Source organism: Olea europaea, chromosome 7 (assembly GCF_002742605.1).
Source record: "Olea europaea var. sylvestris chromosome 7, O_europaea_v1, whole genome shotgun sequence".
Classification (NCBI taxonomy): domain Eukaryota; kingdom Viridiplantae; phylum Streptophyta; class Magnoliopsida; order Lamiales; family Oleaceae; genus Olea; species Olea europaea.
This window is the reverse complement of record NC_036243.1, coordinates 20,251,933-20,314,579: the sequence shown is the minus strand read 5'-3', so window position 1 is coordinate 20,314,579 and position 62,647 is coordinate 20,251,933. Positions and strand designations below refer to the sequence as shown.

At 32.4% G+C, this 62,647-nt stretch overlaps 3 protein-coding genes across 3 annotated transcripts; all 3 read left to right on the top strand.

The window, feature by feature from the left end:
* The first annotated feature begins 3,056 nt into the window (after positions 1 to 3,056).
* On the top strand, positions 3,057 to 8,270 carry LOC111397356 (auxilin-like protein 1). The gene is made up of 6 exons (XM_023024249.1): positions 3,057 to 6,741; positions 6,825 to 6,914; positions 6,998 to 7,063; positions 7,147 to 7,236; positions 7,519 to 7,695; positions 8,009 to 8,270. Exons 1-6 carry the CDS (start codon positions 3,262 to 3,264, stop codon positions 8,042 to 8,044), a joined length of 3,939 nt encoding a protein of 1,312 aa, XP_022880017.1. The 5' UTR covers positions 3,057 to 3,261; the 3' UTR covers positions 8,045 to 8,270.
* An 8,460-nt stretch (positions 8,271 to 16,730) lies between these two features.
* On the top strand, positions 16,731 to 19,342 carry LOC111397355 (mannan endo-1,4-beta-mannosidase 7-like). The gene is made up of 5 exons (XM_023024248.1): positions 16,731 to 17,200; positions 17,287 to 17,481; positions 17,887 to 18,009; positions 18,342 to 18,544; positions 18,623 to 19,342. The coding sequence occupies exons 1-5, from the start codon at positions 16,886 to 16,888 to the stop codon at positions 19,008 to 19,010; spliced, it is 1,224 nt and encodes a 407-aa protein (XP_022880016.1). The 5' UTR covers positions 16,731 to 16,885; the 3' UTR covers positions 19,011 to 19,342.
* An 11,851-nt stretch (positions 19,343 to 31,193) lies between these two features.
* On the top strand, positions 31,194 to 36,818 carry LOC111398042. The gene is made up of 3 exons (XM_023025001.1): positions 31,194 to 31,926; positions 32,023 to 32,107; positions 36,776 to 36,818. The coding sequence occupies exons 1-3, from the start codon at positions 31,194 to 31,196 to the stop codon at positions 36,816 to 36,818; spliced, it is 861 nt and encodes a 286-aa protein (XP_022880769.1).
* Positions 36,819 to 62,647: the final 25,829 nt, after the last annotated feature.

The window sequence follows — 62,647 nt, the reverse complement described above, 5'->3', positions numbered from 1 at the left end:
TGGTATAAGTTTTATTTTTACTAACATTTTTTAAAATTAGAAATGAAATTTAAGAATAGGCGACTCTATACAACAAATTTCATAATTATAAACTAAAAGTGAAGAAAACTATATAAAAATTTCAACACGGTATAGATTTTTAATGATTGACTTACCTAAGATGACTACTAAAAAAGGTTAAACCCCAACCTTAAGGGTCCCCATCACCCCTGTCCTGGAGTATCGTGAGGGAGGTAAATCGCAGGTTATGCCTTCAAGGGTATAGGGTGGAAGGCTGCTTGTACACTTGCACTTACCCAAGAGCCAAATCCATATTTCAGGATTCGAACCCTTGACGCAGCAGCCTCCAGCAAATCTGGATTTCTCCACCCTCCCCTTTTACTACTTGGAGATGTGCCCTGGAGGCTACCTAAGATGACTACTAAATTTTACTTCTGGTAGTATTCTTTGATTTTGTACTAAGTATAAACGTTAGATTATTCATTTTCTGTTTTACAGTATAAGTATTGAATTCAAAGTAAATATAGACATTTGATGATTAACATTACTTTAACATGATAATAGCTTTTTATTCCTAATAAAATTCTTGAATTTTTTGTAAGTAGAGATGTCAAATGATCAACCCTAATGAGTAATTTCTAGCCATTGTTACTTTTGAAAATTAATTTTATTAAAAATAACTTTTTAGGGAATATGCCCCTATTTGGTTCCATTAAAAATCTTGATTAGAAGTTAAATAAAAATCAATACTTAATTTTAATCAAATGTTTAATTGAATTCACAATTTTTTAACTATACATTTTATTAATTTTTATCAAATTCTATTTAAAATTTGGAACCGAAACTTTGTAAAGAAAAAAATTTGAATTCTGGGACGTCTTAATTGAGAAGGTTGACCAAATGGCGATGAATTTTGATTGGTTTGATGTACATAAACCCAATCACAGTCTCTGGTGAACACCCAATCACAGTCTCTGGTGAACTGCCTCCCAGTTCATCCCTGTTTGATTCCAATTTTTGAAGAATGTATTTTTGTAAATCTTATTTTTTACCATACATCCTCCTATAAAACAATTATATACGTATTTCAAAAGGGGGGGTTTTTTTTTTTTTTTTTTTTTTTCTTTTTTCCTTTTAGTTTTTAAAATTTGGATTGACTTTTTTTATTGGTTATTTATATGGTATTCGAAAATGTGGTTATGACTTTCATTCTTGTTGCTGTTATTCTTATATTTTGTAATATTTTCCGAGTTATGGTGTCGAATTTCTGCTGTTTTGCAATGTTTGTTTTGCTAAGGAGTTCGGCAGTCCGAAAAAACATAGAAAAATCCAACTGTTTTTGCTTGCTTGAATCGCCCTGTTTTTGGAAAATAATATAGGTCTGTTAAGACTTTGGGCTTCCATCTTAAAAGTTAATAGGAGTAAACCAAGACCTTATAAGGTGGTCAATGTTTTCATTTTTATTCAAGGTGGGATTATATCTCTTAACATGCCCTCCAAAATGGTGGCTTGTTTGAGCGGAACAATCTTAAAATCCGCATACTCATTTTTTGAGTCTTAATCTGATCGAATCGCTCGTTAGAGTTTAATTGGATTTGATACCATGTTAAGACTTGAGTTCCATCTTAAAAGGTCAACCTTATTAAGAGGAGTTACCGAAATCTTATAGAGTGATCAACGTTTTCATCTTTATTCGATGTGAGATTATATCCCTTAATAAGGTCATAGTATGATTCTTGCATTCTCTCTCGAGTGCATATGCAATCAATCTTAATTTTTCTCAAATTTCCGTTTATTAGGAAAAAATAGCATTATTATTCTGTAAATTTTAAAGATCTTGGAGCAAAATTACCAATTGATTATACTTAATTACTTAAGTAGTGAGTTTTGGCGTTTATTGGTAATCATATTTCCATTTCAATTTACTGTTCTTGGAAGACCATGCTGAAGTTTATGCTTGATTTTGCTTACTTATCCCTTCTGGGCTCTCATTAGGTCTATGAGTTTAGCATCACCCATTTCGCGCTTAAGGTTACATTTAAATTTTCGAGAAGTTCCTTTTTTTTCCTGGCAAGAGTGGATTTCTTTAATTCGTAGTTTTAAAAATATATTGCTAGGAAATTCTCGTCTTGATTGTTCTTATATAATCATTTCTGGACTTTTACTTAGCAAATTAAAGTTGTTCTTTAATTGACAGTAGTACACTGTCTTGTAGATATTCCATTGATGTCATGTTTATGTTTGACACAACTGGACAAGATTTTGTAGTTACTTCATTTGCCGCCTGGTTCAAAGTGTTACACAAGACATTGACTTTGAAAATGTTTTGTGCTTAAAGTTGTTGCTTTTCTAAAGAAATGCCACATGATCGAGCTTTGTTAGTGTCCATGTGGTGCTTGCTTAATTTCATGTTGATTGGATAGTTTGCCTTATCTCATGGAATGAATAGCTTCTCCTGTTTCATAAAATGATAAACATTCTTCTTTTGTTGTCTGTTCTTAAATATTGCGAGGCCTACTATGACCACATATAACTGTTATGAACTTTTTGGATGGTTTGTCATATTTTGGTTGCATTATCATAATCATGTTTTTTGTTATGGTGACAGCAGTGGATTGATTCGTTGTTATTAGACTAGCATCCAACTTAGATCTTTGGAATTTAAAGTCTTCTACTACGTGATGAGTTCTTCTCAACCGTGCACTTAGAATCTTGGTGTAAATTATCTTGTCTGTTTATCATATTCATGACACTCGGGGATTCTCATTTCCTAAACCTGCTCTTTCAGACTCCATCCTATTCTTCCCACACGGACACATGACGGGTGTGCATGTGTGTGGAGCGGTGTGTATTAGATTAAGATGTTATATTCGTTTTTTAAGTTATTCTGATTTCTTGCACGTGCAACAATTATGTATTGTAACATTCCACCTGGTCTTACATATATGGCATAGCATAAATGATGTAAATTTTTAGATTCAATTGGTTCTGTTAGTAACCATGTGTTCCCTGATTTAAAAAATCAAGCTTTTGGTAAAAAGAAATTTGGAATGTTGTTTCTGAATCTTCTATTGTAGTTTGCACAGGACTACAGCAAATGCTGGATCTCCACTGCGAGAATCAGATCGGCTAAATTCTTCTGGAAAGAATGAAAGTCTCCCAGTTGAGGAACCCGATCAATCTATTGATGGCACAAAGCAGCAGTTTAACGTGTCATTCAATAAATCCAGGAAAAGAAATAATGATGGGTCGAATGGAAAAATGCACATAGCACAACTCCATGCCGTTCCTGGATTTGCTTCTTTTGTTGATGGAACTGCTCATCTACATAAGACAGAAGGAAATAGGCCTGTACCTTCGCTGAAACGTGAAGTTAGTCGTGCCTGGAGCTTTAGTGCTGAAGTTGAACAAAATCATGGCAGGAAATCTGAGGCACATATCTCTAATAATCAAATTTCTAACAGTGCTGTCAAAGGAGAAAGTGGATTAGGTTTGGATGAATCACATGTCACTGATAAACCGCTTAATGCAGAGAATATTGATCTTCAATCACATGATTCAAAAATCCCGCCATCTTCAAGTTTTCAACCAAATCTAAATGAGCAGAAGGGCCCCAGGCGAACAAGCTCATCAAGTTTTGGCTCCAAAGCTGATGCTTCACAAAAGATTGCTGGCGACCCTTCAAGTTTTCAAGTCCTGCCACCTTCAAATTTTCAACCGAATCTAAATGAGCAGAAGGATCCCAGTCGAACAAGGTCATCAAGTTTTGGCTCTAAAGCTGATGCTTTAGAAAAGATTGCTGGCAACCCTTTAAGTCTTCAAGTCCCACTGCCTTCAACTTTTCAAACAAATCTAATTGATCAGAAGGGGCCCAGGCGAACAAGGTCATCAAGTTTTGGCTCAAAAGCTGATGCTTCCGAAAAGATTGCTGGTGACCCTTCAAGTCTTCAAGTCCCGCCACCTACAAGTTTTCAACCAAATCTAATTGAGCAGAAGGGCCTCAGGCGAGCAAGATCATCAAGTTTTGGCTCAAAGGCTGATGCTTCAGAGAAGATTGATGGCAACACCTTGCCACCTTTTTTTGATGAGGAACTAGATGTTAGTTCAGTTGCTGCAGCATCTGCATTGGCGTTAAAGAAAGCAGTTGAGCAGGCTCAAGAAAGTATAAGAATTGCTAAAGAGATAATGGAGAGGAGAAGGGAATGTTTTCAAGATGATTCTAAACAAAGTCGTAGGGGTCTCTTAAAAGTTAAGAAAAATAAGAAGGAAAAGGGAATTGTTCCTGAGGCAAACATATCAAAAAAGAACAATGCTCCAGAAACATATGAAGGCCTAGATCCTGTATTGCCAGCATTAAATGAGGTAGATAGGAAATTTGCTTCATTCCATGGACTCAAAGAGCCAATTTTTAATGCTGGGAAGATTGAGGAGGAAAAGCTTCAGGAAAATGTTAAAGCATCTGATGAACATGCTGAGGCAAGAAGTTCTCATGGATTGGAAACCACTGCAGAGAGTAGAACAGTAACTTTGGGTGCTGTACAGGTGAACAATAGCATCAACTCTGTGCATTCTATGGATAAACTTGTATCTGACATTGAGGAGATAGAACCAGTTGAGAAAACCTTGGACCGGGCTGAGGAAGTTTTTGATTGTAAGAAAGGAGCAGCAAACGTTGCTGAACTAGGGGATCTGGGGAGCATTCTTGATGCTTCCCAGAGGGTGCAAGAACTGAAGGAGATTGTGGATGAAGCATGTGAACATCTGAGTATCAGCAAGGATGATGCCGGGACAGAGGAGAAACGAAATATTTTTGCCGAAAATGGAAAGTGTACTGAGAAATTTGAATGGCGTCAGGAAAATGTTAATTGGGAACAGCTTGAGTTGCAGAAGTTGGCGTTTGACCATCTGCTAAATGATACACAGAATCATCCTGAGAAGGAGAAGGAACAAGAAGCTCAGAGACAAGAACAGATGGAGAAGAAAGTGGAAAGCGTTTCGAAGTGGAAACAAAATTACCACCAACCTGCAAAGTGTTATGATGAAGAAATTGCTTTAATGAAAGAAGAGCCTAATTTATGGTTTGAAACAGAAGAGGACCCAAAAGAGGCCTTGGAGAAAGCAATCAATGAGAGGGAGCAAAAAGTCTTCCAAGAGGCAGGAGAAGGAGAAGTTAAAAAGAGGTTAGATGGAGATAATGAACCAGAAATTGATGAGAAGAAACCTGACTGTGCTTATGATGGAGATGAGCAAGGGAAACCAGAACATGAATGCGAAGTAATTGAAGAGAGACATGCAGAGACTTCTGAACATGAAGCAGCTGAGACGAGGCTGATGAACGAAAATACATGTGCTGAAGATCAGAAAATTGCAGCCTCTCTGGAGGCTGAAGAAATGATCAGTACACTAAGTGGAACAGGCAAAATTGAGGATCATCATGGCATATGTGACTTGCAGGAGGCTGTTCTTGAGAAGGACTTTGATATCTCTATTGATGCATATGGTGGTGGTTCAAGCATCGTGGTCACTGGGACTCAGGAAGCGTGCACTGTTGAATTAAATGATAACAGTGTAGACAAAATTCAACAAGCAGTTGAAAGTGACAGAGAGAGAGACGGCACACTGAGAGTAACTGAAACATCTTCTGCAATTGTAAAAAATGAGGAAGAAGAACCAGTTGAAGAAACCTTCCCACAGGAGGATAATGAAATGCTCAAGACGGCTTCCTTGCTTCGAAGTGCTTCTGAAATGAATTTTGTTGCTAGCAAACTGCGTAATGCCTTTGAAGCTCTTTCTTCTGATGGCAATACTGAAAATTCCAGTGACATAGATGCAAGCCATGAGGAAAAGCTGCAAAAGGACGGGGATGCTTTCCAAACATCTGACCAGATCCGCAATGCAGCTCATGAGGAAAATGCTAATGAAAACGATTGGCAAGATCTCCCCGAGTTCCATGCTTGTGGTGAAAAAACTACTGACCTTGATATCACATATGTAAAAGTTGCAGTAGAACAAATTTCGGAAAGTGATGAAGGATTTGAATCAATTTCCAGTCTGGTGAACATAGATGACTTTTCAGTTCATGAAACACAAGCATTTGAAGAACATGTGGAGAACGAGGCCTTAAGTGAGGAAGAAGATGTAGATTGTCTCAAAATGACTTGTAATAAGGTGAAATGCGTTGAGGAACAAAACGAAGGGGTATCCTCTGTACCCAGTGAGGCCAAACAGAATGGGGAATCTGTGGAAACTGAAAGTGTGACAGAAACAGGCCAAAACATTGAAAACAATTCAGAGGACAGATTCTCTACCATGGAAGACGGAGTTGCCAAAGAAAATGTGCATAAAGTTGAGAAGAATGATTGCCAGCAAAGAATCGAAGCTATTAAGAGGGAAAGAGAGCGAGAAAAAGAAAGAATAGCTGTCGAAAGAGCAATTCGTGAAGCTCGCGAGAGGGCATTTGCTGAAGCTAGAGAAAGGGCAGAAAGGGCAGCCGTGGAGAGAGCAGCAGTCGAAGCTCGACAAAGTGCCATGGCAGAGGCATGTGAGAAGCTTGAGAAAGCCTCTGCATCGGCTAGACAATCAGCCGATAAAGCCACCACTGAATCCAAGCTCAGAACAGAACGCGCTGCAGTAGAGAGAGCTACAGCAGAGGCTCGTGAACGTGCTCTAGAGAAAGCATTCTCCCAGAAATTTTCTGGTGCCTCCAGAAATAATGCTTTAAAACACAGTTATTCTTCCTCGGTGAGTATCAGTTTATTTGTTAATTGCTCAGACTGCAGCAATTAATCACATGTTAGAAGAGTGATAGATTTAATTTCCCACAGGACCTGGAGGGGTTTGATGGAAATTACGATGAATCAGCCCAGAGGCGTAAAGCTAGATTAGAGAGGCATCAGAGGATAATGGAGCGAGCGGTACACACACCTTACTGTTATTTATGTTGCTGTTTGATTTTTAGATTGCTTAAAGGGCTTATTATCTTTTTTCTGTTCAATAGGCAAAAGCACTTGCAGAGAAAAATATGCGTGATCATCTTGCTCAGAAAGAGCAAGCTGAGAGAAATGTAATATTTCTTCCAACAAATTTGAAGTTGACATTCCAGGTGCACTGAATGTCTTTTAACTTGTAATTAATTTTTAATTGCAGAGACTAGCAGAATCTCTTGACGCTGACATTAAGAGATGGGCGACTGGAAAGGAGAGGAACCTACGTGCACTGCTTTCGACTTTGCAATATGTATGCATTGGTGCCCCCATCTATTTCACCACTTCAGTCTTCTGCTTTATTTTGTCATCAAGGAGCTATTTTGTCTGAAAGTGAGAGTTATATAAATGAAAAATATGAATATGAATTAGATCAGCCACCCATATTTGGCATTAACTTGGTGCTCGTTAGATAAAACTTTTATCAACTTCTCAACTCATCAAACTTCTATTTTAACCACACATTTAATGAGACTCACAACTTTTATCAACTTTTGAACCACACATTTCACCATCTCTTAATTGTCATCTGCAGATCCTTGGGCCAGACAGTGGTTGGCAACCAATTTCCTTAACTGAGATCATCACAACTCCCGCCGTGAAGAAAGCTTACAGAAAGGCAACCCTTTATGTACATCCTGACAAATTGCAGCAAAAAGGAGCTAGCATTCAACAAAAATACATATGTGAAAAGGTTTTCGATCTTCTTAAGGTATGCTTTATTTTCTCTTCAAATGTAAAATAGATTACTGTTTTGCGGTCCTAGAGACATCGATATATAGATTGAGAATTTAATAATACCTTACCGTCATCGTAAGAACACCTTTTGTTTCATCAGTAATGACTACAGATAGCCTTTGAAGTCGACTTAGTTTCTACCTGAAATGCAAAATGTTGCATTAAAAGTAAAGTCGTGTTCTTTTCGTCGAAATGGCATAAATACAAATACATATTCGTCTTGGTGACTCGTGCTACATTTTATGTTTATTTTGTGCTCACCTGCACTCTTGTTCTGTCAACCTCAGGCAGCGTGGAACAGATTCAACTCAGAGGAGAGGTGAATAAATGACATGCAGTGAAAATATCAACTGTGAGATGCTGTGATTGCATTTAGCATAGTTGTCGAAACTGAAATTTTAGCCGTGGGAAATGGCTAATTTTCTGGATAGAATGGTGTAGGGCCTGTGACATGCAGGTTGATTAAAAAATTTAATTCTGGCTCAAATGGTTCACTTTCTTTCCCATGGAAGATGATAAATATGATTGGATTCTTCACGTCAACGTTCATTCAATGGCTTCATTTCATTATTTGCTGGTAGATAGTGCAGACAGCTGAATCGTTGTATGGATAGACATGTTAGGGAATACACTGATTTAAATGTGCATATTATATTCACAAAACGTAACTTACACATTCATGAAATCAAAACAAGGTTTTGACTTATCGAAATGTAATTTGAGAAACTAACCAATGATTATTGAATCTGATTATTCCCATTCTTGAATTAAAACATGTGATTCTTCTTATCGAACTTTGTATAAACCATATAAATAAAATTAATCATTTTCTGAAATCAAGTATGAAGAAATGAAATGAGAAATAAGAAAAAAATTAGATGCGAGTAATGCGATTGGTCGAGGCGAGTATAACTCTTTCCTTAAGATGAATTTGCTTCGCATCGGTACTAACGATTTTTCAACAATCATCTCCCAAGATATAACGATCACGTCAAGCCATAGGAGCATTCCAAATGACTTCAATCAACGAACTCGAATGGAATTTTCTTTCTATCATAACAATGATTTTGATGCAAAAGATAATTACTTTTACAAAATGTTTTATGTAATTTAACATGAAATGAATAGTATTGAATTATGGAATGAATTGGAATGACAAATACACATCCAAGGGATCCTATATATAGAAGATGAAGGGTTGTGGGTGAAGGGACACACTCCAAATCTAACATTTTCATGGAAAGTTGCAACACTTCATTCTTTCAACTTTGGTTCGCAATTTCTCATTCATCTGGAATTGGTTTCGAGATTTCAAATATACCACGACGATCTACTCGACAAGTAGAATGAGTTGGTTTATTTACTTTTGTAATTTGACCATCATATCAAGTCCGAACATTCGACCGAAGTTGACACGAAGTCACACCTTTTTATTTTCCCAATTTTAAACTTAACTAATTTTCGATTAATTTTTGAACCAATTTCAACAATCCCCCACATGAATGGAAATTTGACTATACAAATGCAATGCTATGATGTGATGCAAGTAGAGAGAGAGCGGAAAGTCACTGCATCGGGAATAGTAGCTTCTGGCCTTGAACCTCCCATAGTGAAATATCATCAAACTTACTCAGCTAATTGGTGAACGTGATGTCTTGAACCATTCAGCCTTTAGTGTAAGCCAAGACAACGATACTCACACAGATGTCTTTCCTAAACCGTTCATGGTTATCATGACTTGGTTTATTTTGGCCCTGAACCCTTCTTAGTTCTGCGAGTGTTTAGAGTATTTAAGCCTTAAATAATTCTCATCGGAGCGGCCCCACTTTACACTCATATAGGTGACCTTCTATTAAGAGTATTCTACCCTACTCCACTTGACTTAATCAAGATATAGGAATCATTAAAAGATTATTTTAATCTCTTACAACTCTGCAGAAAGCACTTTAATATCATAGGAATGAGTTAGGAAATTATTTTCCTTAGTGCTTTATGTAATCCTCATAACTTAGTTGTCCTTTTGAACTAAGATCTTGGGATCTCCAGTCAACAATGTAGGGTTACCATTACAAGGACTCTAATGTAGTAGGCTTTATCTCATTCCCTTCGATATGCAGTATGCAGTATTCTTGATCTCTCTTATTAAATCTCTTTAAAGGTACCACGAGTTTACACCATTGAGATCAACTGTTTAATGGTATTATGTCTATAACTTATACGTCTAGACCTACCATTACATGTGACTTAGTATCTTATCAATTATTGCTAGCAAACGATCAATTTCATTTAATAGATACAAATTGTTACCATCAAGAAATCCTCTCATGAAGCTACATGCTTCTTATTAGCTTTATCTAAAACTTTATCAATTCCAAACAAGATTGAATGATTTATATCTAATTATTACACTAGTCAACCATGTTTACTAGTGGATTTCAGAGTCATGGGTATTCAATATCATCATTGAAACATAACAGTGCATTCGAACTTTATGAATATTCTTCATATATTTCAATTGTTCTTGCATGTCTAAACAAACGTCATAATCGGCTTTACAACCCATTTCATCCATTTTAGACTTAGATATATATCATCCTTATAATTAGAATAAGGGTTTTCTATCTTTCCACCTTCATTGGTATCGTTATATGATTATAAGAAAGAAGCAAATGTAACTGTTAAATTGAGTTACCCCCACAATTCCTCAATTAGGAATACATATGCAATCTAGTAATGTTGCATCCACAAGTTTTGAACTTTCCATTTCAAGTTCACAAGCATTAACCCCCCACATTTTTGGGTTATACTTGAACTTAAAGTTCATCAACTCTTTTATAGTTCAATTCATAATATCTGTATCGAGTGCTTTGTGAAAATCTATGTACTTTCAAAGTAGTGGTCGTCGACTCACAATTTATTTCAATTAAAGTTGAATATAACGTACTTCAATCCAATTCTTTTAAATTTGAGCAAGGTCAACACATAGACCCAAACACAATTTAGGATTCGTAAACTAGAATTGCAACTCATCAAACTTGTGACACTTCATGAGAGAGTGCCATGTCATTTCATATTTAAACAAGAAGGCACCTATTCAAAAAAGAATTTCAGTTTGTCATCAATGAAAGTTCATATACTTTCACAATTAGTGGCATCTTACCAAACATCAGGAATATTTTTTCTCCTTTCTATCCATTCGTTGTTTGGCTCGAATTAGCCCCAGCGATATCCATTTCTTTATACATCCGTTGCATAAATGCATTCCATCTATAGGAATGTCAATGTCATTTTAAATCATCACGCCAAAGGATATTCGATGCTACTGCCAGCCATAGGCACCATCTATGCCTTATAGAAAATATTTCAGTAACCAATAATTGGGTAAGCAATTCATTCATATTTAATGGCTTTTTCTATAGTATGTACAATAGCATTAGAAAGTCAATTTCTTTCTTGACTCCCCAAAGAAGTGGCTGTTTACCATTACAAGCCATAGTCATCGAAACCATCGTAAGTGGGCACTTTCCATTGCCTTCTCCATTTGGAAGTAAAATATTTGGACTTTGCTATATGAACATAATGGGCTATATCGGGGGCTACATAATGGACACGTGGCACCTCAGCATTGGTCAAGGCGCTTGCCGCACCTTGGGCCCACAGGCGCCTCGCCAACTGCGAGGACACTTGGCAAGGTGCCAAGTGTCCATTATGTAGTCCATTTTGTAGCCCATTATGTTCATCTAGCATTTTCCAAAATATTTTTAGCAAATGTGGCGAGGCGCCAAGTGTCCATTATGTTCATCTAGCATTTTCCATAATATTTTTCCCACAACATTTGCTAAAGTCAGGCTACACTTACCCTTATTGTCTTTAGTTCCTTTAATTTTAATAGATGTATATAAAATACAAAGAGAAGTGATGGTACCCTTCAACAAAATTTTATTTCATACACTATCACTTCAGTGATGAATTTATAAAACCAAATAGATTCAGGTGAGAATCCCTACCCAAGTTGAATTTTCACTCTACATTCTATGAAAAACCATGCATCTTCGGTATGTTTCTATACACTTCAATTATACTGTTCTAATTTCGCACATATAACAAATAACCAATGGGCTATGGGGCATTTCATTATGACATAGCACGTAATAGTGAACATTGATTCGATTTAAATAGAATATATCCAACCCGTAGGATTAGAACTATAAAATTCATATCTCATTTCTGCCTTAATAAATTATTCACACAACATAGATTAGAACATCAATTTCTATGCAATATGATTTTTTCTATTTAATGTATGTCAAATTCAGATTAAAGTAAAGGCAGATATTGAATCTTATTAAGTTAGAGGCACACAACTTTGAGACAATTCAACATGCATGATCCTGGTGCCCATGAAAGTTATTATTTAATTAAACGACATCATGCACTTGTTCAAAATTAAAACCAACTTTCATGATTTTGACTAATTTTATGGAATAATTGCAGTCACATAATAATTCACAGATTCTTATGCACAATGAACACAAAAAAATTCATCTTAAGATTGTTAGGGAATACACTGATTGAAATGTTCATATTAAATTCACAAAACGTAACTTACATATTCATGAAATCGAAACAAGGTTTCGACTTAAATGTGCATATTATATTCACAAAACGTAACTTACACGTTCATGAAATCGAAACAAAGTTTCGACTTATCGAAATGTAGTTTGAGAAACTAACCAATGATTATTGAATCTGACTATTCCCATTCTTGAATTAAAACACGTGATTCTTCTTATCGAACCTTGCATAAACCATATAAATAAAATTAATCAATTTCTGAAATCAAGTATGAAGAAATGAAATTAGAAATAAGAAAAAAATTAGATGCAAGTGATGCGATTGGCCGAGGCGAGTATAACTCTTTCCTTAAGATGAATTTGCCCCTCATCGGTGCTAACGATTTTTCGACAATCATCTCCCAAGATACAACGATCACGTCAAACCATAGGAGCACTCCAAATGGCTTCAACCAACGAACTCGAACGGAATTCACTCTCTACCATAACAATGATTTTGATGCAAAAGATAATCACTTCTACAAAGTGTTTTATGTAACTTAACATGAAATGAATATTATGGAATGAATTGGAATGACAAATACACGTCCAAGAGGTCTTATATATGAAGATGAAGGGTTGTAGGTGAAGGGACACACCCCAAATCCAGCATTTTTCATGGCTTCATTTCAAAAAGTTACAACACTTCATTTTAAATCTGCATCATTTCAAAAAGTTGCAATACTTCATTCTTCCAACTTTGGACCGCAATTTCTCATTCATCCTAAATTGATTTCGAGATTTCAAATATACCACGACGATCTACTCAACAAGTAGAATAAGTTGGTCTATTTACTTTTGTAATTTGACCACTGGATCAAGTCCGAACATTCGATCGAAGTTGACATGAAGTCACACATTTTCATTTTCCCAATTTTAAACTTAACCAATATTCGGTTAATTTTTGAACCAATTCCAACAAGACACACTTCACCGATGCGCAATGTTTTTATGCTTAGACAAGCAGTCCTTTGGCGGACAAATTTCTAGAATTTTGTTTTCTTGCTCAAGGTCGAATTTCTAGAAGGAAAATTTTCATTTTTTCTGAATCAATTGAACTCTAGTCTCTAGCAGTTAAGGCCTAAACTTTTTCTCGCTTTTTTTCAGCAAAAAGTTTTTCCACAAAATATTAGACGATTTTGGACCTTTGGTGATCATATAGCCATGCCCACACCCATGTTGCCACCCCACTAACCCACGACCCACCAACTACTGTCTATTAAAATATCTGTAACCACAGTCAACAAAATAAATTTAAGATAACTTTCTATTTATTCGTTCATAATTAAAAATCGTTCATAAATACTTTCCGAACATGATTTCAACACTGCTATAAAATTAGTTCTAACTCATAACTTATTGAGATTTAATATTCTATTTTTAAAGGTCAAGCTTATTAAAAAGTGTAATTAATGCCTTTCTATATTGGTCTATATTTTTATATTTATTTGATGTGGAATTTATTTCTTAACATGTCCTCGCTTGAGTAAATCAGTATTGAAATTTGTTTGCTCATTTTTTCAATCTTAATCAGCTTGAATTGTTCGTTGAAATTTAATGAACTATGATATCATATTAAGACTTAGGAATTCATCTTAAAATGTCAATCTTATTAAAAGAAGTCGGCCAAGTTCTTATATATTTGTATATATTATTATTTTTATCTGAAGTGAGATTTTCTCTCTTAACATTATTCAACTCTATATCATAATCTCTTTGCTCATTTCAAATATTTCTCGGTGAAAATATGTTAACAAGTAGTGAGTAAAGAAAACTCAAAAGATTGTGTCCATATTTAGCCCATGTTTGGTGGCCATTTTTTTTTTTTTTTTGAAAAAAACATAGTTTTAAATAGTGATTTTTTGATGAATGTGTGGTTAAAAAGTATGAAATTTTTTGAATTTAAGTGTAGAATATTTTATAACATGAATGTTTGGTTGAAAATGAGTTTTTAAAAAATGAAAAACAAATTGGGCTTAATTTTAATTAAAAATTATTTAAAAAATGAAATAAAAATGTGACAGTGCCCTGTAATTTGTGCTAATGAGTAAGAATAAATCTACTTATACAAAGTTTGTTTACAAACTAAGTGTTGACAATATTTAGGTCATTGATTTTAAAAACTATTTTTGAAATAATTGATCTAAATGTTGTTAACATGTAATTTGTAAATCAAATTTGTCAATCTAATCTTAATTTTGCTGGCCCTATTCGTTTAGAGCATCGAATTGGCTCAAGCCAATAAGGGGCCGGGCCCCCTCCAATAGGGGGTATCAATGAGGCCCCTTGTTTGGACGGGGACCTATCCGCCCAGGGTGCTCAACCCCCCTCCAAGCAGGGGGCTTGGAGAGGCGCCAATAAGTCCAAACAACTTTATTGATCTAATTTATACAAATAACATGATTCTATGAGTAAATGCATCAGACGCCACCATATTTAGGCTCCCAAAAACTGTTATACCTTCAGGACATGGCAGAAACCACACAGCAAAATGTTAAGTACAAAGGAAAAAAAGTGAAGGAAATATCCTGTTATATCGAATTATTTATCATATTTTTTATGAGAATATTTTTATTTAAATTGATCCTTCTAGAAGAGACATAACATTTAATTAAGTATTTGACTGTTTGCATTAATTGTTTAAGTTGTTAATAATAAGAATATTTAGCATACATGTGATGGCGAGTGATTTGATGTATGAAATAATAATAAAAACTATCACATTAATATATTAAATATATGTTAGTAAACAAATGTAAATATCATTACTTAAACTTGCTTTTCAAACATATTAATACAAATTGTTTTTGTGAATTGTGAGTCACTGTCAATTTGTTACTTTCGCGTGAATGCTCGAAAAATGATGACAACAGATTCATCTGCTCTGCACTTGCAATCAGAACTTGTACAGAAGCTACCCGTGAAAATCGAGGATAACTCACCACAGAAAGAGGAAAAAAATAAAATAAAAAGGAACTGCCTCAATATTTGTCAATATTGAGAAATTACTAGGCCCCCGGACATAGTCCAGTAGTGTAAATGATAGGGTGAGGTTATCTCACGTCTTTCTTGCAGCTGCAGTGTAGATGTTCGATTTCTGAAACATGGAATTGGACTCCTTGTAGGCGCATTGTACATGCAGCTCTTGTTCTCTGACCTGTTGGGATACATTCTACGATTTACTTCCCCTAAAAAGCTCTAGGAGGGAAGCGATGGAAACCCTCAAGGTTTGGAGTTCAACCTTTTAATATTGAGAAATTACTAATACCTTCAGTGCAGTCTTTAAACTTGGATAATTCTTAAATAAATTATTTTTCTCAACCCTATAATTCAATATTTTCATTAACTAGTGTCCATACGTTTCTATGATGTGACATCCTATGTTAAGTGATCAACAATTGAATGATCTTGATATCAGAATTGACATCCAGATCTTTTATGTCCGGTAAAACTTGTTTAGTTCCTGCTCGAGACACTTTTTATAAAAATTTATTTTTTCTTAAATTTATTTTCAATTACAAATTCTTTTAACAGAATAATTTTGCACGTAAATTTAAATTATTTTTTATTATGCATTCTCTCTCTCTCTTTTTTTATTTTTTATTTTTTATTTTTTTTGGACAAAATCCGTTCTTAAAAATAGGGCTCAAACTAAGCATTACATATATATGCGCGCGCGCGCACACTAAGCTATGTTGCAATTTTATTTCACCAGTGTCAAAGCTTGTCACCTGAATATTGAACAGGCAATTTATCAAATTCAAGTTTCGATCATCTCATTTAAGAATTAATTGAAGAGAAATTAACTTTTTATGACATTCAATCATCATCATTAGAATGATCCAATTCGTGAAATTAAGAACGACCTCATTGCACCCCAATACACTTTAACACTAAAGGGGATTAGAGCATCAAGAGAACGGTTTCAAGTTTATGAATCGTTTCTTTTTCTCTTCCTTTTTTTTTTTTTTTTGGAGTGAATTATGCTAATGCAACTTTTTTGTCCACTAATTCAAAGATCCCATTGACATTTCCTAAACCTAATAAAGTGGGTTGGTTAAACGTCAGAAATCAATCTGGATCATGACAAGTTTCACATTGTACAATCATCGACATGATTTATTTTGTACTCCATATTGGAAAATGGATATTAATTAGGGTTTATAAGAGGTAATTTGCATTAATTAGTTTGGTTGTTCTTTCGCCCCTACATTAAATGGTAACTGATTGAGGGGAAATTACATTCATTATACAAATTTGAAATTTCAATGGTTATTTTTGGGGTACAGATTTTTTATTTTAATTTCTGAATTTCAAACCTAGAATTTAATTTTTTATTTTTTATTTTCTATAACCATAATAAATCATAGAAATGTTCACCATTTTTCGAAATAGTTCTGGCATAAACATGCATGAAACAATACATGGCCATACCCTAGAGTTTATATATAGACCCCCACCCCACGACACAATTGTATTTGTTCACTGTAAGCTGTTTCACCCGTCCCGCATTTAAAGATAACATATTAATATTTCAGGAAAAAAGAAAAAATGAAGAAATGGGGTGTTTTATTCTTGGTTATTTTCTTGATCCATGAACATAACCGTGTTGGAGCGGAAGATGAATTTATCAGAAGAGAAGGAGTGAATTTCATGTTAAATGGCAGTCCATTTTATGCCAATGGATTTAATGCCTACTGGTTGATGTATATAGCCTCTGATCCTTCTCAGAGAAATAAAATTTCTTCTGCATTTCAAGAAGCAGTAAATCATGGCCTTACAATCGCAAGAACTTGGGCTTTTAAAGATGCTGGAGATTCACCTTTACAATACTCTCCTGGCTCATATAATGAACAAATGTTTCAGGTTTCTTTTAATTTTTCTGATTTCTTTTCATGGATTTTTTAAATTATTTTCTTATTTTGATTTTTTGATACTGCTATGTTACACAGGGATTGGATTTTGTGATTTTTGAAGCTAGGAAATATGGGATAAAGCTGACATTGAGCTTAGTGAACAACTATGAGGACTATGGAGGGAAAAAACAGTATGTGAACTGGGCAAGAAATCAGGGACAGAATATATCATCTGACGATGATTTCTTTACAAACTCAGTGGTGAAGGAATATTATAAAAACCATATAAAAGTAAGATTGCTCACTTTTTTGTGTGAACATACACATTTATTTGTTATATTTGCAGTTTTTTTTTTTTTTTCCTTTTGTGTGTGTGTGTGTGTTTTCTCTGTTTCATATGCATCTGAGGGGTAAACCAAACTAACATGGCGTGATAGTGGTGAAAGATCTAGTAATAGAGTCAAAGCGACTTGTGTAAAATTGCTTATGTAGTCGACTCTAAATTTATTAACAAAAAAGTTGCTTAGAGCATGCTTGGGTACAAGCACTTTTTTCGATACAGCGTCACTTTACATGCTGTCAAAAAAGATGCTTTTAAGCACGCTCGAACAAGCTCTTAATTTACTCAAATTAATTGACAATATTCAAGGATTCTGGCTTGACAGATTAATATTTTTTAATCTTCATTAATACTAGGCTGTGCTCACAAGACATAACAGCATCACGGGAATTGTATACAAGGATGACGCCACAGTAATGGCTTGGGAGCTTATGAATGAGCCAAGGTGCGCAACAGATGCCTCAGGAAGGACCATACAGGTTTGCAATAATCGAATTTCTTGAGTTCTAAATGTGATTTGTCACTATTATTACATGACCTGCTACCCAAACCAATAATTTAGCCCCTGTTTAGTGGCCAGTTTTTTTCCGAAAAACATTGTTTTCAATAGTTATTTTTTGGAGAATGTGTGGTTGAAAAGTAGGAAAAATTTTAAGATTATGTGTAGAATATGTTTTTGTTTGAATGTATGGTTGAAATTGAGTATGTAGAAAAAAGAGTTTTGAAAAAATGAGAGACAAAACAGGGGTTTAATGAGCCATTCTTCAGAAAACCCGATTACTAAACTTGCCAATAATGGATTTTTCAACAGGCATGGATTTCAGAGATGGCTTCTTACTTGAAATCTATAGACAGTAAACACCTATTAGAAGCCGGACTTGAAGGGTTTTATGGACAATCAGATTCACACAAACAGCAAAACAATCCAAATTTTGAAGTAGGAACAGATTTCATAGCAAACAACCAGATTGTTAACATAGATTTTGCAACTGTTCACTCATATCCAGATCAATGGTAAGTATCCATATAAATTTATCTGTCTAAATGCAGAAATTGAGATTTCTCATTTTATATAGAAATGTATAATTACAGGTTAACCAGACAAAATGATGAAGCCCAAATCTCGTTTTTGAACAAATGGCTACAGAGTCATATCCAAGATGCACAAAACATTATCCAAAAGCCACTTCTTTTTGCTGAGTTCGGAAAATCGTCAAAAGATCCTGCTTATAGTACATATCAAAGAGACCTGTTGTTCCATAAAGTATATACAGCAATATATTCGTCAGCTGGAGGAGGTGGCGTGGCAGCAGGCGGCTTATTTTGGCAACTTCTAACAGAAGGAATGGACAACTTTAGAGATGGCTATGAGATCATATTTAACAAAAGCCCATCAACGGCCAGCCTGATTGCAGAGGAATCACAGAAGTTGAACAAGATACGGAAGAAGTATACGAGTTTAAGAAACATTGAGAAGTAGAAGAAAGCAAGGAGTTGAACTGGTGGAAATTAGTAAAATTGAAATGAGCAGCAAAGCAGAAAATATTAGTCCAAAATCTTAAAAATCTCAAGAAACACCCTTGACATAATTGAGTGGTGATTGTTCCTAGTAAATTTGGAGTCGCTAACTGATGTGGACATTAGCCTTTTGTATTATGGACTTTTGTTTATGCTTTCTTTAGTGGTTTTGTACTAATGGGCTGGTCCAAGCACTTAACTTTCAGTTTTTTCATTTTCTATACACATGGCTGGAAGTGAATCTTTTTGGGGTAGATGATGAATGAATGAATTGATAATTTGCTTGGTAATCAAGCCTTTCTCCTGATTCTTCTTCTCCCTCTGGTTCTCTTCTCCGGTCCCCCCCCCCACCCCCCGGTTGCTGCACTTCTGCTGAATATTTCATTCTGCTTCCCTGCTGTTGTTCTTCTTGCTATGTTCCATTCTCCTGCTGATTTATTATTAATTGTCATCAAATTTGGATTCCAATTCTCTGGTGGAATGCTTCAACGGATTCTACATCACTAGTATCATTTTCCGACTGCTGTTTTATCTAAAGCATAGTCTTCTAAAGAACTACATGGATGCTGTCATATCTATCCATTTTTCTTGTGGTGGAATAAATTTTTAGTGCCTGTATGAGTTTGAAGAACAATTGACAATGGAAAAGAATTATAAATAAAGCATCTTTTCTGTCAACTGTACAATTTCTTCATGGAAAATCACAAATGAAACTAGTTAACAATCAGCTATTTCATACTGCAATGGGAACCCGGTTACTATTTCATAGAAAAAAAAATAAAAAATTAGCAATAAATAAGCTTTTAAATCTAATCAGCAAGTTTCAACTGGCTCACAAACACATTGTGTTTTGTCACCATTATGTTCCGATGACATTGGTCCAATAATATGAATTTCGTGTCCCTATATTTAATTTAAACATATCATTTAAGCTAACTATATGGTCACATGGAGTGATGTTCATACCAGTAAATAAAGAATTCAACAACAATTATTCTTTTTGTACAATCGAAGTTGACAACCTTGATTCACAATGTACTCATAGGAGGGGGGGCCCACGATTTTTTTATTCAGCGTGGGCCCCCTCTCATGTATCTAATTGTCAACCCCGATTGTACGAGTTTTAATACCGAAATAAAATTATGTGAGCTATCAGAGTCTAGAATTTCATGGCGACAAGGGCCCAAATGGTCCATTTACGGGCCTGGACCGACTTGCTCACTCATCTTTCACATATTACTGAATGCTCACTCATCTTTTCATATAATTACTCATTCACCACTCGTCTCTTCAAATAATTGGGCTACTTTTACGGCAAATTTTCGACAACTTCCGATCACAAAGAATGTCGAATTTTGATACCGTTGGAAAGCCCACGATGTCCTCTTCAATTACCACCCAAAATCTCATTATAACTCCAAGGGATTCGATCGAAAAATTGCCTTAAAAGTCGCCCAAAAAATCTGAAAATCTGGTCAGATTTTCAGAATTTTTGGACGACTTTTAAGGCAATTTTTCGATCGAATCCCTTGGAGTTATAATGAGATTTTGGATGGTAATTGAAGAGGACATCGTGGGCTTTCCAACGGTATCAAAATTCGACATTCTTTGTGATCAGAAGTTGTCGAAAATTTGCCGTAAAAGTAGCTCAATTATTTGAAGAGACGAGTGGTGAATGAGTAATTATATGAAAAGATGAGTGAGCATTCAGCAATATTTGAAAGATGAGCGAGCAAGTAGTAATCAAGTGTAAAGTTCAGTGATTATTGGTTAAATTTACTCTATATATATATATATAGGTCCCAATTAGATAACATACAGCCTATAACAGGTCACAGTCCTAGGCACCCAAATTCATAGATCACATGTTGATATATTTTTAGGTATAAAGGTCACAGTAAAATAAATTTTTGGACGAAAATTAGTTGTGGATACTATTGCAAAACAATAAAATACAAAAGAAAACAAAAATAAAAATGTATCGATCAAAACTTGTAACAACATCATTTCCTAAAGTGAAATTGTTTGCTGTTAACTATTGTGATATCTTTGAATAATCACTCTCAAAATATAACTATCAAATTACTTGTTCAGCAATTTCAAGGTTTTCTCAGAATAATATTTCAATAAATTAAAATAATACTAGAATCGAGTATATTAAAATTATCGAACATGAAAATGATTTTTGGTGTATTTTTCAAAGAGCAGAAGTTGTATATATATAGTCACAAAAATTATAATTTCTCCCACAATAAGTTAGAATGAAAGAAAAAATAATTGTGATTTTTATGATTTTAATAAATCATCAAAGTAACTCTTCAACTATTATATTTTGATGGCTAGTTTGACAAAATAAAAAATAATAATAATGATGATTAAAATAATTAAAAAAAATATTTTAATCAAAGAAGTTTACGGTCTCAAGGTCCAATCGTAGATTTTTTATTTTTAAAATTATAACTTCTACCACAATAAGTAGAGTTAAAGAAAACTAATTGTTATTTTTATGATTTCAATAAATCATCAACTCTCTAACTACTATATTTTATGGGCTAGTTTAACAAATAATAATAATAATAATAATAATAATAAATAAAATGAAAATGACTAAAATAATAACGATAAAAAAAATTTTAATGAAAGAAGCTCAAGAACGGAAGTCTCAAGCCCAATCATAAATTTTTTAATATTCAAGTGAAATGTAATTAGAACCATCAACTTCCCACATTAATTCCACACTTTTTACCATTCAACAATTTATACCAATTTAATTACTTCTTTGAATAATACATTTGATATACATCCAACACAAAGTCACAATCCACATTAAAAGAAACTAACATGTCACGTATTGATTATGTTTCAATCAGACATTATATTAAGTCACAATTACACAATTTATCACAATTATCTATAATTATATTAAAGTATCACATTAAGGCAGAATAATTTTTTAGACGATTTTAACTCCCATACAATTTAATTATTTCAATAATATCTTACTTTTCGTTTTTCGATATGTAATAAATACTATATAATTATTGTTGTTTATGAAATTTATGTTATTAATTCTCAATTAATTAACATCCATATTAATGTTCCAATGAATTTTCACTTGATGAATCTTGAATTATATGAATCTAGAATTGTTATAGATTAATTTATTTATATTCATGTATCTAAAATTTTAATGGGTGTTTAAATTTATGTAACAACTAATTTTTATGTATCAAATATAATATAAAAAGATTCCTCATTTAGAGCATTTCATCATTACCAAAAATTTGAATCATAGAAATTGAGTTTTAAGAATACAATTTAAGTATAATTTTCTTCCCTCAAATTTCTATGCTAAATTTTATTTTTTCTAATTCGTCTGGGACTAATCAAATCATTCAACAAATTGGTACCGAATATTACTTTTACATTACTTGTAAAGTATTTTTAAATAACATGCAATGCACGTTCAATTTTGACTAGTGTATCAAAATAGGTCACAGTCATATAACACCTGATTTTTTTTTAAAAAAAAATTATGATTGTTAGTTTTCAAATTGTATTTTTAAACTATTAAATATATGATTTTTTTTCCCAAAAACTCAAGAGTGAAAGGAAAAAGGAAACTAGGCCGTGACAGCCCGCTGTCATGGATATATAAACAAATTGATAAGTTTATTTTGGACCCATCTAATTTAACTATAGTCACAAGCAGGATGGATAAACACCTTAAAATTGGGTATTGCTTGTTGAAAGATAATAATGCCATGAATGTCTATTTAATATTTACGGAGTAGATAATATTTAATAATTCGAATAGACGGTTCTATTTTATAAAAAGGCCGACTCGAGACTTAATCCTATTGACTACAAATGAAACTCAAAATCAAGAATATAGAATACTTGAGATGTTAGAGAAATGCTACACTGTCTGTCATGGAAAAATTTCACAGGTTCTCACAAACAAGTGGGTCCCATGATTTTTGGAGGTGAGACCTACCTGTTTGTAAAAGACCTGTAGCAGCCCGGTCAAATTTTCCATTAACAGTCTGGCTTATTCCAAATCAGTATACGGAAAGTGAAAATAAAAAAAAAAAAAAAATAGATTTTCTCTTCACACTTATTTAGTTCTTGTTTGGTCTCATTTTTATCCAAATACATTTTCTACCACATATTCTCTCAACGAAATAATTTTTTACTTAAACTCGTAATTTTTGTCAACCTTTTGATTACACATTTTTCAAAAAATTCACATTTCTATCTACCAGACGGGGGCTTAGTTTCATAGCCGAAGCCTGAGATATTTACAATTAGAGTAATGCTATTTGCAGTCGTTCACTGCGGTAGTCGTCATACGTGGCATACACATGGCAAGTGATTATTTGATGTATTAATGTGGTAGTTTTTTTATTCATTAATGTATCAAATAATCACCTGCCATGTGTATGCCACGTAGGACGACTGTCGCAGTGAACGACTGTAAATAGCATTATTCTTACAATTATTCTGTTTTGACATTAGTAGGCTGGAGTACAGTACATTTATATAAGCACAAGTTACGAGATAATTACTTGAAATTTTTCTCAAGCCATTTTCTTTTCCTCGTCGAAGCACGTGGGGGGAGGAAAGTTGACATTAAATGGTTTGATTTCAGGAAAGGGCTAATTGAAAAGGCTTTATCTTTTGAAACTATGCCAAACAATATTCACTTTCAGTCATTGCCAAGAAAACAGAAAAATCTGTCTTCAGTATATTATCAAATTATTAACACAAACGTTGGAAAATAATTTGATTTTTTTACCTTTTGTTCAATACATCGAATCAGAGTATATATACATAGGGTTGAGCACTTTTTCCTTGAACCAGTGGAACGTAACATAAATTAAACTGAATGTTATTCGCACACTATCTTTGTCACATTAGCCCCCGTTTGGCCCCCATTAATTTTGATTATAATGGAGGAATAGTATTTTTTTTTAAAAAATGGATGGTTGTAAAAGAATGAATTTTTTTTTTATTTGCATGTAATATTATTGAATTCAAAATTGTGTAGTTGAAAATAGGAGAAAGGAAATTTTAATTTAATTTGATGAGATTTAATGAGGGTCAAACGGGGGCTGAATGGATAACCTGGTTGAAGAGGTGGGTTTAGGCTAGGTGAAAAAGATGGTACAAATATTATTCTTTTGGATTAAAAACTTCTAAATATTATCCCCAAAAAAGATAATTTTGGATATAATGCGTTATGTAAGATATTTTCTTTCCGATTATGCTACATATGTAATATGTTTACGTCATAATGGTTTATATACATATGACGTGATATATAACTGGATCTGAATTTCTTCAACCAATTAAAAATGAAAAACTTCTCCATTCTTTTTTTGACATATCATCTGTATGTAAATCATTATATAATTGTTTATGCACAAATAGCATCATTTTTCTCTTTAGTGTTGATATGCTAATGTGTTGATAGTTGTGACGGAAGGTAGCATACTAGCATCCACTCGTTGCAACTTTGTTTGCTTTATTTCTCATTGTGGTCCTCAAAAATTTAATCACACGGAAAGAACTTTTGAGCTACTTAATCCAGGTTCTTCATATAAAAAAGTAATTATTTAAAAATAATTAAAACTGAAAAGCTTAAGAAATTTAAATACAATCTAATAAAGACCTTCGAATGAATCTTAGGACATAAAAATCATGTAGCAATATATGTACATTAAGGGTAGGTCGAAAACTGGCAATGCGGTTGCTTCATATAAAAAAGTAATTATTTAAAAATAATTAAAACTGAAAAGCTTAAGAAATTTAAATACAATCTAATAAAGACCTTCGAATGAATCTTAGGACATAAAAATCATGTAGCAATATATGTACATTAAGGGTAGGTCGAAAACTGGCAATGCGGTTGCATTGTTACATTTGGAATATTACAAAGACCTTTTCAATGTCAAAAAAATGAATTTTGGTATATAACCTTTTGCAAAAAGGTTGGAAGTAAATGTAAAATGCACAGCGAAATGGGGCATAGAATTAACGTTTTTGCTTTAGTAGGCATAGTTTCTCTTTTTCTTTTGTTTCTTCAAAGAAATATACTATGATTCGATCCACAAGGGACAGACAGGACTTGACTAAGACGATTTTTGTTAAAGTGTGTTAGGTCACACGAGCTTTAGCTACACTATACATTTTTGACACCTTTAAACATAACAATTAATACGTATAAATAATGTACTTCGCTAATTACTTAGACAAATTTTATTATGCATTGAAGTACATCTTACAACTTTCGACTAGCTTGACATATAGAATCTTTCATGAACATACATAGAAAATTCTTGTAGACAAGAAATACATCTATATGAATTGTTGTTGTTACAAATGATATTTGTTAAAACCAGGGGTGGACCCAAGATTATTGTTCAATGGGGGCGAGACAAAAAAAATTACCTAAAATAAATTGTTTAAGCATTTTTTGAATGTTTCAAGTCCGGACGAGGTTTGTGGTGCTTGGGGGGGAAACACTTTTAAATGCCCCTAAATTTTCGCTTTTGTTTTTTTTTCAAAGACAACATTTTTTCTATGTTCTTTTTGTTTTATTTTTTGTCGACCTTTTGTGATTTTACAAGAACAGAAAAATAAATTGGAATACAACTATATCAATTTTATTCAATCATTTTTGAGGCATGATGGATTTGACACAAAAAAATTAAAAGAGAGAAAGAGCTAAAAACAAAACACAAAAGAATAATAAAAATGTCATTTTGGGACTTGAACCCGGGACTTCCTACATCCAAAGCAAGAATCACACCACTACACCAAATGCTTATTGTTTGTCCTAGCTTTTTTTTGAAGGTATTTGAAATCTCAGTGGGGGCGACTGCCCCCACTGATCCCTTCATGGGTCCGCCCCTGGTTAAAACTAGACTAATAATTTGTTAAGAGTGCAAGCAAAGTCAAAAAGAGTGATGCATAATTCACAAATCATTACATATACAATATGTATCTATAATGTATCCATCGACATATATATGGTCAATTTTTTAATTTATTGGGGGTTCTACCCTTTTGCGTTTTTCATTTATTTATTTATTTATTTATTTTTATTTTTATTTTGGCTTTTCTCCTTGAGTTCGAAGAAGAGGCCCTTCAGTATTACTTAAAAATTGAAATTAGCTTTTAATATTGGCAAGTCTCAATTTCTATAAAGTTAACCACAGGCCAATTTAAAAATTTGAGCGATGGACGTGGACCGATGGAGTGCACGCACAGCAAGTCTATTCAAGACATTAATATGCGTTTCGCACTTCTATTCAAAAAAATATATTGTATATAATTCCAAAAGGGTTGTTGAAAATATTTTTTTCCCCAAAAAGTACTCAAATGCGTGACATAATGATTTCAAGTGCACGATCGACACAAAAGAGAGTATAAATGTTGAATTAAAGGGTGATTAATGGATAGATTATGGTTGGATCCTCCAAATAAACCCTAGAGATCAACTTTTAATTTGGTAGGGCCCGTTAAAAGGATAATCATTTCAAGCAAAGGAGCAACTTGAACAAATTAAAGAATAATTCTATACCTAATCTCAATCAATCTTTCATCGTGAAAGCCGAAAGAATGGATTTAGTGCACTTAATGTCGTGTAATTAATCAAGGAAGAAAATGGGGTTTCCCTTCATCTTAAAAACTTCATTTTTTGTTAATCGATGTAAAGACAATACTTTAATTACATTCTTTCAATAAAAATAGAAGAGTTTCATGAACTTTTGAAGTTAAATACTCGTGTTGCTATTTCAACCTTTCCTCTCGTTTCAAAATCAATGCGAAAGGGAACTTAATAATTATTTATCGTGAATATTTGAACTCACTGTTAACTGTTTAAGAATTATAAGCATATCATACGGCAAACATGTTAGATTAAGGGTCCGAAAGAATTCAAAATTCATATATTATGAGCATCAAATTTTGGCCAACGAGACTTTCAATATTTGTAACATTAGTCCTTATCAATGACCTCCACACCATTTTCTCTCCTTAATATGCTCCCACCTCTTGACACTCAAAGCCCCACATTCGTCCTTGCATTTGTCTGATTCTTTAAAAGCGACCACCATCCTTTTCAATTAAATATCAATTAGGCCCTCCAAATTTTCATATGGCTTATCATAAAAGGCTCATATAGTCTTTCTTGACGCAGTTGAATTTTCAATCGTTCGATCGAATTAGATGATTGTTAGAAGCTAACCATTAATGGACCCTTTTCCAACCCTCATCCACTTAGACTCTCATATCATACCATGAATTGTGCCCATAATCTGACAAAAGTTTTGTCAAAAGTTCTTTCATATTACTCATAGGTTGAATATCAGTGAATATGCAATTCAATATACATTTGCAAATTACATTATTCACCATATTTTGAATTCGTTGATATACGTTTGGTTCCTAGTAGGGGACTTATATTTGTGTCATCAGTCACTTAAATGTTTTAAAAATTTGATTGTATTAGATTTCATTTTAAAATGTCAATTTGTGAAGAGAAGCAGTTCAAATTCTTATATATTAATTTATATATTTAGTATTCAACCAATATGAAATTGGGCAAAAAAATTGAAAAATCAACCAAAACAATCGACTCGGTCGATTTAATTCGATTTGATAAAGGTAATTAGTTTGGTTTGGTTTGAACAAAATCATGGTTGATCTGTTCAGCCATCGTTTGCAACCTCAAATCACTGGTTAACCGAACCAACTTAATCAACTTACATGTTTATCTTTTTTCTTTTTTTTTCTAATTTAAGAAAAATAAAAATCAAAACATAAACTAAAATCTCATAATTATAACTCGATTTTCTTTAATCTTTGATGTGGTTGGTAAGTAATTGTATTGATAATTTCCTTTCACGAACTCATTATATTATACTTAACGTTTTTTTTATTAATCCGTCTCTATTAATCTGATTTTATTAGTCAATAATTCTTGTAATATAAAGTTATTTTAGTTCTTGTAATCTAAATGAGCCTAAAATTCGAACATTTATTTATTTTTTAATTTTTTTTTAAGTTCAGTTTGGACTAAAAGTTCAAACAAACTAATTGAACTGAATCAAACCAAACTGATTTGGTTTGATTCGGTTTAAGAGAGAGAATGAATTGATTTTGGTTGAAATTCATTCAAACTAACTAATTTGGTTTTGATATTGGGTTGAAATCAAAATCGACCCAAATCAAACCACTCACAATCTTAAAATTATCCATTAACAAAATGTGAACTGTATTCTAAAACATAAATTGAAATGACGTACAGCCTTATCAAAATCACATGTATATTGGTCGAGTGTCTTACGTAAATTGATCAAAAATTATATTCATTTAAATATAAAAGATCAACGGTTTTTGGGTGAAAGATATAAATCCTAATGAGAAAAGACTAGAAAATGTGACCAACTTTTGAATTGTTTTAACGACGGGCCATAACGAAACGCGTGTCCCTATCCGTTTTTTAACCTTTTTAAAAGCAGAATTTGGATAAGTAAAAACAGGAAAAAGAAAAGCAATAACATTCTTTTTCATTATTTTGTCTACAGTAATAATTTTCAATCACACATTCTTCATTAAAATAATATTACACGCAAATAAAAATTTTTTTTATTCTTTATTAATCACACATTCTCTATCAATCACTATTTCATAATACATTACTTCAAATTAATGGAGCTCAAATAGGGCCTAAATAATGGTAATATTTGTCAGATTTTAACTGGTCAAAACTTCAGTGCGATTCGTTTTGTACAGTGAATCGGTCACGGAATGGGAACAAAACCTTTCGGAATTTTTGGCGAGCAGGTGAAGAATAAACGTGACTGGAACGTGAAGAGGAGTCATGCAAAATTTGGCTTAGCCACACGAGTTCACGGTCTTGTCTCTTTGCGTCACTTTTTTGAAATTTATTTATTTTATTATTTAAACGAAATATATCGACTTTCTCTTGCAAATTGCAAAATGTACGTTGGAGAAAAATAAGAGGACTAGATTTAAAGAGGAAAAAAGAAGATAAAAGGTCTATAGTCTATGTACAAAGTGCACGATTGGCTAAGTTAGTGAAGTTTATTTGTAAGTAATCGAGTTATGAAATGAGTAATTTTTTAAAACTTCCCTTTTGAATTAAATAGTCAATTTAGATGTTAAAATTGCATGTGATTTTTAGTTAAATTGGATATAAATGTTAAGTGGTTGAACAATTTTTATTTTCTAATTTTAAGGCATGTGAGAGTCGCGTGAAATTTTAATATCTATATTTATGATTTCAGTCACTTGTGGACACAAATTCACATATTCAAATAGATTTGGGATTCGAAAATTCTCTTTTTAAAGGTTGATGATTCATAATCACACTTCATAAAAAGGTTTGGGAGCCGAACCCTAATTTGCCCTAAACTTTTTTATCTGGACACTCAGAAATAATATTCATTCACCAAACCCTTGTTTGCCCTTATTTAATTTATAAACATAATTAGTCAAACTTATTTTTTATCAACACATTTCATTTGACCGATAAGTATTAGACACTTTATATTATTCATTTTTATCTGTTTATAATTTAAATCGATTATAATCTATTACAAAAAAAAAGCAAGATATAATTTACATGACAACAAGTTGCGACTATTTATACCTTTAAACTAGACAAATGTTGTAAATAGATTTTCTAATTATTCTCAATTGACTATTTTGCATAAATAGTGAATTGAGATTAATTAAGTCTAGTTTGATGCTTGCAAACTTCCCATTTCGACTTGAATTACAAATATTAAGGACACATTTGGTTGTAACAAACAAGATTTTAACCCTTTACAAAGACACGTCGCATTTTTTGAGAGTTATATGATATAACTAAATATTTTTGAAAAGATATACCCCACAATATTCATCGATTATCACAAACATTATTAGCATTATAATTTCCTTTTAAGGACATGGTTGACTCTTAAGTCTACCCATTTATATTTCAATACTGAAATGGGGTACATAGACAATTTCAATGAAGATAGAAAGAAACTTCCTGACAGGGTCTCTATCCAGGAAGATACTTTGATTATGTGTTGTAACATTTTAATTTTTATTTTGCTACATATATGCATAAAATTTGATATGATAATAAAATTTATTACAATAGTTTATAAAGTCAAGTAAAGCAATCAACTGATAAGAAAATCAATGTACACGACATGACCTGAATTTCATGGTGATCAGAAGTTCCAACACATCAAACATGCATTTGATTATCTCGTTCTATCTAAAATTCAAAATACGTGTTCATAGAATCTTCGATGGAAAATGACAGGCTAAAAAAAAGGAAACAAAAGATAGACTGATGTGGCAGATAGTTGATGGTTTTTTGTTTTTTTAACTCTCCAATCATGCATCGATATGTGTGTAGTCTTTTTTAGCCTATTTTCACCATATTTTTGTAGAATAATGCTATTTGTAATCATTTACTAACATAGTTGTCCTACGTGATATATATATATGACTGTTAGCGATTTTATACATAAGGTAATAAAAAAACTACTATATTAATACATCAAATCACTAATTGTCACATGTATGCTACTTAGGATGAATGAGCGACTACAAATAATAATACTTGTTTATATAGCATTGCTCATCTTTGATATAGTAACCAAATCCAAGAGGTATTAACAAGGAAAATGCACACAAAATTTTTAATTATACTTCCACTAAAGTATTGACAGGTTGAGAAGAATAAGAATTTAACTTTTATCCGAGGTCTATATAAGTAGGGTATCCAAGTATTGTTCATTCATTCGAAAAGACAACCTCAAATTCTCAAAGCAAAAACCAACCAAAATTCAATAACTCTCTGAGAGACAACTACCAAACCTTACTCAGGAAGAAAATAAACCGTCGATCAATCAAGTCTCCCCAATTCTCTTTGTTATGCATATCAACTCTGAGGATTCAAAATCTACATGCCCGTGCCCGTGCCTTCCTCTTTTCATTTATAATCTGTTTCCTTTCTTGGAACCCCCTCCTCCTTCTGTATCACTCTACTGATATATATATAGTTATATTTTGTATCAGTATATTTTGAAAATCATACTCAAAGTGAAATATGGATTCGAAAGTGGGGTTTGATAATGTGAAATTCGAAAAGGCAAAGGCCATGGAGAGGTTTAATCGGTTTCGGAAAATCACCAAGATATGGCAGATTTTTGAGGTTTTCTTGGTTTTTGCTTTGGTGTCGTGGTCGTCGACGCGTGTTTCGTCGGTGCTGAAAATTTATGGCCATTTTGTGTTGGAAATTTCGTCTTATCTTTTAAATCATCATGTTGTTTTCCTGATCGGGAATGTTATAATTATACTATTGTTTATCCTTTGTCGCGAAACTGACGCCGGCAATGTTACCGGCACTGGTGATTTCTCTGATGATTATGTGAAACACCGCAAGACAGGTAAAAGAAACTCCTCTGTATCCGAATGTGAATCTACAGCTCCGCTGGTTATGGCGGAGGCGGCCACCGTGGAAATTGCCGGTGGTGACGAAGAGAAGAAGATTATTGTCTCTCCAGAGAGCATGGAAAATGACAACGTGACGATGGCTATAGAAAATGCTTCGAGGCAGATAAAAAAATTTCAGAGGACGCAAACGGAGAAACTAAAGAGAGAGATCGCGGTGAAACCGAGGCGGGAGCTCCGGCGATCGGAGACAGAGAACTTCCGGGCGATAGTGACCTCTGGCCAGCGACAAACCACAGGGAGTACGACCTTGGACGGTGCCGAGATTAATACTTTGAGCAACGAAGAGTTCCAGCGGACTGTGGAAGAATTCATCCAAAAAAACTGGAGTAAAAAATTGCAGTACTAAACGTGTTAGTATATCTGATGAACAATTATGAGTTATATATTATCCCATAACTATTGTATGGAAATTTGAAGTTCAGGCATGAATTTCTCTTCAAAATTTTCAGTGCCAGGAGAACTAATGTGCAGGAATGGATTTGCCTGCTCAGTTTCTGTAGAATTGAGGCAAATGTTTTTTTCTTTCTTTTTATGGGAAATTCAATAATCATGTCCATTTAGATCTCTCTCTTTTTCTGAATTTTCATGGATTAAGAATTAAAATCAGTATTCGGTCGAAACTGAGATGAAAAATGATATGTTATTAAACAGCCAATGCGAAGTAGATCAACTAGTTAAAGATCAGCATTAAAATCATTTCCCATTGTGTTATCAGCAGTAGTGGCGTCACTTACTAGGGCCGTGATTTAAATAAATAAATAAAAATTGCTACCATGCTTAGTATCTTTTGTTAATTATCCAGTGGAGGAAAGAAATTGAAATGATACGAATTGGGAATTCAGAGTTCACATTACTCATTTTGAAAACGATCATGCTATATGTACAATTGAGGTTGACAACCACATACATGGGAGGGGGCCCATAATGAATAAAAAAATCGTGAGCCCCCTCCTGTGAGGAGGTTGTCAATCTCGATTGTCCAACTAGCAAAATTATTTTGGAAATGAATGGAAGGCTGGGGTAAAAGGACCAATATACCGGACAAATTACTGCTAGACTTAATTCTTTTCGGGAAACTGTCCTGTGGAGGAAAGAAATTGAAATGACAGGATTAAGAATTCATGCTTAGTTTGGGAAAATGAATGGGAGAAACTCCTATAGTCCACAAGAATTTGTACAAATCTGGCGCTTTGCGTTTGTGATGCTTTTTAACTATAAATGATTTTTCCCCAAATCAGAGATCAACAAGCCTTATAAATTATAGTTTTTGAAGGAAAATAAAACCAGCCAGAGGAGAGGACAGAGAAAGAACTCCAAAATGGAACTGAAAGGACATTGCATTCCCTGTTGTTGTTTTTTTTTTGAAATGACATTTCATTCCTTTTTTTTTTTTTTTTTTTTTTTTTTGTATTAATGTAAAAACGTGAATGAAAAATCTAGTCGTTACGAATCTCACACAAGAGATAAAAATTCAAATATGGTGACTTGATGTGATGGATAACGATCATATTTTTTATTTTAATGATCAAATAATGAAAAACAAACAAGGTGGTTATTTTTAGTTGGGAGTAGCAAGTCAATATTGACAAGCTCAATTATAGAGCTAAGTCTGAATTAAAAATAATAAACAAAAGTCGGAGTCGTCGTTGCATGTATGGCACACGAATATATTTTAAAGATTCCAAATACTTATTTACATTCCATTTTTCAAATGATGTTAAAAATATATTTTATTGAAATATTTTTTGTGGAAAACGTTGAGCCAAGTTGCAGGCCTGAAAAGTGAGGCTGATCCGTTACGTCAACTGCGCAAGAATGAGGTTTGAGTATCAAATGTGGGATAATCGTTAAGTATTTGCTTATACTGTTAAACCTTACAGTCATGTTATTATAATTATGATCTCATAAGCAACTATCCCGGAATTATATAATAATAATAATAATTACAAGCAGTCCTTTTCTTGTTACTTTGAATCAAAGAAAGAAAACAATATGCTGCTAAATACATGACGTCACTTTCAACGACCAAAATCACCCTTCTCGCTCAGTGTTTGTAAGAGATAAATAGTTATAAATTGAGTGAATTTTAATTAATTTAGTGTATATATTGTCATTGTAGGTAAAATTAGCACTTGGAGGCATTTGAAGCAAAAACGAAGATTTTCAAGTTAATTTGGAGTTGGTTCGGAGCAATTGAAAATAGATCGGATTGCACAGGATTGACGATAGGCATTAAATGGACAATTGAAGGAAAGTCGCAAGTTTTGAAATGAAATATAACTTAGGAAATTCGAAAACTAAAGTTCACACTTTTGAAGCTTGTAGAGGACCAATTTCTGAAGATAATAAAGGTTCAAAACTACATGGAAGCTTTTGAAAGTTTTGGGGATCAATATAGAAGATTCGGATGTATAAAAAGGGCTAAAGTCATACAAAAAGGTTGTCATAAGGTCTAAAGCGTACATCCGGAAAGTCTGGGGTTGGACAGCATTAACATTTAAACACTGCCCTGAATTACTGTAATGATGATACTCTGATTTGGAATCCTGAATCAGTGGCTTTTTTCCCATATCATGAAGCAATAATCTTTGGAAGATTATTTTTTTTTTCCTCATTCGAAAAAGTCACTTTTTTCTCTACTTTAGAAACATTTGGTTTATCAAGTCATAATTACCTAGCCTAAAGCTGCTAGTGACTAGTCTGGTTTGTGGAACATTCTTTTCTCAATCAATATATATTATCATTATCTTTTAGTATCGCATGTGTACCAGTAGTCTAAAGTGAAACGTCATAGGATGGTTCAACGAGTTTGGCTCGACTTATATTTTTCTCATACTATGAATTCGGATGAGTCATGAATCTACTAATTAGAAAGAAGTGATATAGGCTTGAAGAGTTAAATCCGACATGACCTCCCTCCTCATATGAGCCAACTCATAGTACAAGTCATCGAAAACGACCACGAAAATAAAATCTTAATATAAAACATTGATAAAATGACAAATGATGCTTTAAATTGCCATTTAAAACTATATAATTAAAATATAGTAACACTACATACATACCCCACGATAATCATGCATTCTTGTCCCTTCTGTACTACCAAGTCCATTTCAATTATTTTGGTTTGAGAAATAAATTATGGATTCCGGATTCGCGCTGCCTGCCTGGCGCCTAGTTTGGCATAATATGTTAATAATCTTCAATTTTCAACTCATATGAACCATAACTAATGAGTAAATAAGCCTATAAACTCTTTTCCAAATTAAGACAAAAGCCTAATCTTTTTTCAACGTGGCATGAATTATATGAAATGTAACAGGTCTATCTCGAGGACTATGTTTTTCTTAAATTTCTCACGATATTCTGCCAAAAATAAATATTTCTTTTCAAGATTTCTTAACTCTAATTCATGTCTCAATTTTTAGCAGAATTAATATTTTTTTTAAAAAAATTTAAATTATTTAATAGTCACGATTAGATATTGCCAACTTAGAATTGATTTGGTGGCAGCTGGAAAATAAAAATTCCTTTGATTTGGAGTTATGGAGGTCGTGTATAAATTGTATAATACAAGAATCTAGTGGCCTGCTCTTATCCACTGTGTGTGTGTGTGTGTGTGTGCAAGTTTTAATGCAAAATTAGTAAGGCTCTCATAATTTAAAGTAAAGGGAACTTCAATTTCATTTTATTTTTTGTTTTTTGTTTTCTTATGTTTTGGATTTAGAGCCCTCATACCAAACTTTCTTGCTGGGAAATTGGACATTTTTTTTTTTATCCCCACAGTTAGTCACGGCAATATTTGTTGGGTCATGACTTGTTAATTGCTTAATTTTGGACCTACCATCAATTTAAGTTCTTGGCTATATACATTATGAATTTCTTGCCCAATTGTTTGCCTTCTGAATTTGATTTAGGGATTTTTATTGGGATCTATATATGTTTTCGGGGTGCTATTTAGATTAATTTGATCATAATTAGTTGTTTCGAATATAGAAAATACATAAACAAAGTGGTGTATAAAAGTGTACAAAGTATTGGTAGTTCTTATCTTTGTTCATCTATAAATTAGTAGATCTTCGGATAATAAATTCCATAAATAATTAGAAAGATACTTGAAGTGGATTAGTGTGAACCTAACGATAGAATAAACGACGTTGGTTCAAGTATGTTAGGGTACAAATTATACTCTATTTATTTATTCTTTTAAAAACTCAGGTAATTGATTTATTTTTGTAAGAGTAATGCTATCTGTAATCTCTCACTAGAGTGGTTATCTTATACAGCATACATTTGACGGTTAGTGATTTGATACATTAATGTGGTAGTTTTTTTTTTTTGTTGTACTATGCATCAAATCATCAACCATCATATGTAATCCACGTATGACGACTGTAGTAATGAGTGATTGCAAAGAGCATTGCTCTTTTTGTAATATTCTTCATCTTGCTAGAAGAATTAAGCTCCAAATTAAGTCAAATAATTTCTTAAAATTATGGGTTCAAATTCTTCTAATTTTTATTTCCATTATTCAACTAATCATAAAATATTGAAAAAAACATAGGTCCTCTGTCCCTTTTTATATTTAAATTTTAAACCTTTAAAATTGTTTCTAGAGAACCCCACTTAACAATGTATTAGATTATTTTTCTGCACTTTAATCTTTGCCAAAAAGTAAAGAAAATTGGACCTAGGATTCCATTGCCGGCCTTTACACAAAAACCACAGAGAAGGAGGACCCTAGATTTTTAAAGTGCAATTACATTAATTAATAAAGATTTTTTTAAAATAAAAGTCCATAACTGCATTCAAAGGCATAGTTTTGGTAGGATAAGTCAACATCACTCATAATTAATAAATCTATTATAATAAAAATAAATTTAGTCCACATTGGCTTTTGCCACCTAAAATGCAACAAAATCTAATAAAAATATTTTTTTTTGGTGGGTTGTCCCCACCATTTCTTGGTTTAGCTTGCCACCCGCCTGGTTGTCTTCTTTTTAAAGCATATTGACTGCTTTAATTTGCTTCAAAGTTCATGTATGATATAATTTACTATGCAGCTGGTGATAGGACATTTACAAGCATTTTTTGTTGTGGATATGAATGAAAAATGTACATATTGAAGCTTGGAATTTACTGTCATCAATTTATTGGTGATTGCGTTTTTGTTAGGGACGAGTTAATTATTAATAGCGTGTTACAATTTGATGGTTAAGCCCTAGCTTGGTGGCCATTATTTCCATTTAAAAGAATTTCGAATAGTATTTTTTGGGAGAACGTGTGATTAAAAAATAAGAAAAAATTTTGGATTTACATATAGAATATTTTATTATATAAATGTGCGGTTAAAAATGATTCTGTAGAAAAAAAGAGTTTTAAAACAATGGAAATCAAATAGGGGCTAAGTTAATTTTGTATTTTAGAGGATGAAGATGAGGTGTGACACACTAATTAACGACATAGGAGTCTCATTTCTCGTGTAAGACAATATTGCCATTTATGAATATTTACAAATGTTCGTAATTTGCGGACAATCTCAATAATAAGGGAAGACTCCCTTTGTAGTAAAAATTTATTTAGTCTCAATTAGGTGTAATTGCTTAAACGTTTCAATAATTCCTATTTGATTTTTAGTCTACTAAATCATAATAATCTTATGTAAATTCAGTTGCAACTCACCAAAACCAGAGAAAAAATACTGAAAAATCTATCTTGTCCCAATATTGCAAGTGTCTCATTCCTTCAGATGACAGGTCGAAGAATCAATTCTGGTGTCGTTGTCCCTTTGCTGCTTTGCCAATGGTCTAGCGTTCACACTGTCCTAATCGTAGTGGCATTGCATGGAAATCATTTATGAATTTCCCTATCATGAGTCCAAGTCACATGGGTCAATCACGCGACAATTAGCCAGACCAAGAGAGAGATCATAATATGAAGACAAATGCAGCGTGAAAGACCCGTTAATATAAAGATTGACTTGACTTAATTAAAATTCTACATACTTGTGTGAACATTTTCTTGTATTCACATACTGACAGGCGAGTCCTACTCATTGCAACAACAAACTCACTTCCGTTCATCACTTATTATACCTTCTTATGTTCCACCAAAGGGCTCGCCTGTCAAGTGTAAACCTTTGACTAGATTTCCTTATCGAGTCAACTCGTTCTTTCAGTATGATAGTTGCTTGACGTACATGAGGTTTCGATTATTTCTGGGCAGGTTTTGAGTTTTGAAATCCCCTTTTTGGATGCCCCTATTTTGATGTTTGGGTGTAAATCGAGATTCTCAGTAAAAAAAATTGGTAATTTCAATTATTTTGAAAAAGAAGATGGGTTTTTCTGGGAATAATAGTAACCTAATGGTTCGAGAGACCCATGGAAAAGGAAGAGAAGCACAAGTTTCTCATACAATAAGTATGGACCAAGCTGTACACCTTATGATGGACTGACTCAAAGAAAAGAAAAGAAAGAGAAGGAGAAAGATTGAATCTTGCTAGGTTGACTCACTTTATACTACATTGCGATCAGGGGCGGAGCCGGGATTTTAGTTCAGCGCGGGCAAAAAATTTTCGACGTCAAATGTCGAGATTTTGGTTATGGATTTAATGACGCTAAAAAAAATAAAATAATAGTACGATAATACTAAAAACGACATAATTTATATATTTCACTTGTTCCTTGCGAGTTTTAATACTCTGTGCGAACCGGAACTGCGACGCTGCAACAGGAACGAATTCTCTCACTCACAGACAAAAGGTTGGATTGATTCAAATAAATGAATAGGTTTGGATCAATTGAACTTTAAGGGAATGGGTCTAATAGGGCTTCTCTTTCTGAGCTGGACATCGTATATTGGAAAAAAATTATGGATATTCACTACTATTGATACCTGAAACTTTACAAGTGGGTTTAAAAAAAAAAAAAGATCTGCCCAAAAGCCCGCACTGGACATGCATTGGCTCCGCCCATGATTGTGACCAACTATAAGATTGTAAGAAAATCCGCACATTGGTATACGTAGTATTAACATATTAACAAGTAAATAAATATTTTACATATTTCTCTTCTTGAATATTGTCCCGTCTATTTCAGGCCAACATTGTAACAATATCATAAAATTATAAAATATTATATATTTTCTACAATATATAAGAGCCCAATTGTGCACCAAGTAATTATCTATCTACATTATCGTCTACATCAACGGATCTCTTAATTCACCAGTTGAGATTGTCGCGTTGTTATTGAACATTTGATATAATTAAACTAGTGGAAATTACACCCAACCAACTTTTTCAAGATTCAATTTAAAAAATAAGATCTAAAGTTAATTTATACAAAAATCAGATATTAATAATATTCAATATCCTCTATCCTCTCACTCAAAATCATACCCACCCAAACCCTAAAAATCCCAAACCACAAATGTCAACTCACTTCTTATTTCTCTCTCCGATAGCTCCAACAAATCCAGTGGCTCTGGCAGCTCCACTTGGTGCACTGCTACACAAGATCCGACGCAAAATCCATTCTTCTTCTTCATTTTTTTAAAAAAATTTCTAGTGATGCCATGTTGAGGGTTCGGTGGTGGTACTATGGAGGTTATGGTATGTTGGTTTTGCGATTGTGATGGTTGTGTTTGATGTGATCCAAGAATCAAGTTTGAAGACGGCGAGTTTGAGACGAGACCCGTTGAAAATCGAAGGCGGACCGATGACGCGATCAAGGGCAAAATAAGTGAAACAAATGATGGGATTACTCGTTCAAGAAACCATTGATGTAACGATGTTCAAGACGCAAAACGAGGCAACTTTCATGTTCGGGTCAAGAGTCGAATCAAATTGGATCAACTCAATACAAGCCGACAAAAACGGAGGCAAACTGGTCTACCATGCGACCGCATAGTAGAATGGGGCTTGCGATCGCATACGATGTGACATAGTTCAAGTCAACTACGCGACCACATATGTTTACACTATGTGGTCGCATAGTGTTATTTCGGGGACAAAATTTCTTTTTTCGCGTTTTTTCCATATTTTGTTAGAATTTTATTCTTAGTCAAATTCTTATGATATTGAATGGTTATTTTCGAGATTCTACTAAATTATTAGTATTTAATTCCTTTTTTGAATTTTATTCTGGGATTTAGAATAAATAAAAGTTTATTTCTTCATTGTAAAGGACCTTTGACATATTGATTAATTAAAATGCTTTAATTACTTTCTCTTTGTTCTTCCAATTGAACAACTTTCAAACTTATCAAGATTTAACTCTTGTGGCATTTAGATCAACCGGGTGAGATTTCATAATTTTGCGTAATCAAGAGGTCCGCAAATCAACTGCGATTTGGGTTGTTTGGTTCCAGATTTATCGAATTCGAATCAAAAACCTTGTTTTGACTTTCTTGGGAAGATTTTCATCTTATTCGTGGGTTCCGTAATTTTTGCCAATGCGGATTTACATCAGTTGGAATTAGAGCTTGGCTCCAATACAAGGTTATATATATTTTTAATTCTTGTTGAGTCAGTTATTCATTTTCTTTACTGTTCTTCGAGTCAGTTGGTATTTTAGAGTCTTTAATCCAAAAAAGTTTAAAAAAAATTTCAAAAGTTATTTTTGGATTCAATTTGTATCCAAATCAACTTCCGTTTGTTGCGTCGGTGTTTTTTTTATTTTTCTATCCTAAGAGTAAAAAAAAAAAAAAGTTTACTGTTCATCCGTACAGTAAAAAAAATTGTTATTATTATTGTTGATCTTGGGAATTATCGATTTCTTGAGTCAATTTATTATTTTGTGTCTAGTTTAAATTTTAGTCAGTAAATTCCTTTCTTGTTTTGCATTCTTGAGTCAATTTCTTTACTTGTCTAGTCTGAATTGCTAGTCAAATTGTTCTAAATCCTTTGGTCTTGTAATCTCACTCACACCAGTTTGAATCCCACGTGATTAAATTTTTGATTGAGTTCTAAAATTGTTCTTTTGGGGACTTGTGAAAGCAACGAGTGGTAAAAGGCAGAGTGGTGATAACAATCGAGAAAAAAACCATATTGAGTGAAATTCTGAGCAAACAATTATGAGGCAGAAAATAACTTAGATTTAGGATGTCTAACAGGGAAGGATCGAGTTCGGATAGAACTGATGATCAGGTTTTCATGCCAGAGGACTCGATGAGAAGGATTGAGCAGATATGTGTAGATATAAGGGATCAGATGAATATGCAGGATGCACGGGAGGAAAGGCAAGATCCATTGCCTGCCAATACACGAATGAGAGGTCTTAATGCATGGAGACAAGGTAGACGGGAACCTAGGATGGATGAACTTAGTGAATTTGAGGTTGATAGTGGGATGGATGAAGATACGATTGTGGATGCGAATATTGGAAGGGGTAGAAATAGAGGAGTTAGGCAAGAAATGTGAGGTAGGAATTTCGGTGGAATCGAGGTGGTTGGGAATTTGAATAACATTAAAATGACCATTCATTCGTTGAAAGGTAGGAGTGATCCGGAGGCCTACTTGGACTCATATAAGAAAATTGAATTAATCTTTAATTACCACAATTACTCGGAAGAGAAGAAGGTGAAAATTGCAATTCTTGAATTCACGGACTAAGCAATCACTTGGTGGGATCAGGTGGTTACTTTGAGGTGACGAAGTGGGGAGCGACCTATTAATACATGGGAAGAATTGAAAACTATAATACGGAAGAGGTTTGTACCTACTTACTACTATCGGGAGCTTTATCAAAAATTACAAAATTTATATCAAGGCTCCAAGAGTGTGAAAGATTACCATAAAGAGATGGAGACACTAATGATTAGGGGAAATGTGGAGGAGGATAGTGAAGTTACCATGGCTCGATTTTTACGTGGATTGAACAGAAACATTGCAAATACAGTGGAACCGTAGCACTATGTGGAGAGTGAGGGATTTAGAGAAAAAGAGAGAAAATAGTGAGGTGGCCAATAAAGAGGAAAAGGGAGTGGGACCACATGAGACAAAAGGAAGAGAGTCTTCCCAGATGAGAGAAAAGTCTAAACAAAATTTCTTTGTAAGAGAGAGTGAATTGAAAAAGGCAATAATTGAAAGGCAACAAATGATACTGTTGGTTTACAAGAAATCACTCCTCAACTTTGAGGAGCATGACACATCCCTCCCTAGTTTGACTATTTCTTTGTCGTAGGAATTTGAAGACGTGTTTTTGGAGGACGTGTCTAGTGGGCTACCACTCATTAGAGGAATTGAGCACCAAATTAATTTCATACCTGGTACTGTCATTCCGAATCGACCGGCTTATTGAAGTAATCCAAAGGAGAAAAAAGAGTTTCAGAGGCAAGTTGAAGAATTGATGAACAAAGGATATGTACGTAAAGGCATGAGTCCATGTGCAATACCTGTGTTGCTGTATCAAAAAAAGATGGAACTTGGAGAATGTGCGTATGATGCAGAGTCATCAACAACATTACTGTAAAGTATCGTCACCCAATTTCTAGGCTAGATGATATGCTAGATGAGCTACATGGTGCCTGTATTTTCAGTAAAATTGATCTTAAAAGTGGGTATCATCAAATTTGCATGAGGGAGGGTGATGAATGGAAAACGACTTTTAAAACTAAATATGGATTGTATGAATGATTAGTCATGCCGTTTGGACTCACAAATGCAATAAGCACTTTTATAATGTTAATGAACCATGTTTTGCGTGCTTTTATTGGAAAATTTGTTGTAATTTATTTTGATGACATTTTAATTTATAGCAAGAATCTTGATGAGCATGTAGGACACCTAAGATGCATGCTTGTGGTTTTGAGAAAGGAACAACTTTATGCCAATTTTAAGAAGTGTACTTTTTACATGGATAGAGTTGTGTTTCTAGGCTTTGTGGTTAGTGCTAGTGGTGTAGAGGTAGATGAAGAGAAAATAAAAGTTATTAAAGATTGGCCGACACCTAAAAACATAACAGAGGTTAAGAGTTTTCATGGATTGACTAATTTTTATAGGCGTTTTGTCAGGGATTTTAGCACAATCACCACACCACTAACTGAAATTGTCAAGAAAAATGTGGGGTTTCAATGGGGGCAAAACAAGAACATACATTCAACACAATCAAAGATTGTTTGTGTAAAGCACCGATTTTAGCACTGAGTGATGCATTATGAATAGGTATTGGAGCAGTCTTAATGTAGGATAAGAGACCAATAGCCTACTTTAGTGAGAAGCTAAGTGGTGCAGCTCTCAACTATCCTACGTATGACAAGGAGCTTTATTCACTTGTTCGAGCCTTGGAGATATAGCAGCATTACATGTGGCCAAAGGAGTTTAAAATTCATTCTGATCATGAATCACTTAAAAATTTGTGGGGTCAAGGTAAGTTAAACAAACGACATGCACGCTGGATGAAATTCATAGAAACTTTTCCATATATCATTCGTTACAAACAAGGTAAAGAAAATGTGGTAGTAGATGCATCGTCGCAAAGGTATGTACTTTTAACTACTTTAAGTGCAAAATTGCTTGGTTTTGAATATACTAAGGACATGTATGCTAATAATTTTAAATTATCTAACATTTACAATTCATGTCATAAGGGGGCTGTAGATAAGTTCTTTAAGCATAAGGGGTACTTGTTTCGGGAAAACAAATTATGTGTTTCTAATTGCTCTATGCGTGAATTATTGGTTAGAGAAGTACATAGTGGGGGTCTAATGGGTCACTTTGGGGTAATAAAGATTTTAGAAATATTAACTGAGCATTTTTATTGGCCTAAAATAAAAGTTGATGTGGAACGAATTTGTAGTCGACGCATAACTTATAAACATGCTAAATCTAAGGTTTTACCTCATGGGCTTTATACATCTTTGTCAATACCTAGTAAACCCTAGATAGACATCTCAATGAATTTTGTGTTAGGTTTGCCTAGGACTAAAAAGGGTCGGGATTCGATTTTTGTAGTGATGGATATGTTTAGTAAGCTGGCACATTTCATTCCATGTCACAAAACTGATGACGCTACTAACATTGTAGACTTACTCTTTAAAGAAATTGTGCGTTTTCATAGAGTACCTAAAAGTATTGTGTCAGATAGGGATGTCAAATTTTTTAATCACTTTTGGAGGGTCTTGTGGAATAAGTTAGGCATGAAATCACTATTTTCTACAACTTGTCACCCACAAACCGATGGACAAACTGAAGTAGTGAATAGGACCATGACATAACTATTGCGCACTGTGGTTAATAAGAATTGGGAAGAGTGCTTACCTTTCATAGAGTTTGCATATAATAAGACCACACACTCCACTACATCGTTTTCTCCATTTGAAATTATTTATGGTTTTAATCCTATAACACCTATGGATTTAATACATTTGCTTGTGAATGACGAGGTAGCTTATATGGGAAGAGGAAGGTCGAGCTGGTGAAGTCATTCCATGAAAAGGTGCGGGAGCAAATTGAGAAGAAGAATAAACACTATGCAGAGCAAGCAAATAAGGGCAGGAAGATTGTTACATTCGAATCAGGAGATTGGGTTTTGGTGCATTTTAGGAAAGAGCGGTTTCAAGAACAAAGAAAATCAAAATTTTATTCCTAGTCAAATTCTTATGAAATTGGATGGTTATTTTCGAGATTCTACTAGATTATTAGTATTTATTCCTTTTTTGAATTCTATTACAGGATTTAGTATAAATAGAAGTTTATTTTTTCATTGTAAAGGACCTTTGACATATTGATTAATTGAAAGGCTTTAATTGCTTTCTCTTTGTTCTTCCAATTGAACAACTTTCGAACTTATCAAGATTTAATTCTTATGGCATTCAAATCAATCAAGTGAGATTCCATAATTTTGCGTAATCAAGATAACCACACATCGTCGGTGATTTGGGTTGCTTGATTCCAAATTTATCGAACTCAAATTCAAAATCTTGTTTTGACTTTCTTGGGAAGATTTCCATCTTGTTCGTAGGTTCCGTAGCATTTGCCTACGCGGGTTCACACCAATATTGTTGTGTACAGTGGGTGCGATGGTTGGGTGCTCCATGTGTGGTGATGGTGTGGTGTTGTAGGTGCGGTGCAGTGGTGGTGTCGTGGTTAATGTGGTGGGTTGTGTGTGGTGGTGTTGTGGTTGATACGATGATAATGGTGGTAGTGGTGGTTATTGTTAATACAGGCAGTGATTGTAGTGCCCGATGGCAAATTTGAGGATTTTTTTGTGGAGGGTTGTCATTGTGGTTGTCAAGCGGTAGGCTGGTGGTCGTGGTGGTGTTTGGTTGCGGTATTTGAGATGATGCGTTTGTTGCTAGGAGCTGGTGGTGGTAGTTCTAGCAATGACGATTTCGACGATGACGCAACTAGTGGCAGTGGTGAGATAGTGGTCACAAGTGTTGGTGATAGCCACAGATGATTTAATTGTTTGTGATCAATAAATTGGTTAATGTGCTACCAATAAACAACACATGACTAATGAAATAGACAAATTGATACAATTAAATAATGTGTGACCTGAAAATTTGTTGATTTGTGATCAATAATTTGATATTTTGTGACTTAAAAATAATTAGTGGCCAATTAATTCGATATTTTGTGACTATAAAATAAGTTGTGACATATAAAATTTGTGATTTGTAAAAAAAATAAAAAAATATGTGACCTATTAATTTGATAAATTTGTGACTGAAATAATTTGCGACTTATAAAATTTTTAATTGCAGTCGACAAATTATTTGTAACCAATTAATTCGATAATTTGTGACCAAATTGTATAGAATTGTGACATTATATTTAATTTATAAAATATTTTTTAATTAATTATTTCTGAAATAAAATTTAATAAATATCTGATTTTTGAAATTTTAAATCTTTTATCTTAGCTTTAGAATGAGTTATTGTCAAACTCTTATGAAAATTTCCCATTAAACTAATTCATACCAATGAGGATGATGTGGGCTCTATTACTGGGCCAAATCCTTTTAAATGGGCTACCATTTCTTCAGAAATAAATGGGTGCCTACACGTAACAGTGGTCCGAATTAGCATGGGCCAAAATATGACTTTAAACCCATCTAAAGAAGTGCTAACGCAGAAACACACGGAGATGATTCTTTTTGACATTAGTATAATGCAACTTGCAGAAACTGTTGTATCAAATTGATTTTGATGGTTTGTAAGAAATAGAAATATGAAAGGACGTTCTAATACATGAGACTTCACATGACAACAAATAAATAAATAACTCACATGTTTCTCTTCTCAAGTCTTGTCCGATCGCTTGAATAATGTTACTTATATATAATGGACTTACATACAAATGAAATGTCAAAAAGAAAATGGAGAGAATTATTATTATTATTATTTTGAAGAAACTCTGATCCTAACATGTCTCAACACAAAATGTGTAAGTAAACTATTATATACGTATAGCACAACTGTGATTCCTTTTAGTTTAGCATATTGAACATGTTTTGATATTATTTCAGTGCTCGATTTGTGTATCCCATTGTTGACTTTGCATTAGATTTGAATGCATTAGTGGCTCTCTTAAATTTTCATTAAGTGATTAGTTTTACTTGTGGTCGACTACATCAATGTAAAGTTTTCCACCTAGTGTTTGGCTCATTCTCAATGCTTGTGCTACTGAACCATCGCTGGGACAGTCTTTTGAATGACCATAATATTGATTCTATTTTTCATATTGGCATTTACTATTAGAAATACTATTTTATCCTTACTTTTATTATTTGCAAAATGTATCCTTCTCCTTTCAGGACTTATGTTTGTATTTTTTAATTTTTCAAATACCTCTAAATATTCTTTGTATCTTGATAATTCTTCAAAAATTCTAGGCTGATCTTTCTTAGTTATATATCCTAGAACTATTCCTTCTGAAACTTCTTCTTGTATATCTTTATCTTTAGTTATAATATCTTCTACCTTTTTTATTTCTCTACTGGTTCTTACAGAATCAAATCTTATATTATATTCACAATAATAATCTATATTTCGATATATTTCTTCAAGTTTTTCTTGGCCTACAGAAAATATTTATTCAGATTTTTCAGCTAATTTAAGTAAAAACGAAATATCTTTATCATCTAAATATAATCTGAGATCATTATCATTACTAAAAGTAGATGTTAATGCTTGTGAAGTGTTCATCAAAATTAATCAAAGCATAAGCATGTAAAAGCGGGTAAATAACTTACAGTAATCGAATAGAAGTAAATAGGCTTTCCCTCCAGTATACTCTTATAGATTCTTTGCATGTACTTAATCAATCTTCTGAATCAAGTAAGAGTTTAAAATGTTTTTTGAAATCATTTGGGTCCACAACTACTTCCGCAAAAGGTTTTTCAATTAAGGTTGCATTTCTCACTCTAGAGAACTAGTCGTGTTTCCACAGACGCTATCTCACAATATTCAGAGTCTCTGTTTTCACCTCTATTCAGACTCTTTTCATAATCAAGTCCTTACTTGGAATGAAATTTTAAAAGATAACTTCACACACAAGGTGCTATGATTTTTGTTATAAAACTGTCTTTTTCCCCTAAACCATTTATCAAAGACGGGTACTTTGGCATGACTAACATCCATTCAAAATCAATGTTTTGAAAATATTTTAAAATCTCTATCTGTACTACCGAGGAATCATAAGAAACTTAACGAAATCCTTTTATGAAAGTTTTGTTGAACATAACAAACCTTACTTTAATATTCATAAGTTGAAATAGTACATGCTTACAATCTGTATTTACATACCTTTAGTACTCACCTTATGAAGTTTAGAACTCCATAAGTGATTACCTTATTACAAGCTTTGCTATTTTCTAACTATCTAATATTTCTGAATACAAGTGGTGTATATAAATTACAAAGAATATTTTTGAAATGTGTTTCTTCAGAGTGTTCTTCGAGATCGGTTGTTTTTGAGATGCCTCTTTCGAGTCCTTCCCTCCTCCTTTTATAGAGGGTTTTTAGAATCTTATCTTGACAGGTGTCTCTCCTTTTCTTTTGTTGGGTAGCTCAATAATCTTATCTCCACCGATTTCTCCATTATTTTCTTGCTAGGTGGACATCTCTTTTTGAAATTATCTCTTTATCTTTGATTTTATCTTCCACTTAGACAACCAGTGGGTAAGTGGTCATAATTATGGAGATTTTCTTGTACTATCTTCTGTCTTTTAGTAGCCACAATTTTTCTTTAATAAATTTCTTTATTAAAGTAGTGATAAAGTGCTACTTTTGTCCTGCAGGGAATTCTTCACTATTGAGATATGCTTGACTCATATTCAATTACGCAGTATTCACAATGGTGATCACTGTAGTTCTAAAGTAGTTTGCACAGTTCTTTCGCCATATCTTCTGATCCGTGCACTTGGTTTGAGATAATTGAGGACAATAAATGGTCAAGATAACATATATCTTCTTCCTTTGTAGTCATCGTTGCATTAGAGTAGATTATATGGTCTTCAAATGGATAAATCCATATTTTTCCTTTCTCAGTAATAATCTGAGTTACATGTTCAAATATTTCTTTGTACCCTTTTACTCTTCTGTAGGGAATTATATTTATAATATCTTCGTATCCATTTTTAACAACCTTTTGACTGGTTGGTAAAAAATGTTGGTTTGTAAGTCTCATTTTCATAACATGGAATGATGGATGCATATATTCAAGAACGGGATCCCATTTCATAGTCGTTGAATGGAATCTGATGTATATGTTTGTTGTCTTGACTATTTCAGTATATCTTTTCACAGCTTTTCTAACGTTGGCTGGAAGTTTGGCTATTTCTTTGAGATTTTTGTTGGGATATATACAGAGTATATTTTCTATCTCAAAACAATTTCGTACCCAGTTGGCTGGTGCTCCTGGATAGAAGTTTATCTTGTTGTATTTTGCATAGTGGAGAGTTTTCATCCACTTTCCTATTTTCAGATACCAATCTGATAAAATATTAAAAATAACAATAAAGAAAATGACTTCTTCATGGTTATCTTTTCTGAGAAATTTTGCCTCATGACATATTTTGACAATATCTTTTGGATCTATTCTTTCAATAGAAAGTTTAGATTCAGTTTGATTCTGTGAACAGCTACCTTCACTTTTGATATTTCGAATATCTTTATTACCAGTAATAGGTTTGAGTATTCCCTGTGAAGCGGTTCCTACTACCTTCTTTTATTTCCCTTTATCCTCGGAGAGAGCGCTAGTATTTACTGGTCCCTGTGAGGGAATACTAGACTTGGTACAAGTTACTTCTGCCTCAAGGGCTATATTTTTGCCTTGAAGGCTATCTTGGATATTTTGAATTTGTGTTTCCAAATAGGAAAATTTTATCTTAAGTATTTGGACTTTCGTTCTTAGTTGCTCTAACTCCATCCCTGCTGAGATAATCAGGAAGAAAGTTAGTTTTTCCTTTTATGTATTCAATATCAAATTTGAAGTATGAAAACCAAATTTGTATCCTGATAATATATCTATTGGTAATAAATGGATCAACATTATTTTTCAAAAAAGCTTTAATTTGAGTATTATCAGTTCTATTCAAGAACTTTTTTGGTAATAAATAATCTGTATATTTTTTAACTCCCCTTTTTACAACAATGAGTTCTTTCTTGTTCGTCTCATATCTCGTTTCAACTTTTTTAAATGTTCCTGATGTGTAACCTGCAAGTATCTCAGGACAAGAACAATTTTTTTCACATTTATATTCCTTATGATTCCTTTTAACCTTTAATACTGCTCCCCAGTAATTGTTTGAAGCATCAGTTTCAAGGATAAATAAATCTTCTTCTTGTGGAATTATCAGTTTGGGCAATACCTTTAATTCTTCTTTCACCTTCCTTATATTTTCACAATCTTGTTTTTCCCAAGACCATATTATATTTTTTCTTAACTTTGGAAGAAAATAATTTTTTAGTTTGGCACAATTTTCAATGAATCTTTCAGCATAATTCAATATACCAAGGAAGCTTTGTAATTGTTTTTTATCTTTGATTTTTTCAGGAAATTCTTGAAATTTTTCTTCAATATGAGATTGCAATTGCAATTCTCCTTCTTTTATAAATAATCCTAAAAATTCTATTTCTGTTTTAGCTATCTCAACTTTCTTTTGAGAAAGTGTAATATCATGTTTTTCATAATATAACAAAATTTCTCAAGATGCTCAATATGTTCTTCAATGTTATTTGAATGAATAAGTAAATCATCTACATATGCAATACAAAAATGAGTAATTGATTTAATTACCTCATCTATTCTTCTTTGGAATATCTGTGGGGCATTTTTCAACCCAAATGACATTACATTTCATTCGTATTGTCCTAAAAGATTGGGGGTACTAAATGTAGTTAATGGTTTACTTTCTTCTGCAATCATGATTTGCCAAAAACCTGACTTACAATCAAAATTTGAAAATATCTTTTTATTCTGTACTTGTTTAATAAGGATGTCCTTATTTGGCAAGTAATATCCATCAAATTTGGTAACTTCGTTTAACTTTTTATAATATCACCATTCTGGCTTTTCATCTTTTTATCTCGCTATATTTTCTAACCATAAAGGTTGGGCTGCTATGTGGACTTTTACAATGCCTAATTAATTTGGCTTCTAGCAGTTCTTTTATCTGGTCTTTAAATTCCTTTTGGTCATCAACACTATATTTCATGAGCTTGACTCTTACTATAGTGTCTGGATTGATTAATTCTATTTCTGCCTTTACTTTATCTGTATTCCATTTTTCTAATGAATTTTCAGAATATATTTCAGAAATTTCTTTTTTCAATTTTTCTAACTTATTTCTGCTGTCATTTTTAAGACTGTAACTGGTTTAAATTTTTCTGTACTCCAACATCCACCACGCTGGGTTGAGGAACTCTGATGGTTTATGTCTTTATATGCTATGGTAACAGCCTTATTTATTTTTGGTGTAAATATTTTATGTGCACAAGGAGTTGTGAACATATATTTACAAATATATTGTGTAAATTGTGCATATTTTAATAGAAAATTTTGTCCTAATAAAATATTACATCTAATTGTGGTTGACATATATATTGTATCAACAAATACTTCTCTAAAGGAAATTAGGAAAGGTACTTGCGTAGCACATTTGCTTGATATTAACTTATTTTCACTTGCTATTGTAGCGGTGACGATCTTCTTTGAATTATATTTCTAGTATTCAGATGGTAGTACATTTGGTAAGCATAAGCTTATTGTACTTCCTGTATCTAGGTAAGCAAGAAATTTAATTATGCAATAATTTTTTATATTGAGTATAATTTCAATATATGGACTCATGTGATTAGTGCTTATTACTCTTTCCATGATAACAATGATTTCATATTTTCATCTATTCTTGATATGATGATTGGATTATCATCAACTGTTATTTTTAAATATCTTTGACAGATTTTATAAGGACTATGTTTCTCAAAAAAGTTCATTCCTAGTAGTATAGGTAAACGATCAACTCCATATAATTCATCTTTATATAGAATTATTTATTTAATATATTCTTTGTAATCCTCTCCCATAAGTATAAGAGGGAACTTTACATATTTTCTTATTTCAAGATTATTTCCCAAATAATCATTGAATATATATGGTTCTGGTAATTCAAAATCTACTAAATGACTAACAAATTTAGTATTTACATGACTTTTATCTGCTCCAATATCTATGAGGACAAGAAGATTCTTCTTATATCCTTCTTGATTTACATATCTTGTTTTGATATAATATTGCAAACTTGATAGTTCAGCAATACTTAATTTTTTGAATTTGCTTATCTTAGAGTCTTGTTTAGAGGGGAATCTTGCAATAAGATTATCTCCTTCTAGGCTGACGCTATTTCTTCTTATCAGTTTTCCTTCAGAATTAATTTCTCTAGCTTTTTGTGGAACTCTAGCATTATCTGTTCTGGTATAGTGACTTCATGTTCTTGGTATTTCTTAGGAGGTATATATTGTGCTAATTCCTCAAAATCTTTATGTATGATAATATTATCAGATATTTTTCTTAGATTGTTATGATAGCTAGTACTAAAAGCAAAAATTGATTTTATACTTATACTAATAGCCTTACTTCTTTGTAACATTTTTAAATTTCCAATTCTATAATATAGATTGAAACTTTAGTCAATATTATCATCAATTAGTGATATTGCATAATTTGGTTTTACTGTAAATATTATTTTTTGATAGACTAAGTTTCCTACAACTGTTCTTAATAGAGCATCTATAAGATCTTGTAAGATTTTGTTGTCCATACAATATATTTCTATTGGTATGTTCATACCTTTTCTGAAAAATCCTTTTACCATTATCTGGACTCCTCCTATTTCAATACATTTCATTTTGTTTCTTATATTTTCTGGAATTTTGGATAATTTTTGTTTTACCAATTCTTTTGTAATTATAGGAATTCTTGCTTTTCCTATAATATCTTCTATATTGATAGACATTTCTATATAATTCATACTTATAATTGTTTTATTTACTCTTGGTAGTATTCCTAAGAATTTTTGATGGAATACATCTTTTTCTTGTAGGTCTATTATTTTTCTTGGTTATTCCTTTGTATTTTTTTAATATCAAAGGTAATTTCTTGATTTATATCTTCTATTGAGTCTTCAACTTCTTCAATTGTTTCTACTTCTATTTCTGGATCTGCTTGTTGTATCTCTTGATTCATATATACTATCTCCTCAGAATCTTCTTTTGATGAAGAAGTATCTAATTCATAAATGTTACTGCATTTATTACTAAAATCTTCAAAATACTCAATTGGTTCTATATTACTATCTTCTTGGAAATTTTCATAAATTCTAAGAGTTTTTATATTCTGTCTATCCTTCTTTTTAGGACATTGAGGGGCTATGTGTCCCTCTTCTTTACAGATGAAACATCTACATTTTTTAATATTTCTTGGTTTAGATTTTTTATTCCAATTTTTATTCTTGAAATATTTTTTGTGTGGTTTAAAATTTCTTTTCTTAAATTTTTTGTAGTTTTTGAATTTTCTTTTATATTTCTTATATGGTTTATATTTTTTCTTATGACATCCAAATTGTTCAATTTGGCCAATATCTTTGTAACAGCACAAGGAATTTTTTCTTATTTTATATGTTTTTTTACTTTCTAGAGTTTCTCTGCACCACATGCTTATCATTCTTTTAATAAATTTAATCCTACTTCCAAAACTATCTATTGTTACTCCTCCCTCTTCTCCTAGAGGTAATAACTTCTTATATTATTTTAATAACTTAATTCCTCATGGGAACTTAGTAAAATAAGACCTTAATATAGGTTTATTTTCTTGATAATCTTCTTGATTTAATATATAGTATATTTCTTCAAACTTACATGTATATTTTTCTAATTCACACATATCACATATTCTTAAATTTTCCACTGCTATCATTCTTTCATTATATTCATCTTGTTTTCTATCTTCTTCATTAGAAGCATATCTATCTTCCAAAAATTCTGTTCTTAAGGTTCTTTCAAACCTTTTTAATATTTCTTGTATATTTTGATCATTTAAAGTATTCATATTATCTAATACTTGAGTTATATTATCTTCATACTTTATTCTACCTTTTATAGTTTCTGGTAACTTTTTCCACCATTCAGAAACAATTCCTCTGAATGTATGTTCTATAAATCCAAAATCTGTATATGTTTCCCATTTATTAAATTGTATTGCTAAGTCGGTACTTTTTTTTAATGTTTCAATAGCTTTATTTTAATCTACACAGTTTAGATCCAACTATATTCCTGTTGTGTGGATTGGTTCATTATAAGATTTCATTGGATTTGTTTCTTTTATGGATTGTTTTCTTATATTTCCAGTGTATATTTTCTGTGTTTTCCTATATTGATTAATACCTTTCTTAAGAGGTATTGTTGTATAATAAGGCTAATCATATTCTTCATTGCTACTGAATTCTATTTTTATATCTCGACTTGTTGATGGATTAGTATTCATCTTCGTATTTTCCATTTTTTTAGTTAATTCTTCTAACTGTTTTTTATATTCATCATACTCTTCACCAGTAGATTCTAAGAATTTTTGTTCTAGTTCTTCTACATCTGTAATCATATATTGATTTTCTTCATGTTTTTTCTCTTTATTAATTTCTTTTTGTATTATCCTAAAATCTTGAGATTGATTAATTATAATCCTATCTTTTCTTTTAAGGTTTTTATCTAAAAGAGCATTTCCTATTTGTAGATCATGTTCTAAATTTTCTAATCTTTTGTGTATATCCTCAAAACTTTCATTTGTAGTGTTTTTAGGTAAATAGGGATAACTTTGTTTTTTATGTTTTTCAACTTTTTTCAAAAATTCTTCAATTATATTTTCTTCATCTACTATATTCATCATAATTTTAGGTTCGNATAATTTTTGTTTTACCCATTCTTTTGTAATTATAGGAATTCTTGCTTTTCCTATAATATCTTCTATATTGATAGACATTTCTATATAATTCATACTTATAATTGTTTTATTTACTCTTGGTAGTATTTCTAAGAATTTTTGATGGAATACATCTTTTTCTTGTAGGTCTATTATTTTTCTTGGTTATTCCTTTGTATTTTTTTAATATCAAAGGTAATTTCTTGATTTATACCTTCTATTGAGTCTTCAACTTCTTCAATTGTTTCTACTTCTATTTTTGGATCTGCTTGTTGTATCTCTTGATTCATATATACTATCTCCTCAGAATCTTCTTTTGATGAAGAAGTATCTAATTCATAAATGTTACTGCATTTACTACTAAAATCTTCAAAATACTCAATTGGTTCTATATTACTATCTTCTTGGAAATTTTCATAAATTCTAAGAGTTTTTATATTCTGTCTATCCTTCTTTTTAGGACATTGAGGGGCTATGTGTCCCTCTTCTTTACAGATGAAATATCTACATTTTTTAATATTTCTTGGTTTAGATTTTTTATTCCAATTTTTTTTCTTGAAATATTTTTTGTGTAGTTTAAAATTTCTTTTCTTAAATTTTTTGTATTTTTTGAATTTTCTTTTATATTTCTTATATGGTTTATATTTTTTCTTATGACATCCAAATTGTTCAATTTGGCCAATATCTTTGTAACAGCACAAGGAATTTTTTCTTATTTTATATGCTTTTTTACTTTCTAGAGTTTCTCTGCACCACATGCTTATCATTCTTTTAATAAATTTAATCCTACTTCCAAAACTATCTATTGTTACTCCTCCCTCTTCTCCTATAGGTAATAACTTCTCATATTCTTTTAATAACTTAATTCCTCATGGGAACTTAGTAAAATAAGACCTTAATATAGGTTTATTTTCTTGATAATCTTCTTGATTTAATATATAGTATATTTCTTCAAACTTACATGTATATTTTTCTAATTCACACATATCACATATTCTTAAATTTTCCACTGCTATCATTCTTTCATTATATTCATCTTGTTTTCTATCTTCTTCATTAGAAGCATATCTATCTTCCAAAAATTCTGTTCTTAAGGTTCTTTCAAACCTTTTTAATATTTCTTGTATATTTTGATCATTTAAAGTATTCATATTATCTAATACTTGAGTTATATTATCTTCATACTTTATTCTACCTTTTATAGTTTCTGGTAACTTTTTCCACCATTCAGAAACAATTCCTCTGAATGTATGTTCTATAAATCCAAAATCTGTATATGTTTCCCATTTATTAAATTGTATTGCTAAGTCGGTACTTTTTTTTAATGTTTCAATAGCTTTATTTTAATCTACACAGTTTAGATCCAACTATATTCCTGTTGTGTGGATTGGTTCATTATAAGATTTCATTGGATTTGTTTCTTTTATGGATTGTTTTCTTATATTTCCAGTGTATATTTTCTGTGTTTTCCTATATTGATTAATACATTTCTTAAGAGGTATTGTTGTATAATAAGGCTAATCATATTCTTCATTGCTACTGAATTTTATTTTTATATCTCGACTTGTTGATGGATTAGTATTCATCTTCGTATTTTCCATTTTTTTAGTTAATTCTTCTAACTGTTTTTTATATTCATCATACTCTTCACCAGTAGATTCTAAGAGTTTTTGTTCTAGTTCTTCTACATCTGTAATCATATATTGATTTTCTTCATGTTTTTTCTCTTTATTAATTTCTTTTTGTATTATCCTAAAATCTTGAGATTGATTAATTATAATCCTATCTTTTCTTTTAAGGTTTTTATCTAAAAGAGCATTTCCTATTTGTAGATTATGTTCTAAATTTTCTAATCTTTTGTGTATATCCTCAAAACTTTCATTTGTAGTGTTTTTAGGTAAATAGGGATAACTTTGTTTTTTTATGTTTTTCAACTTTTTTCAAAAATTCTTCAATTATATTTTCTTCATCTACTATATTCATCATAATTTTAGGTTCGTAACATGACTCTGATACCATTTCAGAGGAGTGTGCAACGGAGGGGTTTTGAATCCAGTTAAATTTTTCATAAGTTTTTAAAATATTACAATAGAATTTATAAAATTCACTATCTTTTGTCTAAACCTTTTCTTTAATAATTATATTTAATTTGTTAATTCTTCTTTCCAATTTAAGAATTTGTTTATGTATATTATTTTCTATTTTAATTGCTCTATTATCTATATAAACATTTTTATGTTTTAATTTTGGATCTAAATATTCTGTAAAGAAACTCTTCAGATCTCCTTTTAGATAATTTAATTCATTATTTGTTGCATTTCTTAGATCAATAAAATTTTATATAATATTTGGGGTTAAATTTATTAAAGATTCATGATCTATATTTCTTTGGGGACCTAATTGAAGATTTTTATACATTGTAATGGTTTTGGTTGCACATTCTCTATGAGGGGTATTTTTGGAAAGATTATTTTTCAAAGGCTATTCTTCAAATGTTTATATTTTCAGGTCTAATATCACAATTCACTCTTATTTTTAGGCTATCTACAGGTATTTCCTCACCATCGCTTGCTTATACATGTCATTCATGAGGACAATTGATATTAATCGACGCTCATTTGCAAGGCAGATCCAGGCTTACAGCCCGGTCTCGCCCAAGCCCAGATCTAGTCGGCTCATAGCTTATTTATTTATTTATTTATTTATTTAAGGTTAGCCCATGTAAAATTGAAAATCAGCCCGTGTGGTGTAAGCCTAGTTGCAACAAAATGAGCAAATGACCCAACTTTAATTTTTTGGCCCAAACAACACATAAATTTTATTATGGGAAAATTTCATAACTAAGAAATTAATTATGGCACATTTCAAAAACAAGTTTCAAAATTCTAAAATCAAATTTTTATTAAAAATTATTTATAATTTAATTAGTTAATTTATTATTTTATTAATTAAATATATTTAGGTCACAGATCTATACAATTTGATCACAAATTAACAATATAATTAGTTACTTATTAATTTTTGGTTACAAATTAAAAATTTTATGTCACAAATTTTTTTACGATCACATTTCAAAAATTTTGTAAGTCACAGTTTGTTTATTGGTCACAAATCCAAAAATAATTAGTCACGGATTAATTTTTAATCACGACTTATCATATTATTGGTCACAACTTATTTTTCGATCACAAATTAAAAATTTTATAGGTCACATATTATTTTTCGATCATAAATAAAAATTTTTATAGGTCACAGATTAATTTTTCGGTCACAACTCAATAAATTATAAGTCACAAATACAAATTTTATAGGTCATATGTTATTTTTCGATCACGAATCAAAAATTTTATAGGTCACAGATTAATTTTTCGATCACAACTCAATAAATTATAAGTCACAAACACAAATTTTATAGGTCACATATTATTTTTCGATTACGAATAAAATTTTTTATAAGTAACGAAATCAAAATTGTTATTGGTCACATCTAATTTGTCGGCCACAAATAAAAAATTTCTTAGGTCACAATTCATTGATTAGTCACAAAATCAAAATTTTAATTGATCACATTTCATTTATCAATCACAAATTATATCAAAATAATTGATCACAATTAATTTTATGGTCACAAATTAATAAATTACAAGTCACAAACCAATTTATTGGTCACAACTAACCAAATAATTGGTCACAAATACCCCGTCCCATCCCGTCGACCCCCAATCACCACCTGCCACGACCACCTTCATCTCACCGGTATGCAAAACCACCATCACAACAACCACCCACACCATCATTGACAACAACACTCCCACCTCAAACAAATCAACCCAAAAACACCACCACAACCACCATTGCCATCTCCGGATCCACCAACCAATCTAACAGAACACCACAGCCATGGTGCCACCATCAAATCCATCACATAAGGCACTCAAAGAATGCAGATATCGGAGAAACCTCGGCTAGTCTGAGCATTGCCACACTTGATCTAACAAATTTCTCCAAGTCATTGCCACCACAGTCGCTGCCACACCCCAACACCACAGATCCACATCACCACAGAACACCAACACCGTCCAACTGAACACACACCATGCCACCGTTGCCACGATTTGCACAATGTATCACCGTGTCCACCTTGCCACAATGTATCGCCAATCTACACTGGATCTCACGACAGTGATGCAAGCTGCGTCGCCGATAAAGACAAAGGAGAGAAGATAGCTGTGTCATCGGCAGAGATAAAGGAGAGGAGATGGATGTTGAGAGACGAGAGAAGAGAGGCGAGAGGGATGAGAGGAACGGGTTTGGAGAGAGAATAAATGAGGGATATAATTAGGGTTTGGGATTGAAATTGTGTTATATATTTATTAAAAATAAATATTATATATATATTAATTAATTAAAAAATCTGATTTTAGAATATCTAAACATTGGGTCTGATTTTAGAAATGTGGATTTTTAATATAGGGAAGGGTGTAATTTCCACTTTTATTATCCATTTAAACCCAAAATCAAACATAATTCTAATCCAATATTAATCCTTCTTTTGACAACCAACACGTCCACACAAGTTAGAAATCAAAATCAAACGGCAATGGCGATTCCTCTCTCTCTCGATCTCTCCATTCTCCAAGACTCCAACCTATTTTTCAAATTTTCAATCCAAAATTTCTATAAAATTAAGGAATCCATTACCCAAATCAAAGATTTTATCTCTTAAAAGTGTATTTTATCTGGACAAGACAATGGATTTTGAACTGTAGTTGGTGCCGTGAAGCTGAAGCAGTAGAGGAAAACATAAAACCGTCTTGTAGAGGTGGCTTAGCCTGAATACCTTCCGGTCCTTCTCCATCGCGCTCTCTCTCTCTCTCCAAATGGCTTGTATTATTGTATAGTTGTATAGGATAATAGGAAACGGGAGGTGATTCGGGTGAGGAAGAGGCGAAGAGGAAGAGCCATTTATAATTATAACCATTAACTAGTACGGGGATTGAGATTCTTAAAGAGATAAAATCACAAATTAAAGAAAGATTGTGGACCGTGGTTTACTTTAAAGCACAAATAAATAATTAAATATGTCGTGTCTCTTTTAAGTCTGTATTTTTATATTGTTCAAAAGCATCTTGAATGATTTTCACAAAATACAAAAAAGAACCAATTGCATTAATTGTAAACTAAATAAAAAATATTAAAAAAAATGTATGCTTTTACGAGTCGGTAGTGACTTAGATTTTATAACTTGGACCATTTTTTATATATATTTGTCGTTCATATTGATTATTGAGTATGCGTTTTTAAAAAATCGGAGTTTTCTTTTCAAAAATGCAATAAGTTTATCATTATCAAGGCATAGACGCAGTCCTAGTCCAACGGACATATAGGAAAAGCAAATTGCAAAAGCTTAATATACTCCATTGTCCCTTGTAAGTAAATGCCTTCGTCTCTCCACTTGTGGCCTTGCCGGCACAATATTAAATTATTTAATTAATTATTGTTGAAATGTTGCATTGTCGGCTTAATAACTTGTTATTGCCTTGTCGGCTTAATATACTAAAAGTACATTTTTTGATAGATTAACTGAAGATCTATTTTCATTTCCCCTGGAAATGAAGTTTTGCTCAAAACATGATATTGAGATATCCGATCTAGAAAGTTTGTATAAGGTTGGTCCTTTTCGTTCTTGTGATCCAATTACAATAAAGCATCATTATCACTTTGATGTTTTTAATGAAGCAATGGATTATGTATTTATGAAATTAAATACAAGATTTAATGATACATCAGTGGAACTTTTCACACTCAGTGTAGCTTTGGATTCTAGAGATTCATTTGCATAATTTAACACTCGCGATATTTCTACACTTGCTGAGAAATTCTATTTTGAAGATTTTCCAAAGCAAGATATTCGTACTTTGGAATATGAGTTGCGACACTATGAGCTAGATATGAAGACTGAAGCTTGATTTTAAGTATCTACACTTATTAAGTTATGTCGACAGTTAATTGAAAGTAAAGAATCAGAGATTTATATTATGGTCACTAGACTGATTTATCTTGTACTGACTTTACCTGTTTTTACCGCGACTACCGAGCAAGCGTTTTCAATAATGAAACATGTGAAGACGGATCTTCGTAACAAAAAGGAGGATGAATTTCTTGCTGATTGTATGACACTCTTCATCGAACGAGAACTTGCTCAAAAGATAGATATAGATTCTGTGATAGATGCATTTTATGTTGCAAAACGTCGTCAGGAACAGCTTCAAATTAAATGAATTTGACTTTAATATAATATATAAATTTATTATATTGACTTTTAAATTTTATCTCGTAAGCCAAAAGTTCTTGGATCCGCCACTGCTCATTTGTCAAAGCTTCTAATTATTTATAAGTAACGGATTCCAAGAAGTATCTGTTAAAAATTGCGTAAAAGTTGTGAGTTATGCCGATTGTGTAAATAAAAGTAAAGCTCAATTAACTTATATGCAATTATCAACTTCCACAAATACACAAAAACTTATTTATTGGTTGATCTAATTGAACTGATGAAAGTAATTCATAAGAATCGATAAGGGTGTCAAGTGGAGTGAGTCACCAGTGCAAGTTGAGCAGCAAAAAATCTCATGCTAGCTACTCGTACAATGCATGTTTAACTGTATCGAGTTACCCATAAATAAAGTTAAATAACTCTACTTACACCACGCTCACATCTGCAACCCATTGAGATTCTTTTGATCAAGCTGCAGCAATTGCAGGGATTTCGATCCCCAAATGATAAAAAAATAGCAAGTATAAAAATCTGTAAATTACAAAAAAATTAAAACACAATAACACGTGATTGTTGACTTAGTTCGACAATGTCCTAATTAGGGGGACTGGCTACCAGCACAATCCACTGTGTGCACCAAGAAACTTTCTGGAGAGAGAGCATTGTATAGTGGAATCAAAATCAGATCAAGATTTTGGCCAAGAAACATTAACACATTTAAAAATCAGATTCTAAACCACGCAAAACTCAAAACATATTCGAACCATACAAAAACCGCATAGAAAGTTCAATCAACACAATCAATAAACTGACTCAAGGCTACTGTTACAAGATCCAACGCTTAAAATTTTCAAATCTTTTCAAGATTACAACCTAAAAAGGCCGTTATGGGAAGAGAAGGATTTTTCGAAGAGATCACAGTGAAAGAAAACCATAAAACACTTGAGCCAAAGTCCGAATGCCGTTCCTCATAATGAAGTTTCCAAACGTGTTATTAAGGCCAGAAGATATCCCAACCATAGGAAAGAAGCACAATCCAATCACAAAAAAAAGAGCCAATTACCAGTAGTTTTGTGGACTCTTCACTTAAAAAGTTTTTTATTTTGTTGAAACATGTTTTATATATCTTTATAGAATGCCCTAAAACATACAAAATACTTGGGGGTTGTTTTACAAAATTTTTTAATAAAAGTTTTAACAAATTTTGATTAAAAAAATGGATAAAATGTGTGATTGAAAAGCAAAAAATTGTGAAAACACACTAATATCTTACCACTAAAAATGCTCTGGCAATTTGATACGGGCTTGCGGTTGGGCTGGCGAATCGATATAAAAAAAGGACAAGTGGTTGGTAGTTGATGGTCAATGGTGGGGTTTGGGAGGAATAATTTACTTTTTCTTCAAATGTTATGTTTATATATATTTTTAAAATAATTTAATTATTTTAATTAAAAATAAATATTATTGTACTCTTTTAAATATTTTATTTCTTTTTTATGAATATAAAGGGTCTAAAATTGTCCATTAAGGAGCTAAATGGAAAGGCTGTGAGAGCCAAGTTGTTATAATGACCATAACGTATGATCCAATGGTGTAATTTTCTTAGACTTTGTTGAATTTATTAAAGAACTTTTTTTTTCATGAACCAGATACACAATAATTAATCATTGATTTTCTTGGGTTTGATTCAAATTTGTAAAATAAAAAAATTATATTACGTAAATAAAAATAGAATCTATGTTTGCAAGAAGGGAAAGTGGCCACATATCTTCAAAGTGTCAAAATCACAACTTGAAGAGAAACGAAATTCCATTGAAAAGAAAAAAGACTTGTACTACGATTAAGAAAATGTCATACAAGGCAATGGAAAATGTCAAATAAACATAATGTTTGACACAAAAGATGACACCATACTCACGACCGAGGCATGGGTCCTACGTGAATAAAATAATGCCTACCTTCCCATGTGTGTGCTATGTCAACCGTTGTATCAATTCCTATGTTCGTATAGCACGGCCCCAAGGCAATTAGGTCTCTTGAAAATTTGCGTATAAATATACACAATAAAATATATATATTGAGGATGCCTGTGATATTAAGTACCTTTTGGCTAGGAATGTCAATAAGTCGAGTTGAACTGACTCACGAGTCAAAATTTTTGGCTTGGGCTTGACTTGGGTAAAATGTCCAAGCCTTATTTCGGGTTCAAGCCAAGCAAAAGCTCAGCCAAAATAATTAGGCTCGATCCGAACTTTCGGCTCGAATCTTTTCGAGCCGAGCCGAGCCGAGCAGGCTCATTTATTTTATTTTATTTTTATTAATATATAGGCTACTAGCCACCGACTCAATAAG

Excerpts from the sequence above, each read along its gene's own strand:
- LOC111397356 (XM_023024249.1), top strand. The coding sequence starts at position 3,262 with ATGCACATAGCACAACTCCATGCCGTTCCTGGATTTGCTTCTTTTGTT. Across the intron at positions 6,742-6,824 it reads AACACAGTTATTCTTCCTCG|GACCTGGAGGGGTTTGATGG; the intron begins GTGAGTATCAGT and ends AATTTCCCACAG. Across the intron at positions 7,696-8,008 it reads AGGTTTTCGATCTTCTTAAG|GCAGCGTGGAACAGATTCAA; the intron begins GTATGCTTTATT and ends TGTCAACCTCAG.
- LOC111397355 (XM_023024248.1), top strand. The coding sequence starts at position 16,886 with ATGAAGAAATGGGGTGTTTTATTCTTGGTTATTTTCTTGATCCATGAA. Across the intron at positions 18,010-18,341 it reads CCTCAGGAAGGACCATACAG|GCATGGATTTCAGAGATGGC; the intron begins GTTTGCAATAAT and ends ATTTTTCAACAG. Across the intron at positions 18,545-18,622 it reads CACTCATATCCAGATCAATG|GTTAACCAGACAAAATGATG; the intron begins GTAAGTATCCAT and ends GTATAATTACAG.
- LOC111398042 (XM_023025001.1), top strand. The coding sequence starts at position 31,194 with ATGGATTCGAAAGTGGGGTTTGATAATGTGAAATTCGAAAAGGCAAAG. Across the intron at positions 31,927-32,022 it reads ATTCATCCAAAAAAACTGGA|GCATGAATTTCTCTTCAAAA; the intron begins GTAAAAAATTGC and ends TTTGAAGTTCAG. Across the intron at positions 32,108-36,775 it reads TCAGTTTCTGTAGAATTGAG|GGACGAGTTAATTATTAATA; the intron begins GCAAATGTTTTT and ends CGTTTTTGTTAG.